The sequence below is a fragment of the Vigna umbellata genome, chromosome 5 (assembly GCF_029865625.1).
Source record: "Vigna umbellata cultivar VRB3 chromosome 5, Vumbellata_1.0, whole genome shotgun sequence".
Taxonomy (NCBI): domain Eukaryota; kingdom Viridiplantae; phylum Streptophyta; class Magnoliopsida; order Fabales; family Fabaceae; genus Vigna; species Vigna umbellata.
The window spans coordinates 3,888,833-3,960,921 of NC_142169.1; the positions used below are offsets into that span (position 1 = coordinate 3,888,833).

General features: G+C 33.8%; 5 protein-coding genes and 1 long non-coding RNA gene across 8 annotated transcripts in view; 3 read left to right on the forward strand and 3 right to left on the reverse strand.

Moving 5' to 3' along the window:
* The first annotated feature begins 10,571 nt into the window (after positions 1-10,571).
* Positions 10,572-16,412, forward strand: HINT3 (histidine triad nucleotide-binding 3). Of its 2 annotated transcripts, none has more exons than XM_047294786.2 (7): positions 10,572-10,962; positions 12,222-12,277; positions 14,246-14,303; positions 14,999-15,083; positions 15,719-15,774; positions 15,896-15,949; positions 16,052-16,412. In XM_047294786.2, the coding sequence occupies exons 1-7, from the start codon at positions 10,774-10,776 to the stop codon at positions 16,184-16,186; spliced, it is 633 nt and encodes a 210-aa protein (XP_047150742.1). In that variant the 5' UTR covers positions 10,572-10,773; the 3' UTR covers positions 16,187-16,412. The 2 variants fall into 2 exon arrangements, with proteins under 2 accessions (XP_047150742.1, XP_047150743.1); XM_047294787.2 differs by having other exon boundaries at positions 10,579-10,962; positions 14,999-15,065.
* Positions 16,413-18,994: 2,582 nt separating this feature from the next.
* Positions 18,995-23,823, reverse strand: OTP87 (pentatricopeptide (PPR) repeat-containing protein). Of its 2 annotated transcripts, XM_088114800.1 has the most exons (4): positions 20,515-23,823; positions 20,108-20,342; positions 19,858-19,956; positions 18,995-19,513 (listed from the first exon to the last, which is right to left on the reverse strand). In XM_088114800.1, the coding sequence occupies exon 1, from the start codon at positions 23,692-23,694 to the stop codon at positions 20,923-20,925; it is 2,772 nt and encodes a 923-aa protein (XP_087970926.1). In that variant the 5' UTR covers positions 23,695-23,823; the 3' UTR covers positions 18,995-19,513; positions 19,858-19,956; positions 20,108-20,342; positions 20,515-20,922. The 2 variants fall into 2 exon arrangements, with proteins under 2 accessions (XP_087970926.1, XP_047150747.1); XM_047294791.2 differs by having other exon boundaries at positions 18,995-19,956.
* Positions 23,824-29,695: 5,872 nt separating this feature from the next.
* Positions 29,696-30,193, reverse strand: LOC124838685 (uncharacterized). The gene has a single exon (XM_088115562.1). The coding sequence runs from the start codon at positions 30,191-30,193 to the stop codon at positions 29,696-29,698; it is 498 nt and encodes a 165-aa protein (XP_087971688.1).
* Positions 30,194-31,765: 1,572 nt separating this feature from the next.
* LOC148197545 (E3 ubiquitin-protein ligase CHIP-like) lies at positions 31,766-34,893 on the forward strand. Its single transcript, XM_088091448.1, has 8 exons — positions 31,766-32,141; positions 32,249-32,316; positions 32,865-32,928; positions 33,245-33,316; positions 33,741-33,874; positions 34,022-34,172; positions 34,283-34,393; positions 34,478-34,893. The coding sequence occupies exons 1-8, from the start codon at positions 32,022-32,024 to the stop codon at positions 34,616-34,618; spliced, it is 861 nt and encodes a 286-aa protein (XP_087947574.1). The 5' UTR covers positions 31,766-32,021; the 3' UTR covers positions 34,619-34,893.
* A 7,790-nt stretch (positions 34,894-42,683) lies between these two features.
* On the reverse strand, positions 42,684-46,039 carry LOC148197546 (U-box domain-containing protein 9-like). Its single transcript, XM_088114861.1, has 2 exons — positions 45,276-46,039; positions 42,684-43,986 (listed from the first exon to the last, which is right to left on the reverse strand). The coding sequence occupies exons 1-2, from the start codon at positions 45,570-45,572 to the stop codon at positions 42,901-42,903; spliced, it is 1,383 nt and encodes a 460-aa protein (XP_087970987.1). The 5' UTR covers positions 45,573-46,039; the 3' UTR covers positions 42,684-42,900.
* A 17,632-nt stretch (positions 46,040-63,671) lies between these two features.
* LOC148197547 (uncharacterized) overlaps positions 63,672-72,089 on the forward strand; it is an 8,936-nt gene continuing 518 nt past the window's right edge. Inside the window, exons 1-2 of the long non-coding RNA XR_015786935.1 lie at positions 63,672-64,241; positions 67,171-69,483. This is a non-coding gene — a long non-coding RNA (uncharacterized LOC148197547). The remainder of the gene's footprint in view (positions 64,242-67,170; positions 69,484-72,089) is intronic.

The following is a 72,089-nucleotide window of genomic DNA, read 5'->3' on the forward strand; positions in this document are numbered from 1 at the left end:
CACTCCCATGTATTTATGAATTCATCTTCTTCATTAATGTTAATGCCACTTTCTAATTTACCTTAAACCTGATGTCTCGGTGAAGAAAACCTACTCCTAATTACTAGTTCACAACGTCTTGTCTCCCTAGCAATTAATCATGCATTACGTTCGCACAGAAGCTTAAAGACAACCAACCCTCCTATCCCTATGTCTAGGTAATATTGCTTTTGGGAGAATTTCCCCAGTTCTAGATTTTCTCATATGTGTCCATAGTGACAAAATCAATAATCATGCAATTGAATGAGTTAAACAAAGCATGCATAGAGCATAGAGGAAAAACCCTAACAATTAATGGAGTAAAACATTTTATAATAAGAATCAATTCAATACATGAGAGTTTCAAAGGATTACATCATTTCCCCAACAACAATGGAGGTTTAGTTCACCATAGACATGGTGAAACTAGATGAAAAGAATGAAAGATAGAACCCTAAAAGTTGAAGATCGGAGCTTCCGCATCCAAAATCCACCTTCGAGGGGTGAAAGGAGTGTATTTTCGCCTCTTTCTGTCCAAAGATATGAACTTTAGAACGTCCAAAACCTTAAATAGTTCATTAAAAATACAGAAAAATAGCCCAAGCCCAAGTTGTCAGCGCTCAGCGCCCCAAAATGGCGCTCAGCGATAGTTGCGGCACTCAAATGACCCTCAACGGTGGCGCCCAAGTGTGAAACAGTGCTTTCAAAACCAAACTGGCGCTTAGTGGTGGCGCCCAACGCAACTTTTTCTGCACTCTAGTTGACTTTTCTGCATTCTGGTTGACTTTTCTGCATTCCAACCATTCAGTACGTTAACTCTTTTTTCAAATCATTCCAATAGCCTACAAAATCAAGGGAATATAGCACAAAACCATTAAATTCACCTTCAATCCTCTTATTCACAAAACTAAAGCAAAAACATGAGTTAAAGCAAGCTTCTAAGTCAAAAAGTGTTGATTTTATTATCAAAATGGTTTAATCCTTTTCGACATCCCTATTTGTGCAGGATTGTCTCAGATAGGTCCTCGTTTTCTAAAGTGTATCAAAATGGTCCTTAATTTTGAAAATTGAAATCAATTGAGACCTTTCCGTTAAGTTGGTTGGACGGCGTTAAAGAAATTGATGCGTGGGTTACTGAGACTATCAAATGGTACTGACATGGCACATTACTGTTGTTGACCTGGCTTAATGGTGAGTTTTTATATTTAAAAAAGTTAAATTTTTAAATCAAATTGCAACCATGGTGGAAAACATCCAATTCATCCCCCAATCCATCCTCCACAACCCCCAACCTCTACTTCGCCCTTCTCTCCCAACACTCTTCCACAACCCCCAACCTTTACTTCGCCCTTCTCTCCCAGCGCTGCAGCACTCGACAAAGTATAATTATTATTTTCAAAATCCAATTTACCTAAAATTGATGAATGATCAGAGACAAAAACACATTTGACTCAAACTAAAAAGTTTCAATATTTATGTGCGATTGGATCAACTAAATATTTATTTTAAGGTTTAATCCTTTTCGACATCCCTATTTATGTACGAATGTCTCAGATGGGTCCTCGTTTTCTAAAGTGTATCAAAATGGTCCTTAATTTTGAAAATTGATATCAATTGAGTCCTTTCCGTTAAGTTGGCTGGACGGCGTTAAAAAAATTGATGAGTGGATGCTGAGATGACGAACGAACGCTCGTCCACCAGCGAACGAACGCTCGTCCATCAGCGAACGAACGCTCGTCGACCACCGAACGAACGGTCGTCCAGTGTGGAACGAACGGTCGTCCAGCAGTAAGAGGTCGACGAGCGTTCGTTCTCTGGTGAACGAGCGTTCGTTCGCTGGTGGACGAGCGTTCGTTCGTCATCTTAGCATCCACTCATCAATTTTTTTAACGCTGTCCAGCCAACTTAACAGAAAGGACTCAATTGATATCAATTTTCAAAATTAAGGACCATTTTGATACACTTTAAAAAACGAGGACCCAATTGAGACATTCGTACATAAATAGGGATGTCGAAAAGGATTAAACCTTATTTTAATGCCAAAAACTCAAGGAATCAGAGGTGAAGTGAAAGAGACAAAATTTGTATGCACAAACATTCATTTATCACAATGGGTAAGCTTTTGAGTGATTCAACCACCATCGCAGAACCATTCCAAGGTTCGCCGCCAGCAATGCTTCCATGGCGGGATCCCAGATCGGAGTCTATTACTGTCATAGGTCTCGTCGTTCCGGCTAGTGGTGCGACCTTCGTCGGCCTGGAAGAGCAGCAGCGGTGCCACCTCTAGAACCTCCATGTCAAAGGCGTGCTCTAGAAGCCGTCACATGAGGTAGAGGACTCGTCATCTTCTCTACCGTCGTCCTCCCATCTTAGATCTGTCGTTTCCCGACTCTCACACGGCGGCGAGGAATTGTCTGTTCACGGCGTCTCGGAAGGCGATGGGACTCGAGGAGGTGGACGCGCACAAGTTGCGGCGGCAGACGGTGACTCGGTTCTCGGAGGATCTTCGATCTGTGCGTTTTGCGGCGGCAGACTGCGATCATGTCGTTCAGGAGGTCAAGTTGTTGGCAAAGAAGGAGGATTTGCTCTTGGAATGGTTCTGCGACGGTGAGGAAGATGAGATTGAATCACACAAAAGGGTGTTGGTTAGAAGGTTGATCTCTGGTTCTCCAGAGAAGAGAGAAGATGAGGTTGGAGTTGGCGAGGAAGAGGAGAAGGTTTCCACGTATCTGAGATTTATTGTGCCACATGTTATTAAATGCCAGCTCACCATGCCACAAGGCAAAAAATTTAACGCCGTCTACGACAGTTAACGGCAAGGACGTTATTACTTAAATTTTACATAAAAAGGAACCTAAACGAGCTTTTTCAAAATAAGAGGACCTATCTGAGACAATCCTGCACAAATAGGGATGTCGAAAAGGATTAAACCTATCAAAATTAAGTATAAAAATAACGGTATTTCAATCGTTATCACTTACTAAGATGAATAACACTTTGATTGTCATAATACAACAAGTATTTACCTTGCACAAAACCAAGCTTCTGCAAGAATTTCTTCATCGATAACAACTCCTTACATGCTTCAGTAAGTGCAATGAATTTTCCCTCAGTAGCAGACAACGCTACATACTTTTTCAACTTTGATTGCCAAGCCAAGGCTCCCATGCAAACTAAATCAAATAGCATGAAGTGGACTTTCTGGAATCAATGTCTCCAACTATATCTAAATCTGAGTAACCCACCAAAGTAGGCTTATCACCTCCAAAACAAAGCCTCAAACTACTAGTATCGTGAAGATACCTCAAAATCCATTTCACAACATTCCAATGCTCTCTACCTGGATTTGACAGAAATCTACTAATTTTACCAACAACATGTGCAATATCAAGCCTTGTACATACCATTGCATATATCAAACTACCCACTGCAGAAACATAAGGAACTTTTCTCATATATATCTTCTCAACTTCATTTGAAGGACTTTGTTTAACACTCAACTTAAAATGAGTAGCAAGAGGAATAGTTACAACTTTAGAATTTTCCATTTGGAATCTTTGCAAAACCTTCTGAATGTAGTGCTCTTGTGACAACCAAGTTTCTTCTCTTTTCTATCACGAGTGATACTTATACTAAGAATCTTCTTAGTAGCTCCCATGTCTTTCATGGTAAATGACTCTCCTAGTTGCTTCTTCAACCTGTCAATTTTGGATACATCTTTCCCAATAATAAGCATGTCATCAACATATAACAACATGATAATGAAATCATTCCAAAAAATTTCCTAATAAAAACACAATGGTCAGAAGTAGTCTTCTTGTAGCCTTGCTCACACATAACAGACTCAAACTTCTTATACCATTGCCTTGGAGCCCGCTTCAAACCATATAGGCTTTTTCGTAGCCTACACACATAGTCTTCCTTGCTTTCAACAAGAAAACCATCATGTTCCTTCATGTAAATCTCTTCCTCCAAATCACCATGAAGGAAAGTTGTCTTCACATCCATCTGCTAACCTCCAAATCCAAAGTAGCAGCTAAACTTAACATAGTTTTGATGGATGTCATCCTCACCACAAGTGAGAAAATCTCATTGAAGTCAACACCTTTTCTTTGTTTGAAACATTACACCACTAATCTGCCTTTGTATCTGGTAGATGTAGAATTGCTCTCTTGCTTCACCCTGAAAATCCACTTGTTCTCGAAGGCTCTCCTACCCTTAGGCAACTTCACCAAGTCATAAGTGTGATTATCATGCAAAGATTTCATCTTATCCTACATTGCATCCAACCATTTTTTCTTTTCTTCACTCACAATGGCCTACTCATCATAACATTTAGGTTCTCCCTCATCAGTCAACATCACATAATCATTGGTAGATAACTTATTAGAATGTTGTGTTGGCCTGTCAAATCTTCTAGGTTGAGCTTGAGGTAGCTAAGGTACATCACTATTACTCTCATCTTGTGACACCTCATGTTCCTCTTCATCAACATTATCAATAGGAACATCCAAGTCATCTCTAACCTGTGATTATCAATATCATCATGTTGCTCATGATCATCAATATCCAAATCATTATAAACAAACGAATTGGATCAACATCAGCCATATTACCATTTTCCTTAGGTGTAAACTTCTTCACCTTATCAGTATCTTCAATGGTTTGATCTTCCATGAATTACACATCACAACTTCTAACAAATTTCTTTTCAATGGGGTCATATAACTTGTAGCCAAATTCATCCTGACCAAAATCAATGAAGATGCATTGCCTTATCTTCACATCCAACTTGGATCTTTCATCCTTTGGAACATGAACAAATGTTTTTCAATCGAAGACACGCAAATGATCATAAGTAACATTCTTTCCAAACCAAATCTTGTTTGGCACCTCAAAGTTCAAAACAACTGCAGGACTTAGATTAATAACATGCACTTCTGTAAGCAATGCCTCACCCTAGAAATGCTTAGGCAATTTTACTTCAGAAAGCATACACTTAACTCTTTCAATCAATGTCATGTTTATCCTCTCAGCTAAATCATTCAGCTTTTTGGGAGGAGTATTCTTATGTGCAATACTATATTTTCTACAATAAACATTAAATGGTCCACAATATTCACCATCATTGTTAGTACGAATGCGCTTTAGCTTCTTGCGTGACTGCCTCTCAACCAAAGCATGAAATTTTTTAAATTTGTCCAACACTTGGTCCTTTCTATGTAGTGCATAGACCCAAAGCTTCCTGGAATAATCATCAATAAAAGTAACAAAGTAAAGTGCACTACTAAAAGACTTTACCTTCAATGGGCCACGATCAATTATCCACATGCTCTCATGATATACAAGATTATTAGTGTCATAATCATGAAGTCAAACAAGCACCACATGTAGTAGTAGTAACACAATCACCATCATCATTATCCTTTTCTCTTTGTTTACCCTTTTTGTCTTTGCTCTCTTTCTTCCACACACAAAAAGTAGTTCTTTATATGCTCTGTTTTGTGACAATAGTGATACTCCACATTTGTGTATCGAGACCTATACTTGCTCTTGCTTTTATCTCTATTTTGTTCTTTCTTTTGGCTTCTCCCCTTATTTTCTGTAATAAGAACTTCTGAATAAGATGAAGTACCTTGTATCTTCCTTCTCATCTCCTTATTAAGTGCACCACTCTTTGCCATTTGCATAGAAATATCACCATTAGGGGTAGCCCTTATCATGGAAACCTGAAATGTCTCCCATGAATCCGGTAAAGAGTTTAATAGGAATAGTTCCAATAGATCATCATCAAATTTTATACACACTCCTGTTAATTGATCATAGCGTTCTTGAAACTCACTCAAGTGATTTGAAACAGAAGTTCCTTCCTTGTACTTGAACTCCACAAAATTTTTCAACAAGTACAATTTATTAGTCCTTAACTTAGAAGCGTACAAGGACTCAAGTTTATCTCATAGGCTTCTCGCATGTGTCTCATTCGCAAAAAAAATTATAAACATTATCATCAACAAATAGCTTGATAAATCCACACACCTATTGATGTTCAAAATTCCATTCTTCATCTGACTTGGATTCCGGCTTATTGGAAGTAAAAACATGAAGATGCAAATTTTTCACAAATAGAAAGTCCTTCATCTTGCATTTCCATAGGTGATAATTTTCTCCATTCAAAGGAATCAATTTTATATGTGTCTCCATCATTCATGCAAACTAAACATTCCCTTAACCAAAGAGCTCTGATGCCACTTTGATGGGTAAAGGGCCAAAAAATATAAAAAACTTAGCAAAGAGTAATAATGAAGCAAAAATGCAATCCCCCTTCTTGCGAGAATCTGTGAGGAGCACCAAAAAAATAGAACAAAAACAGAATCCATAGCATAAAGAGACACCAACAATTTTTAACGTGGAAAACCCCTCAATGCAAGAGTAAAAACTACGACTCGTCAAGACCAAAGAAAAATCCACTATGATCAATAATAGGATAGAAAGGAGTCTCCAAGAACAACACCAAATGGTGTTTTTAATCAGCCAATTTAACTAAGCACAAATGCTTATAAATGTGAACAAAGAAGATGAAAATTCTCCAAAGCAGGGTTGTTGATGCGGGACTGATTTCTCCCAAACTATACCTTCGATTAACGATCCGAATGGTTAGAATGAAGAACCCTACGTCTGGAACCCACTGTCCAAAAATCACCTCGATCTAATAGTGAACAACTTCACAACGACGAAAACACCAGTGTAGGTTTAAGGTTATGCGAGAAAGAGTTTCTCTCTTCCTTTTTCTCTCACTTGGTTTTTTCCTCTCTTCAAATGACTCTAATATGTCCTACTAATCTGGCCCATGTCCACTAAACCTAGTGAGATATAATGGTCCACATTATTTGGACCTATTCTCCATATAGGAAGGGAGCCCAATAACCCAATACTTTTTACCATTTATTATAACTTTTAACTTACTTATAAGGGCTCGATCTAACATATTAAGTGCTCGAACCAGGATAAAAAATTTTGTGTGATTTTCTCTATCTCTACACTTTTAGTTTACCAACTATTTGATAAAAGTTCTAATAGAAAATCACAATTTTTAAAAGAACTAATTCACCCCTCCCTTCTTGGCTTTTGACCGTTTCACACTCTTTAAAACATTTTCATTGCGCGATACCAGTTTACAACATTAATTTTATCTTATGGAAACTTTAAAAGAAAATTATAATAGACAACATAAGTATGTCCTTTTCCTGGTGTATCATTGGAATGTATTTAATTAATTTTAAAATTGAAAATTAAGAAAATAAAAATATCATTTATTTATGGTTAGTAACTTGACATACCTTCATAGTCTAGTAGGTAGATTAATAACAATTTTGGAAAATGATATGTTAACATGATTTTTAAACATTTTGACACAGTTGACGAGTAATTTTCCAACTGTTTCGTTAATTATTTTAGAAGTTGTTGACGTGAAAATGTTTGGATGAAAAATTGCACAAATGTAATGGCGTGATACTTCCTTTCTTCTTCTTTTCGAGTTTAAGCCTAGAAAACCTAAGTCACTTGTCCAGCATTTGTTTTCTAATTTCTCTTCTTCCTTCTTAGGCGCCAGTTGTTTTTTGTTTTGTTCTTTCTGTTTGTTCTTAGCCACTTTTGAGATTGTGTTGTTTGTTCATTGTTGTGCCAAGCTTGCCTTCTCGTTTGCCCCATTTAGAGGTAAGTTCGTTGTGGTTAGGGAGATTCTTAGGCACAATGCTTTCCTTATTAGACGTAAGTTCTTCATTTGTTCTACGTTGCGAGTTTAGAGTGGAAAACCTAGCTTGTTCTATTTTTCTCTATTTTCTCCTTGCTTTATGTTTCATTGTTTTTTAATGAAATGAATAAAGGTAAAGATCGTGAAGTTGGTCAATGTAGTCATTTCAGCAAGGTATGTGCATTTATATGGTAATGCGAAGAAGTTTAGTGATTTATATATGAGCTATAATGAATTTTGTATTTGCAGCTTTATTTTCATCATTCGTGCAAATCAAAGTATGTTGGTGTTGTGAATGAAAGGTTAAGTGTGGAATAGGAAGCGTTTATTGAAGGCACACCGTTTGGGGGTTGACGGTCTTGAACAATCATGTGAAGATTATTAGGAACATTTTATCTGAGTTATGTAGTATGTGGGTTGAAAGGAGGGGTCATTTTTCCTTTGGTGACAAAGTAGTTGAATTTAATTTTTATATGTATGTTTAGGATTAGGATTGAGTGTTGTGGGAGAACACATTGATTTAAATTAGGTTGGTATACATAGTGAATGTATGAAGTATTTTAGTGCTGGAAAAGTTGATGTTAATGTGATATATGATTTTTTGTTGGAAAAACATCAAATGTACCTATAGAATTTTTTGCAGCACTTATATTTTGTTAGGCATATCTAAGTTTTTGCTACCAAATCAAAATGGAATAGTTTTTCCATACTTTTTAATATTCTAAACGGCTTAGAGAGTGTGGGAAAATATGATCGGGTTAGTTTGGTTTATGAGTATCTGGTGGGGATTTTGTGCAATGCTTCATTGATATTTAAGAATGAAAAAATAGTAAAAGTCACTTCCATGTTGTTGGATATGTTTACATGTTACAAGTAAACCATGTGTATGTAGTTGTGTTTGGAAAGGATTTTGTTTATATTGTATGATGATGTATGACTAGTTTTGTTGTTGTTAATGTTTCAGTTATGGGTTTTTTGACCATTTTGTCAATTGCAACCCAAAGTTCAATTATGGAATAACAAAATTTTCTTATTGTTGCATTGGATAAATGTCAAAGTAAGTGACACTGTTATTAGAAGTGCTTTCAATAAGGTCGTGGTTAGTATTTTGATTGGTTATTTGTTGTATATAAGTTTTTTGTTTTATTCCCTTAATGAATTATTATGTTATTTTAGTGGTTGTTAGTGATATTGTGGGTCAAAAGAAGAGTTATGTTATCATGCTGGTCATTGTGAACACAAACTGTATCAATACACTCATTTTTTTCAAACAAAAATTGTCAAACCACACAGAAAAGGGTTAAATATGTTTTTAGTCCCTAAACTATTGGCCGTTTCTGGTTTTCGTCCCTCTTTCAAAGTAAGGTACAATTTGGTCCTCATTCTTTTCGAAACGTTCGTTTTAGTTCTCGGAACTTTGGTTTTAGTCCTCATTTTGTTGCTAAATGAGGACCAAATTTTTAAACGGTGTTAGTTTTCGAGGACTAAAACGAACGTTTTCGAAAAGAATAAGGACCAAATTGTACCTTACTTTGAAAGAGGGACGAAAACCAGAAACGACCAAGAGTTTAGGGACTAAAAACATATTTAACCCCACAGAAAATAAGTGGGTAGTAATGACCAAATAAGTGGATAATTGTGTTGGACTTTCTGTACATGTTTTCTTACATTTAATTCGTTCAAGGTTGATATACTACCTATCTACCAATAAGGTCATCATAATTAGAAACTGTGAACACAAACTGCATCAATACACTCACTTTTTCCAAACAAAAATTATCAAACCACACATAAAAAATAAGTGGGGAGCAATGACTAAATAAGTGGGTACTTGTGTAGGATTTTTTGTACAAGTTTATTACCATTACATAGATTTCGAAGACATTAACAAATTTTGTAAAACTTCAAACCAATTTATTAAACGTTAAGTACAACTCCTTACAACATAAATTTACATGTTTTACCTTGTACATTAGTATGTTCCAATAAATAACAATCTACATTGATAATTGGAACAAATAAATTTAAGTTTTCAAGCACTTTTTCCCTTCAAATATTGTCTTTATCTAGTATCCAATCACACATATATTTTTTCCTAATGTGTTGTAGTTGCTCTTGCACAAACAAATATTATTCAGTCATACGAGGTTACTGTTAACTAACATAACACAAAAGCATAATATCAAAGTATGTAACAAATATTAACATTATTAAACATTGTTCTACTTACATCGATTTATTCAAGAATGTTTTTCCATCATATTTAAAAACATTTTTCCACGACTCAATCATTTTAATAACAATAACTCCACGATTATATCTAAAACAATCATAACACCATGTAAACAAATTATCATAGTAAACCTTAATAAAATGTATATATATTCAATGGGATAATACTTTGGTGAAAAACAATAAGCCAAACCACTTACATATTTGGTTGAATAGGAATAGCGACGTACTGTTCTTCAAATATTGACTTTGTGTCTTGAATAGAATTTGACAACATAGAAAATATGAGTTTCATATTATAGACTAGCACATACATAAGAGTAAATAAGAGAAAGAAGAACATAAATTCGAAAAACAAGGTATTAGAAGGTAACCTAGATTTTCGTACCTTAAAAACTCGAAAAAAAGAAGGAAGGAACTATAGTAACATTTTATTGTGTAATTTTTCATCCAAATATTTCCATGTGAATAGCTTGTAAAATAATGATCAAAATAATTAAAAAATAACACATTTGCTTTATTTCTTTGTTGTCGTTACAAGGATCAACATGGCCAGAAGAGATAGGAGCAGCGAAAATGGTTTGACCAATGATCATTGAGCCTCCACACCACATGTATCGTCCTCTTATGTGGATAAGCCACACCAACTCAAACAAAACTCCAAAACTCAAACCCCATCATGTTCCCTTCCTTCCATTCTCTTCTCTCCACTTTCAAACACCACTCATAGACACACAATCACCCTTTTTTCTCATTCAAAAACTCACCATACCATGTCCGTTCAGGCACGACGGCTTGCCGTTTTCTGCGCCCATCTTAACCCGACCCGATTACCTCCGGATCCTCCCGCTCTATTTCTTTCGCCTTCCCTCTGTGCTCCTCATTCCGACGCCGAAAACCGCACTCTGCAAGACGATTGCGTTTTCTGCAACATTATTCGTGGCCAATTACCAGCTTTGAAGGTACACACTTTTTATTTTTGGAAACTGTGGTCAACGATCAAACCCTCGTTCAATGTTTTTCAGAATCTACACAGTTAATGGCATCAATTTTGTTCCGAATGATAATGTTTGCGGGATTGCAAATTTCCAAACTCCTAAGTTACTGATTGATTTTAGTTCGTGACATGAATAATTTTTACGGAGCAATTTGTTGTTGTGAATCTTAAAAGGCTGGAGCACGGGTTGTATGATTCATGTATAATGAGTTTTCCAAATTCATTGATGTGGTGATTTTTTTTCTGCCACGTGTTATAAATAATTCTGCATTTTGTAAAGCTGCTAAGCCAATTGCCTCGGTGAATCACTGTGTGTTGGTTAAACATACATGAACATTATTCAATGTGTTTACTGGTTCATTTTGTTGCCAAAACATGGATAAATAGAGTTTGAGAAGCTCTATGTTTCTGAAAAGAAAAATCTAACAGCTAAGCCTTATGGTGCAAGCTTTATATGTGCTAAGAAATCATAAATGCCTTAGTTGATGCAGTGAAATATTGTGTTTATAAATTGGACACACGAAACATTTTGTGTTTATTTAGTAGGGGCCATGGTTATGTTTCATATTTTGTTGATTGGAGTTTGATACTGAACCTGTGATAATCAGAGACAGAGATGGGGAGAGGGGAGAGTTTTATTAATAATTGAAACCTAGCTTCAAGAACCTGAAAATCTTACCACTATTGAAAAGTATTGATAGATGGAATTTCTTAGTTTAAATTTATGAATAATTGAAATACTGATGTTTATTCTAGCAAAAGTTTGTGAACGCTTCACCTAATCGACTAGAGTTTTCCATTGTTGGTTTTGATGCTTTGGGCCTTAAAATAAAGGGAGCCTCGTTACCATGTGACCTAGAACTTAACCTCTAGGTTACCCTCTTGCAAACCTAATCGAGGTTCAAATTCTGGAAGTGACCTCATGCAAATGCAAGCTAAGGTTGCAAACTACAGACGTGGACAATGGTTTAACCCTTCCTTGGATCTTTTGCATAGTGGTAGCATTATCGGACAAGGTTACCTTAGCTTTCAATGCTTACACATCAGGAACTATTTAAAATTGTTAATTTTCTTTTTTTAGTTCTTCCAAACATGTTTATTTTTACATTTTCAATCCAAGTACTTATTTGTTGTCATTGCTCTTTTGTTATAATTAATATACTCTTCAACCATGTTTTTCATAACTTTGACCTTACTTATCTTAATATTTTGTCAAACCAACAGCTTTATGAAGATGACACGTGCCTATGCATACTGGATACAAGTCCGCTGAGTCATGGGTAAGGTGTCATGTCTCAAGGTGCAATTCCATATAGGTATATCATAAGGCATTGTATTTTTGTTATTTCACTATTTTATGGACATATATATAGACATCACAACTTGAGTAAATAAGAGGCATGTCTTTTGAGTTTTATATTTGAGTTGTGACATTGAATGTCAAAATTGCTTCATTTAGTCAATATTTAATGTCTTCAATCCCTTTCCATTGCATTTCCTTTATGTCATAATGCAATTTTGAAGTCATTCTGGTGCACAATCTAAGTTAACACGAAAACTGCTTGTCCTGGTAAGCCAATCTTTCATAATACATTAAGCAAAATAATATCCCAAAACAAATTGTGTTTTAGATTTTTCTGAAAATTTAAATATCTTCCCTTCTAATATTAGCATTCATAAATGATAGCACTTGGTAACATACACACACTCACAACATGTCAACAACCACCAACGAACAATAAGAAGAAACAACAAAAGTATAACGTTTGTAGGATTAAAAGATCTAGAATAACCCCAGATAATTTCCAAAAAATTAATCTCCTACAGATGCAGTGTCAGCTTTCCAACAAAACAGGAGACCTACCCAAAGTTAACGGGGAGAACTACAGGTCCCACTAACATTGTAATCAACTATCTTGTAATCTGATTAAAAAAAATAGAAGTGGTTTGCCATTCAGACTCAGAGGTCATAACAACCAAAGTGAAGTTAATTGGAAAGGAAACACCAGCAAGGTACTAGTGGTTCCTTTTAAGAATCGAATAAGACACATCTAGTGCAACGAAGGTGAATAATATAAACAAAATAAATAAAATGTGCACATGTATAAGAAGTTAGGAAATAAATGTAAAGATGATTTTGTTTACTGAGAAAGCATAAAATAGTATGTAAAGGTGATGATGAAATATAACCATTTCCATAAAGGAAAGTTGTAGGGTTTTTTCAATATTCCACTGTTCACACTTGTGACAACCAAACTTGAAAGTTTTCATCTCATTGATGGCCATACCTCCGATGTTGATGCATCCCTAGGGCGATATAATCTAATGGATAATTCTTTACTCAATCACATAATATGATCTCATGCTGTGGGGCAGGGCTTCATCTCATTGATAACCCTTTCTAGATACAGGATGATCCGTCAAACGAATAGCTCTTTTTCTCTTGGAAATTGGAATAAAATATACTTATGCATAACTAGATTTGCTTAGACTGTTATCTGCACTAATGCCTACGGGATTCTAACATGGGCTCCCCATAAATATTTAAATATTAATATCCACTTGTTTTATACCAAAGGAATAACATGAGATCAAGTTAGCCACTAATAGATACATTTTGCTCAATTCCCTGTTTTCAACCTCAAGTCTACAAAATAAAAACACGGGGGTTGCAATGACTACTTGGGATGTTTTCTGTGAGGATAAAATGAGAGTAAGAAGAATTAGAGGACGAGAAACAAAGATTTAAAGCATTAGGTTAAGTGGGCATGTCATACAAGTATAGAATCTCTGGACAACAATTTGAAGAACAGAGTAGGAATGGAGTCTTTGGCTGAGGGGAAAGAAATAATAGAAAACATGGGTAGCTGCATAACAGGGATCATAGGAAGAAAAAAGGGAAGAAAAGTAAACAAGTGGGAGGTTTTTATTTCAAGCTAATTACAGAATTGTCATGCAGCCTTTTTCTTTTTCTGGTGATGCATTTCAAAACAAAAATATTCTAAACAGTGCAAGTCAATTTGGAAGAAAAGTGATGTAAACTTTTGTTTTTAATTCTGAAACAATATTTAAATACCATGGTTAAATTTACAATTGTTGGATAATTTCTTTGTTTGTCAATGGCATAGTGTTTGATTTGGTAATCATCTTTGCCTAAAAGTTTACAATCCGAGTCCTTTTACTTTTTCAGCTATACTGCATGGTGTTTTTTATTTATCTACTTCTCACTTCTACGTTGTGTTTTCTAGGCACTCCCTCATTATCCCAAAATCTCATTTTCCTTCTCTGGATGCTACTCCTCCATCAGTAAGTAATTTTCAATAGGTACACAAGAAGATTTGCTTTATTATTTTGTAACTTCTTTAATGACTTACTCTATAATTTTAAGTCAATAATAAATTCTTTCTTCAAGAGGAAAGTCCTTCTGTGAAGGTTCTTGGGAAGGATGTTAGTGGTGTATCAATAATGAAATTAAATATATTCATTATTGTTTAAAGTTAACATATGCATGCATAGTGATATATCTCTACTTAATCAGTGAAATGACTTGTTTAATTCTTAATCCTAAACCCTAGGATAATGACTGTAAAGTGAGGAGATTTTTCTTTTGAAATGATTGTCAACCTTGTTGTATCCTAGTTGACACAGCAAAGGGATAAATAGTGCATGATGGCGAGAGTGAACATATAAACCAAATAATGAAGATTTTGAGTGTTTCAGCATTTTTCTTTTCAATTTCCTCAAGCTCGTAAACTCTGCTAAATTTGTTGCTCTGTAAAGTGCAATAGAGACAAAATTCTCCTGTTTATTTACCCAAAATGCTCCACATTACTAATATGAATTTGTATCATCCCTATCTCCAAACTTGGTTGGTTGTTATCTTTTGATAGGTTATCTCTCTCTAGTTATTAATTGAAAGGTGTTGGTCCTGATTGATTATTTGTTTTTGTCAAACGTGTTTCAAAGCTCTTATTTAGCTAGCCTGATTGGCTATTATGCAGGTGGTAGCTGCAATGTTTTCAAAAGTTCCCTTCATTAGCAATGCAATCATGAAGGCTACTGGCTGCAGTATGTACTTCAATACCTGTACATTTATCTGAACTCTACTATGTGCTGTTCTCTTATATGGCATAGATTTAAAAAATTCAATTGAAACCGTGCTGGTAGATATTGAATGAGCTTGTGTAAGCTTAAAAATAAATTGCTTTAAGAAACGTAATGAAAGTAAGTTATTCTTACGAAAACAGAAATTACTTATGCTTGGATATAATTATAAAAAATCTTTTTTTATCATTAAACATGTCTTTCCGTTTTTGAAAACAGATTCTGCACTAGCTTATTGTTGATTTCTGCTTTTTTAACCAAGTTTAAACAAACATCTAAAAAGATATATTAAATGTATTTTGTATCAAATTTTTTTTTCTCAAAATAAAAGTCAAACAAACTCGCCCATTGTATGGATTCCTCACCTTGGTTATTTATAGCAACAGTGACGGAAAAATTATTAACTTCTGTGTATGCTTGTTTTGTAATGCGGTTCTATGAATCTTTAGGAGTGTACCCACTTTCATTGAAAGATATCAAAATTTTTGTTGTTGTTTGTTTGGGGAAAAATTACAATTACATGTTTTTTTCAGATCGGTTGATCATCTACTCTTTTGATAGTTCTATTATATAATCTCACGCCATGTAGTTTCATAGTATGTTTTGTATTCCTTCAGGTTCATTCAACCTGTTGGTCAACAATGGGGCAGCTGCTGGCCAAGTAATATACCATGTAAGATTTTAGATCTTCTATAATGTCACTTGCACTTTTATGGAATCATACATTTACTCGGATCACCAAAATTTGCAAGTTTTGAAATGTGGTTAATTTTGCTATAAAACGTGCTTTTCAGACACATGTTCACATAATTCCCCGTAAAGCATACGATTGTTTATGGGCTTCTGAGGTAAAATTTCATTTCCTTTTGATACGATATGGATATATGGTATTATAACGATATAACGATGTTATGGGAGTACTAATCAATAACACAATTCTTTAACTTTAGAGTTTGCTAAGGCGACGCGTTAATTTAGATGATGAGAAGGTTTCTCAGCTCGCAGCTCGTATTCAGAAGCAGTTATTGCCATCTGACATGAGCCAGGAAAGCAAGAATGAAAATTTTTGTTCATGTAAAAGTTAGTTGGATTATTCATCTGTTGTAACTTAAAAGTTTATATTTTCATTCAGAAGAATGATGCATACGCATAACTATTATCCAATGTAACACTCAACTTCAAAAATTGGGTAGTTGAGATTTTTGAACCATTGTTAAACCCAAGCCAAAAAAACTCAACTACTCATCTCTCGTCTATCCAGTATGAGGGTTATGTCAGATATTTTTTTGTACATGCATTATTTTCCTTTTATTTATGTTCCTATGTATCAGTCGAATTTTTAATTTATCTGTCATATATTTATAAGAAGGATTTACTAGAAGAGGGCATCTATATAATTTTTATGCTAATATTCTGAAGCTCAAAATTGTGATATCAAAGACTCCAGGCTTTTCTCTGCATAAACCCAAGTATCAATAATCTTCATTCCCTTTCAGCATCTTTAATTGGAGTTAATTTGCTCATATGAGTATTTTATTAATAAAAGTAATATTTTAATTTTATGAATATTTTAACATGGTTTATGGATTTATATATTTGAAGAACTTTTCAATACTTGAGGAATTATGTAGCATTATCCTAATGTTTTTTATAATTATATGTATGACTTCACTGGTTTAAGGACTATTTAAAAAACAATTGACACTTCAAGTACTAATTTCATGGTTTTTTCCTTCTTTTTGGAAAAACCATATTGACTTATCTGAGGTTGCCATGCAAAGAGAAAAAAAAATCATAAAAACTGTTCGGGGAGCATTAAAAAATGTCTTTAATTACCTTTTCTTTTTCTTTTTTTATTCAATTTGATATTTTATTGATAAATTTTTTAATCAAATCTCTCAAATTTTAAAAAAATACAACAATGTGATAATTTCCTATACAATTATTATTATTATCGTTAAGATAAAGTATTGACTATTTTAATTTAGATGTTATATAATTTATAATAAGCATGTGGTTAAAATTTATATAACTAATTATATAAATTCAAACATATACAATCATTACATTGCTAAGTTTTTTTAATTTAAAAAACTTGATTTAACATTAAAATAATCATATTGGTACCAATCTAAAATTGGGGAGTTTAGTAGAATATTTGATTAATAGAGAGACTTCATTAACTTGTTTACTAATTGTTTGGGTTTAAGCTCTCGATTTTAAGTGTATTTTTCATAACGGTCTCTAAACTTCAGGTTTGGGTCAAGATTTTCCCTCCACTTCACATTAGATTTATAGATTTCAAGATGAGCTTCTGATTAATTATGACCTAATTAGGTCAAATGGTAATGGTCTAGCTTAGGATTAATTAACGTTAACTCTACTTTTAGTCTGACCGTTTGATTTCCAGATCAACTCCTATGGAACTCTAAATTGATCGATTGTCCAGTTCTTGAGCTGATTAGACAATCATACTATACAATAACCATTGGTTTCAAATTTTTAATATACAAAACAATCATTACTTTTTTTTTCATCACTAAACTATAGCTCTAAATGTGAAATATTAGTTAAAACTAATTAAAAACACTTTAAATTGACATAATAAACATCATTACAAAACATTGTCATTATTCATATCTCAAAACGATCAACCATACACTAGAAATTAAATTTTTTATTTTTTATTTTTTCCATTATTTTTAAAAATCTTATGATACCAAAGAAATTGAAAAAATGGTTTAAACTATGGAATTTGAACATTTAGTACTTAAATCTTTTAGTTTTGATAAGTGAATTCTTTTACCTTATCTAAAGAAGACTTAGGGTAAAATATGTAAGTTTAGTGGGAAATTTCTATAAAAGGCACTTAGGATAAGATATTAATCTTTGGCCTCGCAACCCGAATGAGCCGTGATTGCCTCTTTAAGCTCAAGGTGCAACCTGTCGGCCAATTTTTTGCCTCAGATAATTGAGATTGTAGCCTAGTAGTTACGCCCTTATCTGAGGCATGACGTACGATGGCATACCCCTAACCATGGTCTAGTACATTCATGAAGAGTTGGAGTCATCTATGGAAGATGTACCTAGACTTTTTCTCTTGGATCATCTTAAGTTATCATGAAGATTCAAGGTCCAATGTTGATCAATGTTATACGTCTTTTGGCATGGAGTTGACCAATGGGTCAAAATTTTTTGCCAAGCTTGGAGGACAAGGGGAATTTTCGTCTTAGACATGTAGAGACACCTTATTGGATACAGGAGTAAAAAACTTGTAGTTGAACACAATTATTATGTTGTTTATAATTGTTAATCCATTATATTCCGTCTTTTCTTAAGAGTCTTGGCGTTGTCTCATTTAACTCTTTTTTGTAGTTGTGTTTATTTCTAATTTTATTGTTTTATGTCTTTTAAAATTCCTTTAAGTTTTGTCTAGAGTCTTATTTTCTTTTACCTCTTCAATCAAGATTTAGATCTCCCAACTTTTTCATATTGATTTATCACTCTCTATTTAAGCTACTAGAATTTTTTGCTAAGCGATAAAGGAAATTTTAGTGAAAAAAGAAAAAAAAAGATTATTTAAAAAAAAAAAGAGAGGAAGGAGTGTGATACACGAGTGGATTGTTTAGTAGAACAATTATAAGAATGACAAGGTTTTTAAAATATTACTTTATTTTTTCTTCCTAATCTTTCTTGTAGGATTTAGCAACATTGAGCAATACAACATATTTCAACAAAGACTTCCTTTAGGAAGTGGTTTCACACAAATTCGTTTAACCTATCTTTCTACTCACCGAGATCATTTGATTAGTTGAAATGAAAGTACTAAGAGAGTTGCACGAAGAGATACATCTAGTGCTTGTGTGATCATAGGGAGGAGGAAGTCAATAAAATCGTGTCACACAAAGTATACCTAAATTGAAAAATAAGAAATCTTAGAGGAAGGCACAAGCATGACAAAATCTTTGCCAACATATAGGACAAGTGTTCTAAGAGGCACTAAATGTGAAGGCTACATTTAGTAAGATAAATTCATTCTTTCATTATTTTTTCTGCCGACTGTGATCGTGGTTAATTAGGTTTTCTACTCAGGAACCTAACATTACTTGTATGGATCCTCATCAGCCAAGCCATGAAACTTTGGCAGCAGCTGGATCAGTTTTGGGTTCAATTCAAAGTTGGCAGCCCCTTCAGAATGTGGAATCTGGATATACAGAGGTTGGTAGCCTACATCCTGGTTTGCCAGCTCCTTCAAGGTTCTCTCACGTTGCAGGTCCATGTCTCTCAATTGACTGTTTCTGGTTCAACAGGCTTGATAGTTTGGTCAATGGATTCTGAATCAAACTCGTTCAGCTTCTCCTTCTAGCCTCTCAATTTCAGGGTCAAATTTGTGTATTGAATCTGATCTGCACCTGATGATGATACACTTACAGCAAACACAGTGACAGAAATAGGGCAATGAACACAGCCAAAAACAGTATGTAACAGTAGCAGAAAAATCTAAACAACTCCTACCTAGAATGATCAAACTAAAAGTAAAAAAACATAAACTACATACAAATGGCTACTAAATCATTGTTCCCTGGCAACGGGCGCCATTGTGCTAGAGGCCTTAGTCGCCATTTTAAAGATTTTCTCAGGTTAAAAACTCTCCAAAGACAGTGTGTTCCTCTTATTTCTTTAGTTTTGCATCCACACCAAAACAATAGTCAATTAGAAGTTGCAAACATTTCTGGCAAAATGTAGCAGGAGATACCTGGGTTGCACAGCAGAACCCACCAGCACAGCATCATTACCATGAAGGAATCAAGGCTTTTATAGGCCCTGCTAGGGTGACAAATAGTTTCAAGTAGGCCTACAAAATGTCCAGGGACTAGTTAGTTGAGTTAAGTGAAAGGAACGCAAAGAATCATTCCTACAGTTACATTTCAGAAATTTGATAACAGCAAATTGTCCTGTAATAGTTAAGGTTTGTAGCTCTTCAGAGGAACAGCTGAAAAATTTACCAAATCTTGATCAATTTTCCCCAGAGTATCCATATTGAAGTCTTTATATGAACATAATGTAGTTTGGAAATTTTGGTAGCTTGAAAGTGTTTCCATCATGCTCCTTAGTGCCATAAGCATCACACCCAATAATCACCAGTCACTTAATGACTGTCATATTAACAAGCACCAAAATCATGGGATAATTTTAAACCCAAAATCCAATCAGTGAAGCTATCTGACTTTGCAATTCCACCTGCAAGTTATACAAGCAACAAAACCATTATACCCATAGGCACATAGTAATAATCATTGACAACTTAAAGCGTATGTTCATGGAAAATTGACTACCGCAGATAAGAATAGCAATCCTAAAAGAATAAGATCAGAATCCTGATATTCTAACCATATGTTTACTATTATTTCACCTGCGTTATGCACCATAGAAACTCTCCAGGCAATATTAAACCATATCAGTTTTGCGCAAGTTTTTGATCATTATGTATATGGCCCCCAAGTGCAGAAGTCACTTCAACATAGAAATTGGCCACAAAATGCGATACAAATGCCAAGCTGTGTTTCCTTGCATATTTATGCATCTGAATTATGAAAATACATGCAATTGATCATAACATTATAGTTGTATCAATATATTTTGACATTTCTTAAGATAACTGTGCATCCAGCATCGTCCAGAACAATCATTGTCCTGATACATATGAATCTAGTCTTCAGATGTCAAACTCACCATTCTTTTACCATTTGTTTGTCAGGAATTCAACATATCAGATTAGTAGTTACTAAGTCACCAATCATGACATCATATTCATAGTTTTTCACAAAAGGCTCCAACCAGGCTCCTTCATCCCTTTTCCTTTCAATGAGTTTCTAATCTTTGTGACTTCTTCCCACTGTCCTACATCTGCACAGATATTTGAAAATGACACATAAACTCCAGCATCACTTGGCCCCAATTCCAATATCTTTTTGGCTGCTAACTTGCCAAGCTCAAAATCACCATGGACCTTGCAAGCAGCAAGCAAAGTTCCCCATATTAAAGCATCAGGCTCAACAAGCATCTTGTTGATGAAACTTTCAGCCTCCCTCAGTCTACCTGATCGACCAAGAAGATCAATAAGACAAGCATAATGACGATAACCTGGCTTAATGTTGTAATCTTGACACATCGAATTGAGATAAAAGAAGGCTTCTTCAACCAGCCCACTATGACTACATGCCAATAGGATCCCAACAAAAATTACGGCATCAGGCTGGACTCCTTGTTTTCTCATAAGTTCATAAGCAGCTAAAGCCTCTGCACCCTTACCATGCTGAGCATAGCTCACTATGATGGATGTCCAACCTATCAGATCAGGCTTCTTAACATCATCAAATGCTTTCTGACAATCCTCGATACTCCCACATTTTGAGTACATTGTCACTAGTGAACTACCAATAGATACATCTGCTCGAACGCCCAATTTTTCAGTGTAGGCATGCAGTTGTGCTCCAATGTCTGGCCGATACAAAACTGCAGCACCCCCAAGAATGGATGAAATTGTGAAGGCATCAACTGTCATATCAGTTCGGCACATTTCACAAAATAACAAAAGTGACTCTTCAATTAGACCCTTTTGAGCATAACCTGAGACCAAGGAAGAAAGAGCAAACGCATCCTTTTGTGGCAGCATATCAAACACTGTCCTTGCTATGTTCAAGCCTCCACATTTTGAATACATGTTTACAAGTGCACCGCCAACAACTATGTTTGTTCCTATTCCTAAACGGAGAGCATAACCATGAATTTCTTTGCCAGTCTTTAAGACACAAAGATCAGAACATGCAGCTAAAGTAGAGGTTAAGGTAATGTTATCAGGTTCAATTTCTTGATATAGCATTTCTTTAAATAGCTGAAGAGATCGATATGCATACCCATGCTCTACAAAACCAGAAATCATGGAGGACCATGAAACATAGTCTTTGGCTGGAATTTGCTGAAAAACTTTATAAGATTCTTCTAAACAACCACACTTTGAATACATTGTTAAAAGTGAGCAGCCAACAGAAACGTCAGCAACTAACCCAGACTTCAAAGTGTAACCATTTATCTGTGATCCTAGAAATAAGCAGTTCATAATGCTTAACACACTACTAATACAATATTCATCAGGTTTCACACCTTCTCCGAACATTAAAAGGAACAACTCAACTGCCCTTCTAGAATTTTGGTTCTGTGCAAAAGAAGACAACATGGCTGCCCATGTGCACTGATCCTTTTTATTTTTAATCTCACTAAAGGCTAACTCGGATAGTCCAAGTTCTCCTATTTTTGCATACATATGGATCAAAGCAGTTCCAACCTTAGGATCCACATTGAACCCTAATTTTAATACCAAGGAATGAATTTCACCAGCCTCCTTAATCATCCCGGGTTTTGCACATGCAGAAAGTACACTAGTAAGAGTATAGTTATTTGTTTCGTGCCCTATTGCTCTCATATTTTTGAAAAGCTTTAGTGCAAAAATGATATCATCCTCTTGCACAAATCCACAAATGATTGCAGTCCAGGAGACCACATTGTGAACTTGCATTTGGGAAAATTGTCTAAAAGCTTCATTCATACCTCCAAATTTTGCATAGAAATCAACAATAGAAGTCTCCACAAAGACATCTGTCGCACCGCATTTGATTGCCCGCCCATGAACTCCTCTCCCAATATGCAACTCTTTAAGAGCACCACATGCTGTTAAGAGGCTGGGAAATGTATAACTATTTGGCATTACAGATGCATGGTGCATTTGGCGAAACAGATTCAAAGCAACCGAGCTTTCACCACTTTTAACTGCCACGGAAATAATAGCATTCCAACATGCCACATTATCACGCGAAGCATCATAGAAAAACCTTAAAGCCTCCTTAAAGTTACAATTTTTTGAAAACAAATCCACCATTCGAGTCTGAACATAACCACTGGAAAGAAAGCCATTCTTCGTTACAAGTGCATAAACTTGCTTGCCAAATATTGGTGCTTGCAGAGCACTACAGGCTGAAAGAACACTTCCATAACTAAACTCGTCAGGCTCAACACCACGAAAATGCATTCTGCGAAACATCTCCAGGGACTTCTCAAACATTGAATTATGGTCACAACCGGATATCATGATGTTCCAAGAAACAAGATTAGGAAGAGCAATTGTATCAAACAGCTTGTAGGCAATAACCATGTCAGCAGATTTGCAATACCAATCGAGCAAAGTGTTCATGGAGAAGATATCAGATTGTAAATCACAAGTTTTAAGCAAATGGGCATGCAAGATTTCCGTGTTCCTAACATTCTTCCCTGAAAACTTGTAATCACGTAAGAAACTAAGTGGGTTGGAAAATGTGGACTTTTCTTCATGTTTTGCACATGAACCAAATGGGTTTTCCACAAAAGCGAGGGAAGAGGAGAATCTGTTAGCAAGTTGCGAACTTTTCCAGTTGAACTTTTTATTGATTAGATAATTCATAAGGATCATACGGAAGGGGGATAACATCATCACCATATCTACCAAACACTGAATCAGCAATTCAAATCCAAAACTCAAAAACATGACACAGTTAACCATTCCATTGACAAATCTAAAAGCTAGCAATAGGATTAGAATAAATCTTTATTTGTAATCCATACAAATTCATCAAAGCTCCCAAAGGTGTATTTCCCGCTCAAATTTTAGCTTCCCCAAAGTTTTCTAAGGTTTGGGCTTATCGACTAGGGTTTTTAATAGTTGGATTTATTTTTTCTTACTTAATATACATACATGATTGACATAAAATCTAATAAACCAATAATCCCACTAAATTAGGTATCTAGATTTACTAATATTTTTATTATTTTAACTACAATTATATAATAATAAATATAATAAATAATTAGGATTTATTGCATACCATTCTTAGTACTTCATTCACAGTTTATAATTAAAGTATTAAATGCTAAAAATTTAAATGGGCCATTAGTTTTTCTTTATACAACTCATTATTTTTCTAATCACAAATTTTATAACTTATGACCATTTCTAGATATTTTTAAGAAAAAAAAAATAGAATTTTTACTATTATTTTTGAGTTTCATCTTCAAAATTTTAATTAATTTCAGATTTTATTTAACAAAGAAGGTATAATCTCAAAATCTTATAAAATTTTAATAATAATAAATGCAACTTAATCAGAGTATTTTTATAAGTTATTTTTATCAACAAATATTACTTATTTGTATTTTAGGGGAGTTGAACCCCAAACATTTTTCACTCTCGTTTTCGGTTTTGCTTCTAAATCACCTTATAACTTTTAAAAACTTTTTATAAATAAATTTAATTATACACTTAACATTTATAATGAAGAGATTTTTTACATTACAATTAACTTCTTTTCATTTGTAAAATCAATTATATTACTTCTTTTCATCTCATATTCTAATCAACTTATACTTATTAATTACTTTTTTTATTTCAAAAATTTATTCTTAAAAAGAAAATTATGAAAATAAATAAATAAATTATGATATCTATAAGCAAAAATTATGTTATACGAGTTCATTTATAAATATTCTTCTATATATAATTCTTTTAATTTTTTACGTTTAACTAATTCATAATATATTTTAACCTATAAAAATGTCATTTATATTCGTCATTCAATAGTTCAACTATTAATCACCAAACAATATTGACATACCGTTCAAATTCTAACTCTAGAATGATCATCCTGATACATGTATTGATATCAAACTATAGAGGCCTTTGCCTTTGAGGAGGAACAACAACAACATCCTCACCAACAAATCACCACACTCCAAGGTTAATCCTTTCAAGCATCTATGGCTAACAAATAACAAATAGACTAGGGATCTCCTGCTACTCTCCACGATATAACCATCTTTCTCTTCTTGAGACTAGAGGTTATTGAGAGCGTCATAATAACCTATAATTACTAGCTTCATATATCAACACATACATTTACACATATAGCCATTACAAAGGAATTCTTCTTGAACTCCTTATAACATCATTCACAGGCCATCACTCTTTTTAGTCATATTACAAAGTATAAAGTACAACATTCTATCATTCACCACTAAGCACAAAAGAGAAAATCAATGAAAATGACTAATGAAACCTAGACTCACTGCCCAACGAGAGCAAAACCAATGAGCTCTCACTAAGTTGGCTCGCCTAGCTCTGCTACAACCGAAACTCCCTACAAACTCGCCCAGCGAATCAATTCCACTCGCACAACTAGTGCAAAAACAAAGAACTCCCATAGACCAGTGAGGGAGCTCATCTAACCCCTAAAACTCACTACCAGAACCCTTATTTACTCGCCCAACGAGTAGTTTGCTCGCTCAACCCCTCTGCATAAACCAACAACCCTCTAAATCTGCCAAGAACACCACTCCAACCTCTCATGTCTTCTCCCATGTATTTCTACCAACTTCTAACACTTCTAAATGATCATCAAAGCTATAACCAACCGTTATATACTCCAATCTAAACCAGGATTGACTCTTTCTACTATGAAATTTCCACTTAAAATCAACTCAAAGCTCACTTTTTGGACAAAAACTCAAATATACCAATTTTTATTCTTGATCAAGCAACTTAGGGGTCTGAACAAGTCCAATTTGACTCAAAAGCAAACCCCATACTCTCCATTTTTCCTAAAACCTTCTACTTGTAAAATTCTCTACTCAAAACCTAAAAATACACTTTAAAAGTCAATGTAAAACATAACCTATCATCTACTATGAAAATCTAAACCATCTACTTGTTCAATCCTCATCCAAATCAGTCCCAAATGACACTACCAAAGATCCTAAATTATCATTTCTTCCATTTTACCATTTCTTCCAAAAGTCAACTACCAACACAACCCCTTTTGACCAAAATAATCCTAAATTCTACAAATACAATTCAATTCAACAATTCAACCAAATAACACACCAGCATTACACCAAAACATCATTCACAATGTTATCACAATTCAACACAGGTTCATACAAGGCATTAATCATCACATTACTGAATTTACCCAATCAAACACGATTATCAACAAGTCACTCATCTCAATTTCAACTAAATCATCATATTGTCATAACAGTTCATTAATCATACATAAATTTCAACAATTTAAGCATAAACGTTAGTTTTTCTTACCTTAGAGAAACTATCATTGCTTTACACAACTTTCTGCTCTTGCTTCGAACTCAAGGAACTATAAAGAAACCTATAAACCACAAGAGCATGATCAAAGCAAGTCCTTAGGACCTCTTATCGACAATGAGATAGGTAGAAAACTAATCTAATACATGCGAAGAGAACCCCTACGCATGACCGAAGAACCAAAGGAAAAGGAGCAAAAATTTACTTGCTCTATAAAGAAAAGTGATCGAATAGAAAGGAAGGATTCTCCACCGTGATCACTTAGATCGTCAAATAGATGATCTAAGAGTTAGAAATTGTAAACAAAATGCAGAGAGAACTAAGATAAATGTTTTTAGAGAAATGGTAAATGTTTTTTTATAATAAGATGAGTTTAAGAATTTCTATATATTATTGAATTATTTAAATTTAAAATATCCGATGTCATTGTTTTAAAACACCTCTCAACTCAAATACTCGATCTTCTGTAGTCTTGCATAAAATATATTAATAAAATATATTAATAAAATATTTTTTACCATCACTCCATAACTTAATATATCTAATAAAAACTTAAATTAAAGGTTTAAATCCTCATTTGGTCATCGTATTTGTGTGCCAATCTCAAGTGGGTCATGGTTTTTTTTCAGTCTCAATCGGGTCCATAAACTTGTTAAAATGAGCCAATTAAGCCATCTCCGTTAATTTATCAGTAACGTTATTTGCCTGTGTTGAGTTGTAATTTGTTTTAGTTGACAAGGCATTGTGTATTAAATTAGATTGGTGTTCTGTTGTGTAATTAGATTGCCACGTGTGATGTTGTTAGCCCTAAAACTTAATATTTAAAGAAACCCTGATTTCCAAAGTGTTTAACATGTCCGTGTTGGGGAGGAAGAGTTCTGGAATCACTGTTCAACTCACGAAATGTCTGCTTCATCTTCTTCTTACAAATGCACAGGTTGGGGCTTTCAACATAGATCTGTCAGTGGGAGCAGGTTGGGTGTAAAACCCACTTGCTTTTATGGTCAGCCTGCAGTCTTCCGCGTTGCCAAAACCCTAAAAACAAGGGAAAAGATTTTGGGGCTGTCCTAACTTCAAGGTAAGTTTAATGGAAGCAAAATTGTGAGTTTTTGTCTGGTTTTGATTTGCACATGGTGGGAGTTTTGATTTCGTTGATGAGGGAGTGTGTTTTCTTCTTCCACAGGTTGGGAGAGAAGATTTTGTTGGATGCAACTTCTTTGAGTGGTGCAATGAAGAAGTAATTCATTCTCGAAATGTGGTGAATGTAGAAGACAATAGTGCAAGTGCAAGAAATGAAGAAGTGGGTGAAAGTTTGATGAAGATGGAACAAAGTGTGATGAAGATGGAAGAAAGAGATGTTGAAAAGCTGACAATAGGTTGTTTGGAGAAAAGGGTAGTTATTTTGGAGAAAAGGATGAAGGTTTTAATGGGGATGGTGTTTGTTACATTTGTTTGTAATGTAATTGTGATATCAATGTTGATGAAAATAGGTTAATGAAACTAGGTTGATATCAATGTAATTTGATATTTGGAATGTTATTGTTTGTTTTATTTATAAAGGTTACTTCTAATGATGTTTAATAGTGTCTTATTTGATTTATTTAATTTCATATGGGCAGCATAAATTAAAGAAAGTGCAAACGTAACATCATAAAACAATGGTCAATAAAAGCTGATAACAACTTTGTCTTACTTAGTGCATAACATAACAAAAGAAACCTGATATTACTTTATCAGTACAAATTACAGCAAAAGAAAACCTGATAGCAACTTTGTCTTACTCAGTGCATAACATAACAAAGAAACCTCATATTACTTCATCAGTACAAATTACAGCAAAAGAAAACCTCATATGTCTTCATTAGTACACATTACACCAAAAAAAAGTGATATTACATTCTTCCTTCATCAGTACAGATTACAAGACATTTAAATATGACTTCATTCATTAGAAGGAGACTCAGCAGACTCCTGAGTAATAGGCACTTCTGTTGGTGGAGGTATTGTGAGTTGTGTTTGTTGAGTAGGTTGGTCAGCAAGCACATCTGTTGTTGGTGGAGGCACATCTAGTGTTGTAGGTCGTTGTGGACATGATTTTTTGTTGTGTCCAAGTTCTTTACAAAGAGCACAAGTTTTTTTGTTCCCACCCTTTCTTAATTCAGTGTCATTCTTCTTCAACTCCCAAGCCTCTAGTCTTTGTTTTTTCTTGGGTCTTCCTGGCATTGTCCTCTTCTTTGGGGGTAATACATCTGGATATGAAGTTATGTCCAAGACAAGTTGACCATTAATTGGATAAATGATGGTGTTGTAGGTCTCTTCATAAGTAGACTTCCTAAACCAATGGCCAATGTAGTCTTCTGCATTTAAATTCAAGAATTTCATTGCGGTTATGGCGTGAGTGCAAGGAATGCCAGTAATTAACCACTTTCTACAACTGCACTCCTTGTTTTAAAGATTCACAACAAATTGCTCCCAAATTGTAAAATGTGTAGGACTTCAAATAATTGATGTGATGAGCATCTGTCATGAGTACAAAATGACAACACAAATTAATGATGAACAAACTCTTCTTAATGATGAACACAAATTAATTGTAGGTTTAAAGTTATCTTGATAACCAATATCTGATTAACCATGACTGCTTTTGAAATCTGTTCAAAACCTTAAGGCACACAGAACCTTAATATAATGTCATTTTTGTCCTGTTTGTAGCCCATCTCTTCATGATGTAAACCCTAATGTCTTCTAACATAGTGATAATTGGCTTACACCTAGTACGAACTAGCACACTGTTGAAGCCCTCACACATGTTGTTGACAAGAGTGTCAGATTGTGATCTAGGAGTGAATCTAGGATATTTCTTTCTGAAGTTAGAATACAAATGTCTAACACAAAATCTTTGCTCTACCCTAGGTAGAAGATCTTGAATAGCTGGCAGAAGACCCTACAATTTAAAATATTGAAGTCAGCTGAGTTATTTCTGAAAGTAGGTTGTAATTAACATTTCTTTTCAGTTACTGACCTTTTGTTGGTATGAAATAAATGTACATGCTCCACAAACAGCTTCCTTACCAAGGTCTGCAATGAGAAGCTCTAAGAACCAAGTCCACGAGTCTTTGTTTTCTACCTCAACAACAGCATATGAAATGGGCATAATTTTTTCATTTTCATCTCTTCCAACTGTTGTTAGTAACTTCCCTCCATACTTGCCTTTCAAAAAGCATTCATCCAACCCAATGATGGGTCTACAACTAATGAAGCTATCTTTGCATGCTTTCAAGCATACATAAATTCTATTAAATATACACTCATCAATACTATTTTCAACCTTCATTTTGATTGTTGAACCAGGATTTGTTCTGAGAAGCTCATTACCATAATCATAGATTCTTCTATATTGTTCATTGAATCAACTATTTTCAACTTTTCTTAGCTGCCATGACTTCACACCAGACCTATAGGCACAATAAGCATACCATTTGCATTTCCCCTTGCCCCCCAAACATTTTACAACAACCCTCTTCTTGTCATTCTTCATGAATTTCAAATTTCTACCATTACTCAGTGCATAAGTCCTAATGGCCTCTGTGAATTCCTTTTTCTTAGTGAAATAGGTTCCTACTTCCCATTTATAATCCGTCAAACTTTTAGGCATGCTAAATGTGGGAAACAAAGTTCTACGAATGGAATCATCATCCTCGTCACTATTTAGACCACTATCCAACTCATCTGACACCCACTCAATGTCAGACAAGCCACGAACATCATGCATGAATTCATTATTAGTTGTCCTTGAAGACTCACCTACTGGACTGAAAGGTTGTTCTTCCCTCACATTTCCTTTTGAAGTACCAATGTCACACTCAATGGTGACATCAACTAGACTTTCTTCACTCACAAGACTCATCTACATGATCATCCTCATTCTCATCCTTTTCTACATCTTCTAGCTCAAAATCATTTACATCATGTATCTCAACCTCCTCTACATCATGTACTTCACCATTCTCAACATGTTCAATGTGTTTAGCAACTTCACTCTCACCCTACTCCATTTCTGTTCCAACTTCAGCCTCACCTTCAACCTGACCCTCATCCTCACCCTCAACATCACCTTGAACCTCACCCTCAACCTGACCCTCATCCTCACTGTGAACCTCACCCTCAGCCTCACCCTCCATTTGTCTTGCAACATCACCTTCACCATTAACATCACCATCAACCCAATCAATCATTTCTATTATATGTGGTTCCATGGTATTATGAACCACGTACAAATGAACTTCATCATTTAACCTTGTAATATTCAGCATATGCATAGCACCCCTATCATCAGTCAACAATTCTAACATATCTGGCACCACTGACTGACCTCCTAAACTGTACCAAAGTTCTTTTATGTCTATATAACCTAAGTCTTTCACTGAAGTTAATATTCCAAAAAAGCACCACAGGTATGGATCACAAGACCATTTTGCTATCTCGCCATCAAATTTTAAATTTCCATTGTCATCACTAACAAAATGCCCACAATGATAGACCACAACTTGAATACGTTCAGCCATGCAATATTATGTTTGAAGCACAAGCTTTTAAGACCTGTACATTGGGGGGGATATTATGATTTCACTCTTTACTAACTAAGCAAACAGTTAGACATCAAAGGAACAGGGGAACAAACTAACATCCCCACTAAGGAAACACTCAGACAGAAAAGGTGACCACTACTTCTAAACAATTGATAAATGCAATTTTGGGACCACAACACTGTACACATTTCAACATACAGTAACATACCAAAATCGGGACCCATCCCATAATAACAATACCAAACCAATTATAACCTAAACGCTAAAAGATAGCAAAATCGGGACCACAACGCAACACATTCGGGACCACAACAACATATAAACATAGCAAAATAACTACATATTCGTAAAGGCGAAAGGATACGAAACTAACCTTAACTGGCCTCCACTTTCAATTTGGTTCGTCCACCACCACGTGATTCTCTTCGTCTTTGCAAATTCTCCCGAGCCCTAATTCTCACACTCACTTACCACATCAAAATCCCTAACTCAAGAAATCCCTAATTCTCTTTTAAGTTTTTCTGTTTCAATTAAAAAAACCCATTAAAAATCACTAATTCCTTCATTCTCTGCCTCGTATATACGTTTTTTCAAAAAACTAATATCCACGTATTTAAATCATTATAACTAAGCTCATTTTTTGTGCATCACGTAATCACGGACAAACAACATTACTGTTAAATTAATGGAGAAAGCTTAATTGACTCATTTTAACAAGTTTATGAACCCGATTGAGATCGAAAAAAATGATGACTCACTTAAAATTGACACACAAATACGAAGACCATACTAGGGTTTAAACCTAAATTAAATTATCAATTTATGAATGATCTGAACTTAATTAAACCCCTCCCTCTCCCTCTTCTCTCTTTATATATAAATGCTTTGCTCGATAGATGCAATTTTCATATTCCCAAACGTAGTGTTAAGAAGAGGAAGTCGACCCATTGAATCTTTGGAAAGTAGTAGTAACCCTTACCACATTTAAGGGGCTGGATTTAGTGCCCAAACAAATTAAACAATGTCTCGTAATTACGCACTCTTCAACTTCACGCATTTACTTCTTCCTCCAATGCCCATTCTTCTCACACAACGCACTTAAGCACTCTGTTGCAGAGAGGGAAAAGAACCAACAAACAAACAACAATGCCTCCAAAAGTCGAGGATTTCTTGTCTGTGGCAAAACAAGCGGAGCAACTTCGAAAGGACGGCAACAATTACTTCAAGAAACAGCGTTTTGGAGCTGCCATTGATGCTTACACTGAGGTCTTTTTTTTTCTTTCAGGGCTTTTGGTTGGTGCATGTTGTCATGTTTGTAGCTTTTGCTGTTTTTCTTGCTTATTGATTTATCTCTTTTCTCGTTCGACTTCAAGGCGATTGCACTGTGCCCCGATGTTCCGGTGTATTGGACCAACCGTGCTCTCTGTCATCTCAAGCGCAGGTTTTGAATTTGGAACCCTACCATGTTTTGTTTTCCCTCTTCATTTTTTTTATTATTATTGTCGAAAAATGCCCCGCTTAAACAAAACATAGTGTCGAAATTTCAGTTTATAGATGAAAAAAGTAAACTTTATAGCATTTCGTTACATTATTCTAAAATGGCATTAGTAGCACTAGAGGTCGAATTTGAAAAATGGTACATAAGTGGTACTAACATTCACCTCATAATCTGTTTTTTTATGTGATAAAGTTAAACCCAGATCCTTTTTTTAATTATTATTGATTTGTTGTTTTTACAGAGTGATTGTTTGTTCGACTGAATTCTTGAATTATTTCATTGGAACTCTTCTCGAGTTGGTCTCTACTACAAAGAGCAAAAGAAGTGAAATTAGTTTGTATATTTAAGGGTTGAATTTTGATGTGGTAACTAAATTGAGAGTGAGTTCATTTATAGGAAGTATAATATTTGTTTACTTTACTTTATTTTGTTAGGGATTTTTTTTTTGTTTGTTTTCTTGAGAGTATCATGTTTAATTTTGGTGATTGCAGTAATTGGACCAGAGTAGAGGAAGACTCTCGTAAAGCTATCAAGCTTGACAGTAATTTGGTTAAGGTATTTGTCATCTACTTGTTATTTTCATGTTATTGATGGAACACGTAAGATGCATTGGGTTGAAGATCTCACATTAGAAATGAACAAATCATAACATACAAAGGATGCAAAACTCATCTTACAACCTAGTTTTGTAGTATTGCATTAGATTTCATCACTATCTAATTTGGTATCAGGACTTATCTTGACAAGATTTATTAGGTTTTTTATATCATAGTTGTTGCATTGCATTACACCTTATGTATATCTTATTATTGTTTTCGATAATATACTGTTACATAATTAACTGCTGCTTATATTTCTTTTGCTAATTCAGGCCCACTATATGTTAGGTCTTGCATTGGTAGAGAGACAAGAGTTTGCTAGAGGAATCTTAGAATTGAAGAAGGTTGTATTCATTCTCCGTTGATGCCACTTGTTTCCTATATTCTTAAGGAATTTTTACATGCTTTAAGATATATAACTATTATTTTTGCATATAACTGGGAGGGAAAGCAGGGCAAGGCAAATATTCTATTTTTAAATTTAAATAGTTATATAATGCTTATAAAGATGAACATGAAATTAACATAGTAAATTTATGCTATTATTTTATTCTTTTTATATGATTTTAAAAATATCAAATTAGAGAATATTCATCAGGAATGAAAAATTTATGTTGGTAGCTTCTTTTCATTTTGACGTTAGTTCTATTTAGATGCAACTTTAATATTCGAAGTGAAAAGAAGCCACAAACATTATTTTTTCCATAACATGGATTTTTCCCTCTTTTTATGCACGACTAGTTTCTCATTGGTTATGGTCATTAACAGGCTTTGGATCTTGATAGAGGTTCCCATCCTAAGGGCCAAATGGTAGAGGAAATATGGCAAGAGCTTGCAAAAGCAAAATACCTAGAGTGGGAACATTCATATGTTAAGCGATCATGGGAACTACAGAGCTTGAAGTATGTTAATTTTCTAGTGATTATTGGACCTACATAACTATGACTCATTCCTTAATACTTGTTTTTCTATGTACTGTAACTTATTTGTTGGTTAGAGAATGATAATTTATCATGTTGAGCTATTGTCATAAATGTTGTTTATCTCAGAGAAGCTTGTGAGGATGCTCTAAAGGAAAAACATTTTCTCGAAGTCCCCCTCACGGAAGGATCTGTAGAAGATGATACTACCCATTTAGAACAGTTAGAGGCTTTAGGAAGAGTGTTTGATAAAGTTGCAGAAGAAGACATGCCTACTGAGGTACACACAACTCAACTCTGATCTTTTGTTTTATCTTCTTTGTAACTTAATAGTTCCTTTTCAAATGTCTATATGATTTATCCTGGGAATACATTTGTCAATTATTTTAGGTGCCAGATTATCTGTGCTGTAGAATCTCACTTGATATTTTCTGTGATCCTGTGATTACCCCAAGTGGACTTACATACGAGAAGACAGTGATTATTGACCATCTTGAGAAGGTAAATTGAGTTGTATGTGAGATCCTTGAGACTAAATTTTTTGTTATTCATGGTATTACATCCTCTTAATTTGTCTAAAATTAGGTGGGTAAGTTTGATCCAGTGACTCGAGAACCTCTTGATCCATCACAGCTAATACCAAACCTAGCAATAAAGCAAGCAGTTGAGGCATTCTTGGATAAACATGGGTGGGCATACAAAGATATATTAACCAAAAGCTTTTAATAGTTTGTTTTGGGTTTGATGTTCTTCTCCTTCACTTCTTTACATAGAATAGTAGCCAATGTAAGTGGGTCTTTATCTCCTGTGGGACACTAATGCTATCTTTGGATGTTGATAAAGAAATTGCGTTGGTGGAAATTGAGTATAATGAAAAGAATTATGGTAGAAAGTGTATGTGTTTGGACGACTTGAAAGCAAAGAAAAATGAGTCTATTTTTTATTAATAATTTTTAATTTTATTCATTATTTTTATTAATATGTGTAGAAGTAATACTTTACATGTTTATACTTTTAATAGCATGAGATGTGCAAAAGAAATAATGTAGATTACATGTATTTGTAAAAGTTAAACAAGTTTAATTGTATGAGATGTCACATGTTACTAGATCTTAGATATGATTGATAAAACTTTTTTGGTTTTAATTTTTTTTTAATATTTTTATCTTTAGACAATATGTGAATGTATTATTTCTATCATCTTTGTACAATTTATGTGAATTTACTTCTATCAATATTGTAATGGTAAAAAAATGTCATAAAATGTTAAATTTAAGTATAATGAAGGACTAAATGACATGTAATGGTAAAGAACTGTCGTTAAATGTTAAGTTTAAGTATGATGAAGCACTAAAACAAACTTTTGTTTTAAAAAATATTTTTTAAAAGAAGTATTTTTATAAGTGATAAGAAGAAAGAATTTAAAAAAAGAAAAAAGAAAAGAAAATGAAGAAGATATGACAACGAGATCAGGATTATCTCTTCATTAATCCACGTAATCATGACTTGGAAGATAAAAATGAAAATAGATTAAACTTGGTCTATAAATTGATGAAGTAGAAGAAAAGTTAAAAGAGAATGTAAGCTATATGGGTAGGAGTGGTTACCAGGTTGGGTACGATACGAGGAGTAATGCTGTCTACTACTCGTCTCTTGATAAAACTATTTAAAAATAAATCTTTAAAATATAATTTTAGATAAAAATTCTTTTTTAAGTATAATTCAAATGAAATTAATCACTAAAATATAAATGCAATTAAATTTGTTCTTTTTAAAAAGTAAATTTAAATGCGTTGCTTCAATATATACATTTTTAAAAATTAATATTTTATAAAATGGTTAAGTATGTTTATACTTCTGAATTTTAATCCAAAATTGGTTTTTATTTGAAATTTTGATACATTTTTGTTTTTAAAGTTTAAAAGTGAATAAATTAGCATTACCAAAATGGGTTAGAATCCGTTAGTCAATCTAATCTATTAGGGGTTTCAGTCGAGTTGGGCTTGAAAAAATGAAATTTTTTATAGGGATAATTTTCAACTAGGCTTAATTAGAATCCGGCACACCCGGATTGAACCCGTGGTGAGCTGGGTTGGCTCACCAACCCACCTAGTTTAGTTTAATTATTTATTATTTTGTGTTTCATTATTATTAGTTAACTTTTTTTTATTGTATTGTAAATGAAAATAAAGAAAAAGACATTTTAAGAGAACAAAATATTATAAATTTATCCCTTCAAGACTCTAATCTTATAAATAGATAAGTGACACAAAAATTATTAATATTATAAATTTATTTATTCGTTTCTTGATTTTGCTTTTGGATTACATTTGAGTTTTTATGTTAATTTTTTTATTTTGAATTGTTTTTGGAGTTTAACATCATTTTAGAGTGAAATTATTTAAATTTAAATTACAAACCAATTATAATTTATTTTGGAATTTAAAAAAAAAACTTGTAATTAAGTGAATAAGTGAATCAACTCATTTAACCCACCAATATGTGGTAGACTAGGCCGAGTTCGAATTTTTCAGCTTGCTATCGGGTTGGGTTGGCTCACTAAGTAACCAACCCGTGATGGGCTGGACTAGATTGGGTCGGGTAGCTCGTTTTGACAACACTCAAATGAATATAGTCATTTTTAATCCAATTACATTAATTTTTTGTACATAGGAGGAGTAATGTTGTCTGCTACTCGTCTCTTGATAAAAGTATTTAAAAATAAATCTTTAAAATATAATTTTAGATACAAAAAATTAAGTATAATTCAAATCAAATTAATCACTAAAATATAAATGCAATTAAATTTGTTTTTTTAAAAAGTAAATTTAAATGCGTTGCTTGAATATATAAATTTTTTATAAAAGAGTTAAGTATGTTTATAATCCTAATTTTAATGCAAAATTAGTTTTTATTTGAAACTTTGATATATTTTGGTTTTTAAACTTTAAAAGTGAATAAATTAGCATTATCAAAATGGGTTAGAACCCGTTGGTCAACCTAACCCACTAAGGGTTTCAGTCGAGTTGGGTTTGAAAAAAATGAAATTTTTTTATAAGAATAATTTTCAACCCGGCTTAATTAGAACCCGACACACCCGGATTGAACTCGTGGTGAGTAGGGTTGGCTCACCAACCCACCTAGTTTAGTTTAATTATTTATTATTTTGTGTTTCATTATTATTAGTTAACTTTTTTTTATTTAATTCTAAATGAGAATAAAGAAAAAGACATTTCAAGAGAACAAAATATTATAAATTTATCAATTCAAGACTCTAATCTTATAAATAGATAAGTGACACAAAAATTATTAATATTATAAATTTATTTATTCGTTTCTTGAGTTTTCTTTTGGATTACATTTGAGTTTTATGTTAATTTTTTTTATTTTGAATTGTTTTTGGAGTTTAATATCATTTTAGAGTGAAATTATTTAAATTTGAATTACAAACAAATTGTAATTTTTTTTTAATTAAAAAGAACTTGTAATTAAGTGAATAAGTGAATCAACTCGTTTAACCCACCAATCTGTGGTAGACTGAGCCGAGTTCGAATTTTTTCAGCTCGCTATCGGGTTAGGTTGGCTCACTAAGTGACCAACCCGTGATGGGCTGGGCTAGGTTGGGTCGGGTGGCCCGTTTTGACAGTACTCAAATGAATATAGTCATTTTTAATCCAATTACATTAATTTTTTCTACGTGTCAAATGCATTTCCTAACCGATATTGAAATGGAAACTTATTAAACCGTGTAAACAACTCATATACTAGCATTAAACGTGTTTGACACATTAATAAAATTTATCATAATTGGATCAAAAGAATTATATCCATTTGTTTTTAAATATTGAGGACCAAAATATATTAAAGTTTCAAACAAGACGAATTCCAATTTTACATCAAAGTTCAAGAACTAAAATCATATTTAACCTGTTATAAAATGACTTCAATTTCATAGGTGTAAATATAAAACGTAGAAATATATAAAGTAAAATTTTAAACAATTATTCCATGATTAATATTTCTTTTTTTAATAATTTTATTTTGATAATTTAAATTTTTAAAAAAAATACTCAAATAAAATTCACTAATAATTATTAGTTGGTAACATGTAGGGATGACAATAGGTCGGGTCGGGCACAGAAGGTGTCTACCCACAACCCAACCTGAAAAAAGGAATACATCGCTATCCACATTGGCTACCAGCACGGATACCTGTTTCAAAAATACTCGCGGGTATTTTAAAACCCGCAGATACCCGTAAATATATAAAATATAATATAAATTAAAATTTAATTTTAATTAAATTTAACCTTATAAAATATAAATTAATTTTAATTTTAATTAAATTAACTTAATAAAATATAAATTAATTTTTTATTTTCTTTTTGCGAATATCCGCGGGTATGAATAATATAATACCCACACCAGACCCGTTTATAATAGGTATTAAAATATTTCGCATATAATAAATATCCTCGAGTAACAATTATCGGTCACGAATTTTATCCGCATATGTGAATTTTTTAGCCATAGTAAAAAAATGTATCTATGAGTCAGATACTATAATACTTGTACTTGCCTCTGTCAACAAACGAGTTATAAAATACATGTACCCATTACCCTTGATAATTCATTAAGGATATCCATGAGCCACAAATTTTACATGCATATATCCATTGGTATAAAAAGTTTTGTCATCTCTATACATGGGAAAGAGAGAAGGAGAGCGAGAATTTGAAACAAGAGATTGAAAGAAATCTTAAGTTTCTAAAAGTATTTATAGTGTATTACTTTAATCAAGAAGACATGGGAAAGTGAGGTTAAAATTAATCTTAATAAACTTTTGTGTGTTTTACTAAGCACTTATTTATTTTGAATTATATATTACTTTATTTACTTTCATTTAACTTACTTTTTATTATTATCCTCTTTATTTATTTATACTTTGCAACTAAAATATGTAGTATTTAATCATCATCTTGTGATAACTTTAAAAACATTATTGTTATTTTTTCATTTCGTTAACATTGGATGTGACCTTGGAAGAACTTTCGTATTCAACTTTTTCATAATTATAATCTTTATCATAATGTGCATACATTTAAGCAATGAGAATGAAATAATTTAAAATAAAAATAATACATTAAAAATAGGATTAGTTAAAATAATTTAATTCTCTTAAAAAAAAAATTCATGCTACCAATTAGAAATACAAAAATAATGTTTCCGCTTTTGTGCAAAAAATGATTCATGTATTTTTTACAAATTTGAGGACAAATACTAAAAGCGAATTCATATATTTCATGTGTATTTATTTTTATCACATTTTACACTTCTCTAAGTTTTACGATCATTTATTAAATGGTATATTTGTTCTTGAGTCAACTTGTATATATTCATTAAACTTATTAACCAACTAGTTTTATCCGATTAGGTCATTGGATAATTAGTATGTGAAAAATTGTTACATTTTATGAACGGTTTAAAATAACAGAAGTCTATTATTATCTAATTTAATCTTGTATCAAGTGTTCATATTTATATATACAATATATTTAAAAATATTTTAAAGTGGATGATAAATGATTTGGAATTTGTAGACAAAAAATTTCAATTCAAAATCTATCGAGTTCTCTTGGAATAATAATAAGTTCTTTAGTCTCTTTTTACCAGAAAATTTATTATATTATTTGCATGATACCACATTTGAATGGTGGTAAATCCCCTTTGAAAAAAGAAAAAAAAATCTAACTTGGACTTATGCGAATTATTCTCGTACTCATTAATTGGACTAACTCTATTTAAGTCCTCTAATAACATAAACGAACAACAAAAGGAAACAAGACACAAAATTTGATTCCGCGTGAATGGTGAAGTGATGTTTTCTCCAATCACTTTCTTTCTTTCTCGTCTTTTCTAAGTGAACTTGGTCCCTACTGAGTTCTGAGCTAATATTTCTTTCCTTTCATTTTCACATTTTTATCTTTTTTTCTATGTTGCTTCTTACGTATGGCTCTTTCTTCTTCTTTTTTTTACAACCATTATCAATGAAAAATGGAAAAAAAAGTCCCTTCTAATTTGCTTAAGGAATCAAATTTAATTAATGCATCTTAATCTTTTAAGTATTAAATTTACATTAAAGAATAGCCATAAAAAATCATTATCCTCTTAAATTAATCCACACTAAGTCAACTTGGATTCCATAATATTCAAAAAGAACACAAAGATATCGGAATATGAATGCATGTGTATTACATTCACTCAATTATAATATTTTTCGTTTCTTTTTATCATGTAGTATCATCTCTCTTTAGAGCATCTTAAATGTTCGCCATTTAATCAAATTACCAATTCAATTATTTTTTTCATTCTAATGGGAGTTTATATTATTACCAATTTGCTTTAACTCACAAATATCATCTCTTTCTCTCCAAAATTAATATATATATATATATATATATATATATATATATATATATATATTACCCCACTCATAAGGAATAATTCACCTTACATAAAAAAATCTCTTAAATTTTAAAGAAATCAAAATCACACAGGCCACCAGAAAAAAAAAATTGATACGCAATGTAACATCCTCAAATATATAACAACTTATATAATAAAGACGTCATCATTCCAATAAAGAGAACAATCAGAGTAGAATAGTAGTTCCGTAGTTGATATTACAGTCATCCACATAAAGGATAAAACTTAAAACTTAAACAGTTTATAGTATTACAACATAACACCAAACTTAAATTTAGAAATCCTAAAAAGACTATACTGCAGCATCAACATCCTCCAGTACTTGCTCCAAAGGTATCTCCTCAACAACATCTGCTCCCATCCAAGTGAATGATCATCGCAAAGGAAAAACATACACAAGCAGCACACAACACAGAAGCAAGGGTGAGCTAGATAAACAAGTAATAAACATATAGTACAATCAATCAATGTCATCATGCTTAGTTACATATAAAAGAACAATTAAAGCATACCCTTTAAACCATGACTCAAACATTCAACACAACTCATCCGGATTGGTATAACTGTCGAACTATTGGTCGTCTTTGCACTTGCATAGTTCAGCTGGCCCTCCCCAACACTATGCAAGGTAAATCCCCCAATCTGTCTATGTCTAAACTCTAAGACTATAGACGACGACCTCCCTCTACTCTCACCACTCACACTGTTCTTCTCTATTTGAGCATGAACAGTGCTTTGAGTGTAGGGATAGACATACTAGTTCAAAGCTCCATACAGTTATACAGAACAACAATAACACCTCGCACAACCACTTCCAATCATCTCACCCTGAGATGTCTAATTCATACTCAAATACATCACTATAGTTCACAACCATGTTCTTTCCAACCACCCAAGTCTCATACATAACCGTACATGATAATCTGTTAAGCAAACAACATTAATCAATCCAATACACATTACCAGACAATAACAGTCCCAAGAGAACCACTAAACAACACAAAACCCCATAACTCATACTTAGACAAAGAAAATGGCTTTGAAATCATCACCAGCAGTTCCAGACAGGTTCAAAACCCCCAAAACAACCTAAGGAACGTCCAAAACGGACATCCGGAACCCTAAAAACTATCAAAAACAAAGACAACAACATGTTGGTACGCCCAGGGGCGCTCGGGGGGCGCTCGGCGCGAACCAGAGGGCGCCCAGCCCCATACCAGTTGATAGCAACCATGAAATTTGACTTTTGATGCACTTGGAACCTGTTTTAATGACTAAAGGGGTTCTTTACACATTTGTATTGATGGAAAAATACGTTTATAAGTTAAAACAAACATCCATTTGATCACTAGATCCAAGACTTGGTGTATCAAACCACTTTTGACACTTTAAAATCCAAATTCACTTCTACAAGTTGCCCAATTTCATTTTTATCCCTTAAAACCCTCAAACCAGTTTGCAACCTACATCAACAAGCGTAATTCCTACAAAACATCATACATAGCATACAACAAATTTTAACCAAACTCTAGCTCCCCTTACCTTGAAACTTCTTTGCTCAGCTCAAAGACTCGCAGCTATAGTACCCCCTAAAAAATTGAACTTGATCGGTTCAAGTCGAAGCTCTCGACTCCGGAACGCAGAATCACCACCTAAATGACAATACACCGGTTCAATTTCAAGATTTGGTAGAGAGAAGGCAGAGAAAGTTAGGGTTGAAGTTTTAGAGAGGGAAAGTGGTTTTAGAAAAAGTGAGATTCTTTCTCTAGGTCCTTACACGCAACCCATACAATGCACCTAAATCGTCTCTTAATGAAATTAGATGTTTATAGAGACACGTGTGTATTGATGGAACATTTTTCTAAAAATAATAAACTAAAAAAGTTTGAGGTAATTTGAAAAAAAAAGGTATAATGTAAATTTAATTAAGTTCAATTTCAATTAAGATCAATGTATTGATCCAAAAAACATTTAAAATAATCTAACAATATTACTAAATTCATAATGGAATTTCACTTTAGAGAAACTTTAGCATTGTCGTTTAGATAAATTGTTTAACTTTTACCATCGTTGTTTAAAATTTTTTTTCCCATTGTAACATGTGATATGATGTTGATTATATAAAATCCCTATATAAGCAAGCAATTGTGTTTAACCAATTTTAAACAATGAAAAATTTTCTGTGCTCATAATCATAGAAGAGCATTGTAAGATGGTTTAAAACAAGAGTTTTACTTGTTTGAACTTTGAGTGGGCCCAGACTATCCTAATGTTCTTTCTTTCCATAACATAACACCATATAATGTAACATAGAGATGATATATATTATAAACATAAGTAAAAGTTTTAAGCCAAAACATCCATGGTAGAGAGTTGTGTATAGAAGATTTTGGAGGCAAAGAGCAGATGACTTTATTGAGTGAGTAACTGATGAAGATGAGTTGAGAAAAGGGAATGTACAAAAATTGGTGAAGAGAGAGAGAATTATGCAGAATATACGATGAGAGAGGGCTGCAGAGACATTATGCAGTGTGTGTGATATTAACAACCCTGTTAAGTCTCTCAAGAATTCCACTAGCTTTTCTCTTAGCCCTTGATGTTCCACTCTGTGCTAGCTCAGAGATTGTTTTGTGACTGTTCTCTTCTTCCCTTATTTCCTTCAACTTTGATCTGTCATGCAAACAAATTGTTTGAAGGATTGCCACACAATTCTCTTTGTTGCGTTCACATGAGCTCTCTCTGATAATTCTCAGCAAGCTAACCACTGCTCCAAGATCTCCCATCTCATGAACAGCCCTTTGGTGACTTGAAAGCAGTGCAAGGATGGCTAGTAATTCATCAACATGAACCTCATTCTTTATCTTTGTCAAAATCACTCTCACTGCACCCTCCTTCACTGCTCTTGCCTTGTTCTCATGCATCACACATATGTTAAAAATTGCTGAAGCAACATCCTTCATGGCTAAGGAATGCCCTTCTTCTAAGAGATCGATCAATGGCTTTAAGGCACCTGATTTCCCTATGATTTCCTTGTTTGAGTCAATAGCCGACAAGGTGAAAAGGGCAGCTGCAGCATTGCTTCTTGTTTCAATTGTTCCTGATCTCAATGCTCTCATAAGGAGAGGAATCACCATTGGTGTTTCAGCCACTAGCTTTTTGTTGTTGTCATGAATAGAGATATTGAGGAGTGTTGTGATCACGTCTTCTTGGAGATCAGGGTGAACACTGCTGGAAGAATCACTCCCACAAATTGGCTTCAGCAATTGGGGAATCGCATCTGCAGAATCGCAGAAAAGTACCCGGAAACAAGGATGCTTCTTTGTCAACATGCGCAGTTCTTTTGCAGCCATCTTCTGATCAGAAAGTGTTGATGACATTTTCTTAAGCAAACGGAGAAAAATCTCCCTGTCTGCTTCGTTTAAACCTTCCTCATCGATGTATTGAACAGTATTCGACAATTCAACACCTTGGTTTTTTGACCACTGTTCTATCATTTCCCTTATTAGATGATTTGGTGTAAGAACAGTTTGTGAAAGAACTTGATGCGTTCGAGGGCAAGTCCTGTTTCCAGCACTTAGCCATTTTTGAATGAAAGGTCTATCATATGTCTGCATGATTGAAACCAAAAGAGGGAAACAAAATGAATCATTGTTCATAATTGGACAGGGAAAATATCTGCATAAATTCCATATCTGTTTCAAACTCAACCAATCAGTATCATTGCACAGAAAAAGGCTTTGGACAGATAGTAAGAAAAGGTAGTTGGGTGGTGGTGGAAGACATCACTGTAGTAATTTAGAAAAAGAAAAAGGCCAAGAACACTAGATTTTAATTATTCCCTTTTGAGAAAACCAGTCAAAAGTTCTACACAAAATATACAATCACCACCGCCACTCACTCAAGAATCACATTTATGGACACAGAATAATATTATTCTTTTTCCACCTCCCACTCCTTCTCTTTCCATCTGCAATGGCTATCATAGGTACATCATCAAATTGCCCTTTTTCTTTTTTCTTTTTCCTCTTTTTTGTTTCTTGAAATGTACACTTCAAACATAAATGCAGTAAAGCTAACTACATAACTAGATGGAAGATCACAGAAGTTCGGCACATCAAACAAAAAGTACTTGGTATTGCACTTCCATGAGAGCCAGTGTAAAACTTTTTCAAAGTAAAATGCAGCAATTCCCACTCACACATTGAACAACAAAATGTGAAACAGTTTAAAACTGTTTGGATTGAAAGAAAACAAGGAACAAACAGAGGAAAACACAACTCCAAACGTTGGAACGATTTACCATCACATTTATTAAAACAGATAATATGAACAATATAATTAACTTCATCAAACAAAAGAAAAAAAAAATATCTCTATGGCTCTGCACTGGACTTGGGAAGAACTGAATATATTCCCTTTCTATCTTTCTCACACCTTTTTAGTCACTTAATATAGAATAAAGTACAGAAATTCCAGAAAAAAGAGATGTACAAAAGGCCAAAACCAGAATCTATATCTTACTTTAGTTAAATTAATTCCTACAAAAATGAAACAAAAAAAGCATTTTTGTTAAGAACTTTCTACCCTTTTCGCCTCAACTGGATAATTCATCAACTCATTTTTTCATGTGCCCAGATGTTTTTTAAATTAATAACAATAACAGCACAGCACCCAAATTTTGTTTTAGTTCTGCTTCCAGCATTTCCTCAGACACCACAAAAAGTTACCAATCCTTCCAATATTTTATAGAAAAGGGTATTAAATGTAAAAATAAATACCTTCAATATCTTAAAAATCAAAGCATGTCAATAGTTTGTTTATAGGCAAAATAAGAGGATTAACAAAGAAAAAAAAAGATTAAGAATTCTGATTCTCCACTTAAAATTCTGGCACTAACCTGACCAGAAGGCACAATGACAGGATCTCTCATCAATTCCTTGGAAAGAGGACACTTGAATTCATCAGGGCAAGATGACACATTCCTGTTGTGGAGCTTCAAAGACAGTGAAGACCTCCTTCTGAGTTTCAACTCCTTGAGAACAGAAAGAGTCTCTTTTGCCTGATCAATGGTCTCAGTGCTGCAATCCTCATCATCCACAATGGACTTCACCAACCTCTGAAGCTCCCTCTTCAACTCTATGGCCTTCTTCACCATCACCCCTGGATCAGATTCAACCACCCCTGGCTTGGCCATGTGATGATGATGATGATCCCAATGGATCAGACCCCAAAGCCTTCTACTTTTCAACAACCCCAGAAGCTTGCTTGTGTTAAAAATTGAAAATTTGGTTCAGAGAATGGAGAAGCAGAGAATATCAGCTGTTCAACACCCTGTGTTTCATCTTCTCTTCTCTCTTTCTCTCTCCTTTACGTATGGCTCTTCTTTTCAAAAGAAAGGAAATTTGTGTGAGTGAGTGAATCTCTCTCTCTCTCTCTCTCTCTCTCTTTCTCTCTCTCACTATGTTCCTTTGGATGCTTTTATTATTCTGCTGCCTTCTATTCTCAGTAACATTTAACCATGGAGAGGAAAACAAGGACTTTACCATAAAGACAAACTCATGACTCCACTCCACCTTAGTTTTTCCCTCTCACCACACTTTCTTCTTCTTACATAATATAGTATTAATATCTCACTCTCTTGCTTTGGCCATTGCCTAAATTCATCTGCAAGCTGTTCACTCAAAAATCTGAGACCGAGACACACAGAGAGAGAAAAAGGTGTTAATATTCTCTTAGTCTTTTTCCCCAAGTTTCACATTATTTTACCAATTTACTACTTCAAATTCATCACGTGTGCTATATATTCAAATATATAATATGTGTAATTTCGTCCCTTGGAAACTTCACTTGTACTATTTTGCATCAATATTGACCCTCCAAACTATTATTTTACCATGGAATTCTCCTTTGGTACTTATGAACTTACTCCTATTTCAAAATTTGCTTTATATAAATAAGAAGTTTTAAGAACTAAAATAACACAAATAATATATAAAAAATACAATATTGCAAATCAATGATAGGTTTGAGTCTTAGTTTAATTAAATGCTAAAAGGAATAGTATATATTTTTTTGTTTCCCCATTCATATAAATCACACACATAATGTTAACATTCTACTTTTTCTTAAAAGAAATAGACATTTCCTTTGTTAATTTTACAGATTTACAATTTTAAATATTTTTAAATTACAATTAAACCGGAAAGATTATATAATAAAAATATATTTGTCAGTCCATTATACTTAATTTCTTTCGAGAAAGAAAAGAGAGGATAATTTTATGCATGATCTTGAGTTTGACTTCGTATAAAAGTTAATGTCATATTTAATTTTAACTGCTGATCTGTCAATATAATAAATGAAGTGTAATTAATAGAGGTAGACTTTTTTTATATAAATATTTGAGCTGTGACACATTGTTATGGTGCGTTACTTTCAATAAAAAAATATACTAGATGGATTACTTTAGGTTAGTCTTTTTTATATAATTTATCTGACTGTTAATTCTATAATAAATATTTAAATTTTATTAGAAAATTTCTACATCGAGAAACTATTTATTGATTATTTGAATGTTCATTGATATGATTATTATATGTTAAAACAATGGTGGTTTCAGAACGGAACGCATATTATTCAATAATATACTGTGGCAGAAGTCTGCATTTCAAATTAAACTGAAAAACACGAAAATTTAATGCATAAACATGTTTAATCAAGTAATTATTAATTGATAAGGATCGAATAACTAAAGCAATTATTCTTACAGTGATTAAACGCTATGGTGTCGGTAACATAAACAGTGTCTTGTGAAACATATTTAAATAAGAACATGTTATTTGAACTAATATATTGGCCTTAATGAAAGTTCATAACCATGCATGTGAAGATCTACACAACTTCACCAACAAAAGTTGAATTCAACATTAAATATAAAATATATACAAATTAAGTGTTTATTTTTGTTTAAATAAATATATAAGTCAATTTTCTTTTGTGGATGATTTGAGCTAAACTATGTTGAGTGAAAAAATAAGTTAATTATTATATATGTTTACAGCTTTTTAATTATAATAAATAATTTAACTGAAACAAAATGATTTTCTTGAAATTATTTTTTCAATCTTATAATAACCTTTTTTTTAAGCTTTTTTCACATATAATTAAGAATAATAATAATAGATATCGGCACTCTCTTTATAAAATGATTATTCCTCCCGTTTTATAGGGAATGCAGTTTAATGTTATTTCGTGAATATTATTAATATTAATAAATGTACCATGTTTTCATATAATTTTACTTAAATAATATAAGCTTTTTCAATATTTAGTCACCTGGTAAAGGGTATACTTAAAATTGTCTTGTGAACTTCAAAACATTGTAGTTTGAATGATAATAATAATTAAATAAATACATATCATGTATTTATAACTAATATTGATTTTATATAATGCATTGTGATTAATGAAAAGAAAAAGAAATGAGGTAAGAATGCAATGATATTAGAAAAAAAAAATAAAGAATTGAAGGTATTATTGAGTGGGATTGGTAAGAAGAAGTGGGTATTGGGGAGCATGACAGGTAAGTGATAGTTCATTCATCCATACACAATTTTTCATTTTAAAAAAATACTAATAATTTTACAAAATTACATAAATTAACATATGATTAATCAGATGGGAAGTGTGTAGTGTAGTGAGACTGAGGGCATACGTGGGTCCCGCATGCTCCACCCTGCACGCAATCACGGACTCCACGGCCCTCACAGCTGGCACGCCGCGTGGGTAAAACTTCCTTTGTACTCGTCTCCGCCACGGGGCACCATCTCCTGCACCCACCACTACACTAAAACCATGCACCCTTTATTTCCTAATCAATCCAACGGTCACTTTTCCTGCACTTCTATTCTCCTTGCACCGTGGTTTTATTCCACTACTTTCGACTATCGTAGTTCAATGCTGTACCCGCATCTCCACGTGGCGGAGTTTTAGGGTTTGTACACGTAAAATGCTGGATGAGAACACGTGTCGTATTCGTGTCACTCTCCGACAAGAATTCTGGGATAGGGGAACATGTGGGTTCCATCAACAATTTTAAAGTGTTTTTAGCAGTAATCAGTGAACCGGGTCGGCCGGCACGTGAGATAAATCACTGAACCGGATTCGATCTTATTTCGGTTCGTAATTTTAAGATGTAAATGAAAGAAATCTTTTTCCACCACTTTGAAAAGAAAAAGTATATCCTATCGCACTATTTATATATTTACCTAAAGTTTTAGAATTCGGATTTTAGAAACGACTTTTAAACTATATTTTAATCCATCAAATTCTGATATTGTTTTCCAATTATTTTAAATTAAAATACTCATTAAATTTTAAAAATAAATTGTTACTCTCTATTTTTATTTCTTTTTCTATCGTAGTTACGCATATTTTATTCCTGTTTGTTTTATCATGATAAAAAAACAAAAAATTAATTAATTAATTTTAATTTTTCACATGTTTATTAACTTCTTTGTATCCATTAAATATACTTTTGTATATAATAAATATGAGATGACAATGGATAGAATCCTTATTGGCACTCGCACATCTCCCGGATAATTGGATCTTCGCCTTTCACTCCCTCGGCCATTTGCTTCAGTCTGAAGTGATGATAAAATTAATATATTTACTTTACATTAAAATTTTACACATATAAGTTCATAATAATTTAATGAGTATACTTAATCTCCTGCATCATGCGCATAAAAAAAATTAGTAAGTCAAAAGAAATCATATGATGACCAACTGGTAAAAAGGGAAAGTCTCCTCTTCAACCTCTTTGGAAATTTTCAAATTGTGTTTTGGTTAGCATGGGAAGTATAGGGTGGAGATAAACTTCAATAGGACTTTCTCACGTTGGAATGTAAGAGTCTCAAAATAAGATAGTGAAGGGAATTGTGCTTATTTGATTAATTCTGAAAGCAAGTTTATCATAGAAATAAAAATTTCTTATTAAAGCATTAAATGAATACATATTTAAATTATCTTCAACATCAATTCTTAAAATGATACTTAAATTATCTTCAACATCAATTCTTAAAATGATACGAGAGTATTAAACATATTTGAATAAGTTGACTTATTTTGTTAAGTTTAATATGGTATAATTTACAAATTTTGATTTAATTTATTTTTATGTTATGTTTGAATACAACAACTTTGTTTTATACAATATTAAAACTCAAATTTTGAAACTCTTAAACTATATGATATCTTGCTCACACTTCATTTCGTTAATGATTTGTTCAAGTAAGTGACTCATGGGATGAGTGTGTTATTTCACCTAAATGTATTGAATTTTCAATATTTAAAGTTGCAAAGTCAATTAGGTACCTTCAATGGATCCAATCAACACACACTCTTTATCATTTATACATCACCTTTAAAAACTTAAAAAATATTTTTTTTAAAACTCAAATGCTCTCTTGAGGTTCTTAAGGAAAGTTTGTTATTTTATTTGAATCTTATTCCTTGATTTATCCTATATTATCAACAAGTAACTAAGTTTAAGTCTAGGATAGAGGGCCATGAAGATAAAGTAGATATAAAATCATCATAAACATTCTTACATCTAATTCTAATTATAAAGGTTTACTTTGTGTATTTCATAGAGATCTTATAACTCAATTTAAAGATAAAAACTTAGGTAACCATGTTTTTCTTTTCTTGGTCTATTAATCTTTATCACATTATGCACATGTCATGGGAAAGTTTGATTACTTACATTACAATGTTAAGATCGAAACTTCTGTTTTGGAGAAGAATTTATTTGAATGATTTTCAAAGGTCATTTAAAGAGAGAGAAAAAAAGTGTTGGAATCAAGTTTAACGTTGACTATCTAGATTTCACACATGAAATCTAGGTGAATTGATACGATCATAGAAAAAAATACGATGTTTCTGAATTTGAATCCTTAAGAGGCACAATAAAAATAAATTAGAAAAGAATACAAAATAAAAAAGAAATGAAGATGTCACAATCTAGCATATTGATAAGTTAAGTAAAGACTCATCACAAAGATGTTAATCTTTGATATGAATAAGAGTTTTAATCCAAAAACCAATAGAATTCTCTCTCAAAGAATGCAAATACATATAATATGACTCAAAAGCGTTTACATCAGTTTGTAATACCTCTATATATAGGCATATAAGTTTAGGAAAACCTAGAAACCCTAAAATAAAACCCAAAAACCAAAACACATAAAAATAACATAAAACAAAAATTATAGAAGCAAACGTTTACATAACAAGACCCACTTGCCCAATAAACACAAACTGGCTCGTCCAACGAATTTAACATTATGTAAAATTTAAATAAAATTATAATTTATTTAAATTTTTAAATTATTCTTCAATTGTGTTCATGATCTTCACGAAACATTATAAGATTCAATGAGATGTGTTTTGTTCTTTGATATTTTAATAGATCCTTTGAATTGCAAATGTTCTTCCTCAAGTTTCTCTCATTCATGTTTAGGATATAGTCCTCTATCATGATTATTTAGCATGTACATCACTCTTTAAGAAAACATGTTAAAATTATATCTAAGTACATCTTCTATCTATTGTCAAACTAAACTGTGACTCTATTTTTGTCCAACTTGAAGTTTATCATGAGCTTGTCAAAGGTTAGACAACCTTCTTAAAATTCAGATTGAGAGTCTACATCAACTTCCTCTTCTTTTAGTGAACTCTTCACTTTTGGCATGAATTCAACATCTTGCACTATTCTTAAGGATGAGTTTCTTCAATCCATTAGTTATTAAAGAGTTCTATACTACTTCAATTTAGGTTAAACCATATGAAATTTTCTTTCTAGCAAACTTGAGTGAAGAGTTAAGATAGGATTTTATAAGCGGGTTAGGAATATCTAACATTAGTAAGATTGACCAATACAATATGCTAGTTGAACTTCTTTAGTCTATGAATATTTTTCTTACTTAATAATTGGAGATGACATGATTGGGTTGTCTTGCATTGAGTCATTATTGCAAAAGTTGTTGTTGATGAATGTGATTAGGGGAAAAAATCTTGATAGAAATAGGTTAATTGTATGTACATTTAAGAGGTGTCTCTTTCTCATTGAATTTGAACTCCCACAATTGTTCTTTCGACAATTGAATTGATGGTGCTTCCGATGTCTTGAAAATTTTGTTGCACTAGATTAACATGTTGGTTCTCTTCATCATCTTGGTTAGGAACTTGACTTCTCCCCTTTTTCATTTTATTGTTTTCCTCATCTTTAACCTTGGTAAAGTCCATGATTTTTTGCCACGACTTTCTTTTCAGGCGAAGCTTTATGTATTATTATCTCTTGAGAGTCTAAATCAACTTCTTCTTCTTTTGGTGAACTCTCCACTTTTGGAATGAATTCAACATCCTTGCACTATTCTTGAGGATGAGTTTCTTCAATCCATTTTGAAGAGTTTTAGTACTTCAATTTGAATTGAACCATGTGGACCTTTTCTCTAGCAAACTTGACCAAATGATTAAGATAAGATTTTACACACAGGTTAAGATACTTGTTTGTGATGATACTTGTCTATGAGTATGTTTGATTGTGCTAAATGAAAGACAATTTTGTTCTATGTGACATTGGGATAAGTAGAGTGAAGAAGTGACCTCTATATACACCTGTGTGATTGAGTGAAACACTTTGTCTGGTGAGGAATAGTTCCATGAATACATGATGACATCTATGCTTAGTTAATTGATTATTCATGAGAATAACATCTGTTGGATATTATGTGATTATGTGAACATCATGATGAGTGATTTTTATCAAGGCATGTGTACATCTTGACTGAATTCTGTTTGATGAGCAGATTTGAGTAATTACTTGTCTTGGAAGAAAGAGTTTTTGAATGTGGTGAACCATTGTATTGATTGGTGGAAGACTGAGTTATATCTTGTTTGCTTGAGGACAAACAAAGTTCTAAGTTTGGGGTTGTGATAACGGTTGAAAAACCGTTATTTTTATACTTAATTTTGATATTAAAAACACCCTTTATGATTTAGAAACTAGCTTGAACTCATGTTTTTGCTTTAGTTTTGTGAATAAGAGAGTTGATGTTATACTTGATGATTTTATCACTAAATTCCCTTGATTTTGTAGGCTATTGGAATGATTTGAAAGAAGAGTTAAAGTACCAAATATTTGGAATGCAGAAGAGTCAACCAGAATGCAGAAAAGTCAACCAGAGTGCAAAAAAGTCAACTCGAGTGCAAAAAAAGGGCATTGAGCGCCAATTTCTTCTGTCTCACGCCTGAGCGCCACCACTGAGCGTCAGTTTCGTGCCACAGCTACCGTTGGACGCCCTTTTAGGGCGCTGAGCGCCAGCGAAGTGGGCTTGGACCCGTTTTCTGTTATTTAGTGGGCTTGGACCTGTTTTCTGTTATTTTTCTGATCTATTTAAAGAGTTGGATGTCCTAGGGAATGTATCTTTTGATGGCTTGAGCATAGAAACACACTTTTCACCCCTTGGGGGTAGATTTGGGGATGTGACAACTCTCTTCTTCTCTTTCTAGGGTTTTTCTATCTCTTTCATTCTTTCATTCCATTGTTCATATAGTTTCTCCATGATAATGGGGAATTAAACCTTATTTGTTGTTGGGAAAGATGTAACCTCTTAAACTCTTATGTATTGAATTGATTTATATTATAAATGCTTTACTTCATTAATTGTTAGGGTTTTTCCTTTACGCTCTATGCATGCTTTGTTTAACTCATTCAATTGCATGATCATTGATTTTGTCGATATGGACACATATGGGAAAATCTAGAACTGGAGAAATTCTCCCAAAAGCAATATTACCTAGACATAGGGTTAGGAAGGTTGGTTGCCTTTAAGCTTCTGTGCGAATGTAATGCATAATTAATTGCTGGGGATACAAGACATTGTGATCTAGTAATTAAGAGTAGGCTTTCTTCATCGAGACATCGGATTTAAGGTAAATTAGAAAGTGACATTAACATTAATGAAGAAGATGAATTCTTATATGCATGAGAGTGATTAGGTGAAATCTAAACCCCAACAACATATTCATCTCATATTTTCAATATCATCCATTCACCCTTGTGTTTAGTTCGATTGATCAAATTTGCATTCATGTTTATTTTTATTGCATTTGCATTCAAAAACCCCAAAAATTGTTCTTAAGTCTTAATTGGTTAAGCGATTACATAATTGTTTAGTGTTGTGAGTCTCTTGGGATTGATACTTGGTCTTACCATTTATTATTACTTAATACGATTCGGTACACTTGCTGGAGTGTTAACAAGTTTTTGGTGCCGTTGTCGGGGACTCGTGGTATAACTATTCTATTTGTGTGATTCTTAATCGATTAGACTTTTTATCTTTTTATCTTTTCATCTTTTTATCTTTTTATCTTTTTATCTTTTCATCTTTTCATCTTTTCATCTTTTCATCTTTTCATCTTTTCATCTTTTTATATTTTTATCTTTTTGTCTTTTTATCTTTTTATCTTTTTATCTTTTTATCTTTTCATCTTTTCATCTTTTTATCTTTTCATCTTTTTATCTTTTCATCTTTTTATCTTTTCATCTTTTTATTTTTCATCTTTTTATCTTTTTATCTTTTCATTTTTTTATCTTTTTATCTTTTCATTTTTTTATCTTTTTATCTTTTCATCTTTTTATTTTTTTTTATCTTTTCATCTTTTTTATTTTTATTTTTTTTATTTTTTTATCTTTTTTATCTGTTTGTGCTTATTGAGTGCTCTAGTGCAATGTTCTTGAGTGTCTGCAGGATTAAATTCGAAAATCTGTACTAGGAGCACAAGATCATCAAAAAGAGAAGAAGGAGGAAGAAGGTCGCAGGGCGCGCCTGGGCGCCCCATTAAGGGCGCTGAGCGCCAGACTTCAAGTGCAATTAGAAACATGTTCACCAAGACTCTATGCATGAACTGATTAAAGATATCAAAGAGAATGGAGTTATTTAGATTGAGACTCCTTATTCAAGGAGGGTAAAGATGGTGAACAGGAAGATGTTGCAGATAAGTTGGTGTGATGAAAGCAAAAGGAACATCAACATAATAGATGCATATCATGCTTAATGGTGTCAGACTCGTGACGTTAAACAAGCGCTTATTGGGACACAACCCAATTTCTTATTTTTCTTTTTAAATTGATTATTTGTGTGGTTTGGATTTGATTTTGCTTTGCAGGAATGACACCATCTACTGATGGGTGCTGGACAGCATCTACTGAGGGATGCTAGGAGGACTTAGATGACAACATCTACTGATGGATGCTATTATGAGGGTGATGAATGATAGTGTCTACTTATGGAGGCTATGGGATTAAGCATCTACTGATGGATGCTACTGAAGGCGTCTACTGATGGATGTCGATGAAGATGAGAAAGATTGGCATCTACTGATGGATGCTGATGAGAAGGATTCGCATCTACTGATGGATGCTAGGTGACAGAGTATCTACTGAAGAATACCATGCTTATACACACTTACTGATGGGTGTTGGTGAGAAAGATATGCGTCTACTGAAGGATGCTGGAGGATTCACGGGTCAGGCTCGTGACGTTAAACAAGCGCTACCTGGGAGGCAACCCAATTTTCTAAACTTGTCTTTTTATTTTTGTGAACTTTATTTTGCTTCTGTTTGTAGAATAGGTGTTGATGTACTCAGTTTGAGACTTATATCTGATGTGATGGTTTGATATTGATTTGCGTGTGATGAGTATTGCTTGATGATGATTTGATATTGATTGATGTTGAGATGTTGCACAAAATGTTGATATACAGGTGGTTGTTCACAAATTGTGTGAACAAATGCATGATATTATGATGCTAAGCATGATGTGTATTTGGTGTATGGGGAACATGGAATTAGCTTGTGTGAGGTTTTGAACTCCAGAGTATTTGTTGTGAATTATTGCTATTCTTTTGAAAGCATGAATGATATTGCCTAGGTTTCTATGATTGAACTACTTGCTTGCTTGTGTCATATAATCAAGGCCCTTTTGATTACCCCTTTTTCTTAGCCAATGCATGATTTTAGCCCGAATGAAAGAGAACACGAAGTGTTCTACCCTTTTTTAACCTCAAGCCTTAAACAGATCCTTTGTGAAAATCTTTACCTTGAGTTTAGTTGAGAATCATGATGTGGTATTGATAAAGGTTCCAGTTTAGGGTTGATTGGGAGAATTGAAAAAGATAGTAATGAAAAGCATTGAGCTAAGTATTGAGCAAGTATGAAAAAGAGAAAAGAAAATAGAATGCAAAGAAAGTAAAGCTCAATGCAAAAAGGGGAAAGTTGGGAATGAGTAAGATTGGTTTGTCTAAAGAGATTGTATGTGAATGATAAATTTATGAATAACTCTCTTAGCCCAGCCACGGTACAAGCCATGGAAAGCTCTTATGATGATACTTGTCTGTGAGTATGTTTGATTGTGGTAAATGAAAGGCAATTTTGTTCTATGTGACATTGGGATAAGTAGAGTGAAGAAGTGACCTCTATATACACCTGTGTGATTGAGTGAAACACTTTGTCTGGTGAGGAATAGTTCCATGAATACATGATGACATCTATGCTTAGTTAATTGATCATTCATGAGAATAACATCTGTTGGGTATTATGTGATTATTTGAACATCATGATGAGTGGTTTTTATCAAGGCATGTGTACATCTTGACTGAATTCTGTTTGATGAGCTGATTTGAGTAATTACTTGTCTTGGAAGAAAGAGTTTTTGAATGTGGTGAACCATTGTATTGATTGGTGGAAGACTGAGTTATATCTTGTTTGCTTGCGGACAAACAAAGTTCTAAGTTTGGGATTGTGATAACGGTTGAAAAACCGTTATTTTTATACTTAATTTTGATATTAAAAACACCCTTTATGATTTAGAAACTAGCTTGAACTCATGTTTTTGCTTTAGTTTTATGAATAAGAGAGTTGAGGTTATACTTGATGATTTTATCACTAAATTTCCTTGATTTTGTAGGCTATTGGAATGATTTGAAAGAAGAGTTAAAGTATCAAATAGTTGGAATGCAGAAAAGTCAACCAGAATGCAGAAAAATCAACCAGAATGCAGAAAAGTCAACCAGAATGAAAAGTCAACCAGACTGAAGAAAAGTCAACTAGAGTGCAAAAAAGTCAACCATAGTGCAGAAAAAGGGTGCTGAGCACAGAAAAGGGCGTTGAGCGCCAATTTCTTCTGTCTCACACTTGAGCGCCACCGCTGAGCGTCAGTTTAGGGCCGCAGCTACCGTTGGGCGCCCTTTTAGGGTGCTGAGTGCCAGCGAAGTGGGCTTGGACCCGTTTTCTGTTATTTATTGGGCTTGGACCTATTTTCTGTTATTTTTCTGGTCTATTTAAAGAGTTGGACGTCCTAAGGAATGTATCTTTTGATGGCTTGAGCAGAGAAACACATTTTTCACCCCTTGGGGGTAGATTTGGGGATGTGACAACTCTCTTCTTCTCTTTCTAGGGTTTTGCTATCTCTTTCATTCTTTCATTCCATTGTTCATATAGTTTTTCCATGATAATGGGGAACTAAACCTTATTTGTTATTGGGAAAGATGTAACCTCTTAAACTCTCATGTATTGAATTGATTTATATTATAAATGCTTTACTTCATTAATTGTTAGGATTTTTCCTCTACGCTCTATGCATGCTTTGTTTAACTCAATCAATTGCATATCATTGATTTTGTCGATATGGACACATATGGGAAAATCTAGAACTGGAGAAATTCTCCCAAAAGCAATATTACCTAGACATAGGGATAGGAGGGTTGGTTGCCTTTAAGCTTCTGTGTGAATGTAATGCATAATTAATTGTTGGGGATACAAGACATTGTGATCTAGTAATTAAGAGTAGGCTTTCTTCACCGAGACATCGGGTTTAAGGTAAATTAGAAAGTGACATTAACATTAATGAAGAAGATAAATTCTTATATGCATGAGAGTGATTAGGTGAAATTTAAACCCAACAACATATTCATCTCATATTTTCAATATCATCCATTCGCCCTTGTGTTTAGGCTCAATTGATCAAATTTGCATTCATGTTTATTTTTATTGCATTTGCATTCAAAAACCCCAAAAATTGTTCTTAAGTCTTAATTGGTTAAGTGATTACATAACTGTTTAGTGTTGTGAGTCTCTTGGGAAACGATACTTGGTCTTACCATTTATTATTACTTGATACGATTCGGTACACTTGCCGGAGTATTAACACTTGCATTGAGTCATTATTGCAAAAATAGTTCGTGAACGTGATACAAGAAAGAAATATTGATAGAAATAGGTCAATTGTATGTACACTTAAAAGATATCACTTTCTTATTGAATTTGAACTTCTATTTGAACTTCTACCACCAATAAATCTTTCGACAATTGTATTGTTGGTGCCTCTTATGTCTTCAAGGTTTTGTTGAACCTAATTGACATGTTGGTTTTCTTCTTCATCTTAGTTAGAAATTTGATTGCTCCCATTTTCATTTTATTGGTTTCCTTGTTCTTGACCTTGATAAGTTCCATAATTTTTTTTACAACGACAATCTTTTCAGGTAGAACTTTATTTATTATTAGCTCTCCCTCCCTTTTTTTTTTACATAAATAAAAATTAATTAATATATGAATAAAAGTATTTATTATTTAATGTTATTAAATTTATATTTTTATCCCTTCAAATTTGTATATATTTATAAAAGAAAATTTTGACAATCTCAATATACTTTTTAAACATTTCATTGTCTTTGAACCTAGCCTTGCCTGCCTTGTTATTTTGTACAAGGTGAAAGAAAGAGTCAAACATGACGTCTTCGATTATATCTTGAATCTTGTGCACTATTCAGTGGTATGTCTAATGTTCTAATTGTTGGGAATCCAAGTGCGAGTCTAAGTCCCACATTAGATAGAAATGAGAAAGTAGAGCACTGTATAAAGATGAAAAACCCATTAACCCATTACCTTAAGGTTTTTGGTAGAGAGTAATGTCAATCCTTTATATGGTTGAACTTAGATCTCATTGGTGTATGTATCTCTTCGGTGAACGTCCTCCTTGATAGACCCCAATAGTGGTATCAGAGCCGATGGTTTGTCTTGCTGAGCGGGGGCTACTCGTGGTTGTGGTTGGTTGGGAATGCTTTCGCTGGAGAGGGAGTGTACCTAAGTGGAAGGGACTCACCCTTGAGGAGGAGATTGTTGGGAATCCAAGTGAGTCTAAGTCCCACATTAGATAGAAATGAGAAAGTAGAGCATTATATAAAAATGAAAGGCTCATTAATCCATTACCTTAAGGTTTTGGATAGAGAGTGGTGTTAATCCTTTATATGGTTTAGCTCAGATCTCATTGATGTTTGTATCTTTCCGGTAAACATCCTCCTTGATAGACTCCAATACTAATGATATTTCTTGTTAACGTAGATTGAAGGGATATATATGTCATATCTTCCTTGTTTATTCTAATTTTATGATGTTAAAGAGAACAATAAAAATAATTGTTTTCAAAACTTGTTTATGTATGTTAGAATATTGGTTAACAAGTTGTTTAAGAAAAAACTCTTACCGAATAAAATTTTACTTATTCTTATAATAGATTTTCTAATAAATTATTAATATGATTAAAATAAAATGTACGTAGTACACTCAAACTCAAAAATTATAAAATGACATTGGAATCTGTTGTTAGATTTAACAATTATTAATTAAGTCATTACCAAATTATTTACAAATGTAATGTGGTATAATTTTCACATTTGAGATGGTCCAACTTCATAAGCGAAATTTAAATTTTCAACATATTACACTTTATCAAGCAGTTATATAGCGATAAGTAAAGTTTAATTATAAATTTTAAGAAAAATCATAACATTTATTTCATAATATCCTTTTATTTTTCTTCATAAATCAACTGTTTGATCTAATACGTATATGTATTCCTCAAGTTCCCCCTATCTCTTTTATCGTAAAACGTTCTTAGATGAAACTATGTACCAATATAATGGTTCAATTCTCAAAATTTACCCATAAATTTCACAAAAATAAAAATACAAAGCGAGATAATTTTACATTCAAAATAAGAGTAGATTTTGAAATCTGGGCAATGTACAGTTAGAAATGTGGACAACGTTATATTTTGATGATATATTTGTTAGCAATATTCGTATATGTTATAGTCTATAATTTAATATTACATACATTAAAGAAATATATTAAAAATATTGTTCAATTAACCAACCTTATCATGTCGAAAACTGTTAAAAAATACTACATGTGCTCATTATGATGGCAAAATAATAATAATAACAGTAATAATAATTATAAAACAAAAACTCATGATTAAAATTATGGATTGTATATAGCCCATATGATAATTCAGTGAAAAAACAATTATGTGCCCATAAGAACACGACTCGACTACAATTATGAAATGCATTTGAATAATTTGAGAGAGGACAAGGTCTCAAAATTTGTTTCATTGGAGGCATAAACAAAATTAATGATGACATTTATTTATAGTAACATGTGATGTTGAGTTTGAAAGTTAAAGAAAATGTGATGTATATATATGGAGATGGAACAAGGTTTAAGTAGATTTAATTTAAGGGTAGTTTCCTTGAATGGGTGATGATGATGAAAGTGTAGTAAATGGAAGGACCACTCCATTTGAGTCATTTGATACTTAGACGAAGAAAAAGAAGAAGAAAAGGTGCTTATAAGGACCCTTCAATGGTGGGGCACAAACTTTGAAAGCTAGGTGTCTCTCCTCCAATGCCCTCAAAGTTGGATAAGTTTGACAAAAGGAATTGAATAGGATCATGAAAAAATTGAGTTTTTTTTTTTGGAACCCTAAGATATCCACAAATAAAGTCAATCACACTGTTGAAATGATGTCAGAATTCCACCAACCAAAATTACTTTACCTTGGGTTTTTTCTTATTCTATTATGAAAATTTGCCTTTATGTTTGGTTTTCTATCAAATCAAATCTATGAAAGACGTTGTAACAAATTCTGCCCTTTTATTTTGTCGGCAAGGTGTAGTGGTGCTGATAAACAATCTATTATGTGTAAGTGTCCAAAACATCATAATTTGTTCTGCAAAATTTGTATACTTTGGCTATAACATGCAAAAAGAAAACCCATTAGCTATCCTTGTACCCAAAAGAATCTTCATTTGAAAAAGAATCTTGATTTGAAATGAACATGTCAAATTAACTTTTTCTTTTTACCTTATAATAAGTTAGGACTATGAATATCAATCCAACATTTGATGTTTAATAAAAATAAGAAAATTAAGTGATGTATAAGAAAAATAAAATTTACAAATATTAATTTTAAAGTTTTATATTGTCATAGTTTTTTATACGATAAATTATCTTTTAAAAATATAAATTCTTTTAATGTGGTATTAGAACTATTAAGATTTTATATTAAGAGTGATATTAGTTTCATCGGTTCATCTCTTAAAAATTCTAGAACAAATAAATAATAATAAAAATGACCTTTTTTAGAGATTTATTGAAAGAATTAAAATTAAATTTTAATTTCTATACATTTAACTATCTTATTCGTTTGCCTTACAAAAGCTTAATTAATTGATAAAAGATTGACAAAATAATATATATATATAATGTTTATTTTATTATAGTTTATCATTTCTTTTTTCATATTAATTTAGCATTACCTTTTAAGAGAATAAACTTACTACCTTAGAAATATTTAATCCGAGTAACCATTTTCTCATAAATTTGTTAAGATAAAATGAAATAAATTAAATTTATATCTTTTTTAAATGGGGAAATTCTTCAATCCACTCCAACATTCACAATTAACTAAGAAAAATCTCTCAATGACTTTTTTCTACATCTTCTACAAAAGACCTCAAGAGATAACAATTTATATTGATTGGAAATTTCATTTTGTGCATATCTATGTAGCCTATTTGTTTTCAATTGTTTGGAAAATGTTCTATTTGAATGTAGCAGAGTTTCGTACAGCTTCAATTTGTGCTATTATTACTACACATAGTCTAGAGAAAGAAATCTTTAAAATTGAAATTGAATTGACAGAAATTAATAATACCCATCCTTTTTCTTCTTCTTCTTCTCATTAATTGCTGATATATGGAGGGATTAGGGTTCACTCTTGCCAATAAAGTAAAGGAACAACATAAATATTCACAAACACACCAACCATATAAAGCACACATGGTAGGAAAGGACATATATGTAAAATACTTCTTTTAACAACAATTATAAATGACTAAGGCAAAGCCTTCTTAACAATTTAATTGTCCACTTTGAGTCCCTACACGAATACTTTTTTATAACTTTGCTTTTAATTGCATTTTGTATTACTCTTGTGATATTTAAATGGTTATAATAAGTTATGACATTATTTTGAAATTATCGCTCGTCCTTCAAAAATAAAAGGAACAAGAATAATTAGGTTATTACACTTTTCATCAATTGAAAAATTAGGTGGCTAGTGTTAGGTTTTGGCGACTTGAAATTGCTAAAATTTAACATACCTTGGAGTTTAGTTAAAAAAAAATCAAAATCAAATTTTAATTTTGAGTTAAATTTTTCTTCTTGAACATTTTTTTTTTCAATTTATATAATTATGATCATTGGGAAGGTAAAATGTTGATTGAATGAACCTTAATTTTAGCCCCATTTTAGGGGAATTTTTGTTCCTATTGAAACACTCTTAAATTTTTGGTCTCTCTTCTATGCACACTTCTAAATGTCTATTTCAGTTGCCAACACTCACTTCCATTGGTAACGTTGAATTTGGTAGGCTACATTTACCCATTAAACCACTCAAAATCACCATCCCAAACCCAAATGGTCTTCCACTCTTTTACTATAACAAGAAGAAAATATAACACTAATAAAATATGAGATTAATTATTCAATGAGACTTAAATCTACATACATAACTATCATTGTGTCATCATCTATAAGCCATGATCACTTTGATGGGTACTAAAAACTTTATAACACCAATGTTTAATCCAGAACATAATTATTTTTTCATCAAAATTTCAGCAATTTAAGACGAGAGCATGAGAGCATTCTAATGAAGTTGTAGCTGACATTGTCTTAACTGCAGAATAAAAATGCAGATGATACAAATTCAAAACAGATGGAGCAGAAAAGCAAAGACTGAATTTTTCCCTTATAAATATGAGTTGTTTAGGTTTCTTGCAATTTGGATTTGGCCTTCGTGTGCCTATTTTAAGAAAAGTGACTAAGAGTTGATGTAATCTTAGTATGGTGCAGGAAAGTTAAAGGATATGGTTTGATTCTGTGAATCCAGTTCATCAGAGTTCAGATTCTGTCAATAATTAATCTTTTATTGATTTGGATTTTCAATTGATTAGAAAGGGAAAACACAATATGCCAACTTTAGTTCCACTCATGTCATAAATCTACTTGCCTCACAACTATCATTGCTTCCTAATATAATAACATAAGGACAATAATCTCTAATCACTAGATGCTCAATTTCTTGCTGTTGCTTCATTCTCAATATATATATATATATATATATATATATATATATATATCATTTTTCATTCTTAATAATACTTAATTACATATTTACTTTCTGTTTGCATTGAATTTTACTTTGTAACTGTTGTATCTGAGTTTTAATTTTAATATATTAACCAAATTACAGATTCTATTAAGATAAATTGAATTTTAAGATTGTTGGGATCGAAATTAATCTTAATTTGAGTTTAGTTCTTAAGTTAATTTTGGCATGACATATCAGTAAAAACGAAGTGTCTTAAATTTGATAATTAATTTTCTTAAGATCTTTTCTCAATTTTAAAAGTCTTGTTTTTTTAACTTACTTATATTTAATATAGTAACATTTTATTCTTGATAAAAGTAGTATTTATTTTTCTTTTTAAATTATTATTATTTAGAAAATGTATTTATCTATCATTAATTGTATTTTTTTTGTTATATATAATTAAAAGATATTTTAATAAAAAAATTGTGTATAAATTCTTTTCATAAATTGAATATACTATGAATTGGATCCAATTAATGACATACCTAACTTTTAGCCATGGATTGGATTCTTGTGGAATGTCCTTTCTATTCATCTAATTGCATCTATAAAAAAATTTTGGGCAGACTTATACGAATAATGACTAAATGTTAAAAATAAAAAAACATTAATAACGACCTAATGTTGTAAGACCCGTAATTTTTGATGGTAGGGGTCATGGAGGGGACATGGTGGTCACCCACCTCTTTGACTATTAGGATGCAATTATTGGAAGGGGAAAGAGGGGAGGCTCTCATTTTGGGCGTCAGGGGAGATGCATCTCACCCGTGAGCACCTCTTGGACGTGAGAGAAGAAATAATGTTGGGAGCCCTCCATTTTTGTAAGACTAGTTGTGGATTCTTCATTCCAAACATCAATCCTTCTTCCTTCTAACGTTGTTGTAGCTGCTGTGATTGGAAGTTTGCTCCTGGACCGTGAAGGTGGCTTCTCCTTTTGCTGGACCAGCTACGTCTTTAAGCTCTCAAGTTTGCTAGCATAGAAGAGAGCCATGTGAGAGAGCAGCTAGAGGAAGGGCACCCTTCCTTCCATTTCCAGCCGTCCAAAGAGCACCCATGGGAACTGTACCAACTTCAGAAAGGCTGAGAGGTGGATCTGGGTGGGCATCTGGTGGGAGTGGAGTCCTTGCAGCAAAATCTGGGAGAGGAAGTGAAGAATTGTGGAGATTACAAGGAGATCTTGATCTGCACGTCTGGGAGGAGTTAGATCCCAAAATTTACATGGAAGTCTTCAAGAGGTAAGGGGAGCTTGATTTATTTCATTGATTGTTGAGATATTTTGGCTTTGCTGCAAATATGTGAAAAAATCTGGACGAAAAGGGGAGGGTTTTCTGGGCTTTCTGGACTCTGGTGCGATTCTGCAGAATTTCTGCAGAATGCGCGTTCGTCCAATTTTGGGAAGTCAAAATTGGACGTTCGTCCTAACAGTGCTCGACCAAATAGTGGTCGGTCAACTTCTGAACGTTCGTCCAATTCTGGTGAAATTGGACATTCGTCCAAATTGTTGAGCGTTCGGTTCTGAACGAACGTCCGCGTTCGTTCGTCATAATATATGGGACGCTCGTCCAAGTGGTATTTAAACAGTGAATTATGAGCGTTCGTCCGTAACTTAGTATCTTCGTGGAGTAATCTTGAACGTTCGGCCTAGGTCTCAAGACGAACGTCCGTAGGTTATAAAGAGCGTTCGGTCTTTTAGGTTGTTTGATCTTATGCGCTCGTCCAAAGCGTCCAATGGTTTAGCGTTCGGCCTAAGTGATGGATCTTAGCGTTCGGCTCAGTAATTGAGCGTTCGGCCTTGTGATAATTATGAGCGTTCGGCTTTTGGGGTATAACGAGCGTTCGGTTTTTGAGTATAAGTAAGCGTTCGTCCTTGGTTAAGTGAGCGTTCGTCCTTGGTTAAGTGAGCGTTCGTCCTTGGTTAAGTGAGCGTTCGTCCTTGGTTAAGTGAGCGTTCGTCCAATGTTTTTGGGAGCGTTCGTCCTTGGTTTTTGGTAGCGTTCGTCCTTGGTTTTGTGAGCGCTCGACCTTGGTTCGGTGTTCATCGACAACGTTCGGCCTTTGATGAAGATTATTCCAGAACGTTCGTTCAGACAGCATCAGAGTTGGAAATAGCGTTCGGTAATAATGCATGAATCCGTGGAAGTATTTTGAAGCAATTATTGAGAATTGTTGGTTATTTCCTTGATCCAATATTGGTTTAGTTATACATATTATTGAGAATATGTATGACTTCGTGATTGAGCACGTTATTTCTAGTTATACATATTATTGAGGATATGTATGACTTCGTGATTGAGCACGTTTATACTATTGGTTTAGTTATACATATTATTGAGAATATGTGTGACTTCGTGATTGAGCACGTTTATTCTACTGGTTTAGTTATACATATTATTGAGAATATGTATGACTTCGTGATTGAGCACGTTTATTCTGTTGGAGGTGGTACATACACTATGTTATTTACTTGTAACTTCGTCGGTCTTTTTAGCATTTTTGCTAGTCTCACGCGTGAGACGGAGATTCGAGTGTCACCTTCTTCTGCGCGAGGAGGTGAATGTCTCGCCCACTGACTTCGGCTCGTGTTGAGTATAGTGCATCGTTACGCGTAGTATCGATGTTTTTACTCGTTAGTCCTTGAGGAGTCGGGGAGATAGGTCTGAAGTCGCGATGGATGACGGCTCGGGTCGCCTGTTATTGAGAGCAGGTTATGACGACGAATTACAAGTAAACGACATCAGTTTATGAAAGACTAGTCTGCAGAGTCATGTGAGTCGATTTATCATGGGGATTGTTATAGTATTTGTAGTGGGTTTATAATGTGATAATTCTGGTTATTCATCTGCATGTTGTGGCTGTGGCTTCTAACTGTGATAGTCGTACAGATACGGGAGAGATGGTAGTGCAGATAAAGTTGGATTTGGAATACTTCAAGAGAGAGACGGGAAGTAAAACTTGTTGGATCTATAGGTAGTAACGAGCGTTCTTACTAACGACGTTCGGTCTTCGTGTTATTTATTTTCTGGTAGCGAGTGTTATTAGGTAACAGTTGATCTTGATGTTAGTGGATCTGAGGTAGCTAGCGTCCGATCTTAATTTGGTAACCTGAGGTTTAGTTTGATTACGTTCGGTCAGTACTGAGGTGTTCAGCAGAGTACTGTAGGTGTTTAACCCAGACTCAAGCGTTCTTTATTATAGTGTTCTGTCTCGTAGCGATGGTTCTTAGGGAATGATCTTTATTGGTGATGTTGCTCTGAGGATGTAATCATTTATAGGGAGTGACCAGCCTTGATAGTCGTTGAGGTAACAATCGATTAATAAATAGTGATTAGTTGTGATGATGCATGATTCAGGAAGTGATCATTCATAGGTAATGCTCGGGTCGGATGATGATTGTCTCAGGTAAGGATCATTAATAGTTAGTGGTTGTACGTAGGGAACATCCGGTCTCGATGAGGTTACCCTCAGATAGAATTAAATCCAGTAAAGTGATCAAATAAGTGTTCGTCTGAAGGGTACTTAATCTGTGGTGTGCGAGATTTGATCTTTGAGCAATCGTTTGAATAGTGTTCGAAGTAATAGTAATTGTTCTAGTAGAGTACACTGTCTTAACGTGAAGTCTAAGCACTTGATCTTAATCAGCGTTTGATCTTTTGGTATTCAACCTAATGGTATTCGGTATAATAGCGTTGATGTTTAGTTTCGAGCTTAAGTGATCAATCTTAAAGTTCGTATAAACAGTATCCGATGTAATATAAGTTCGTTGATTTATCGTTTGATTCAGTAATGATATGATATCTGGGTATGTATTGAGGTTGAGTGCACTGTAGTAGGATGTCTTGATCTGTGGTTGATTGTGGATATATTGAGGGGACTAAGAATGAAATCACAAGTGGGGCACCTTCCATTGATTTGCTCATCAATGTATCATCCGGATGAGAGTCTATTGTGTACTGGATTGATTATTAGGTATTATGGGATGAGTGTCCAACAGGAATTGTGGTACGTTGGTTTGAGGATGTCTGATTTAATTATCATATGATATTTGTGTTGAAATAACTATGCAAGTTTTATAAATGATGTGTTTCAGGTTAGCTCACCCTTACTTTGCTTGTTTGTGCATGTGAATGCGATGATCGTATAATGTGTGATGTTATACGGGAGCAGTTGAAGGATTGTCACGTGATCCTGTGCAAATGGAGGAAGAGATGAAAGATCGAATTAGAAGGATTCAAGGTTATCTTTGCAGTTGCGTCTGAGCTTAAAACTGATGTATAGATTTTAGTTTATGTTCGGGATGTTATGTATTATTACAACATTTAAGTTTTGAATATAAATTTTAATTTTTAGGGTGAATTTTTGGGATGTTACAGTAATGGTATCAGAGCAGTTCATCCTTAGGATGACCTCTGTGTTGTGGGTTTACCGTGTCTTCGCTGTGAAGAATTTAGTGTAAATGGTTTGATTTACCACTTCCTCCGTGTCTATATAGTAAGATGTGTATCTAACTAGATGTTTTGAGAACAGAAAACGTCTTGATAAGAGTAATGAGGGTGCACACTCATGACTTTTACCATAGACGATTTTCCTTTCTTGATTCTGAAGGTTAGAGTTAAGAAAAGGTTAGAGTTTTAGTGGTGTTTCCTGTAGTAATTCGTGTCTTGTTCTTGCTTTTGTGGTAGTCTTTTGTGCTCGATAGTAGTAGAGGAATGCATATTCAAGGACAACTTGAGTTGTATACCTTTATTAGAATTGGTTTAAGCCTTTGAGACAAGATCTTGCCGCGAAGATAGGAGTTAGAAGACTAAAAGTTAAGCTTCGGAGGGCGAGTGAAGATATTGGAGTTTAGGAGTAAGGTTATGAGTGATGAAAATTTCCAGAAATCAAGTCATAAGGTCATATGTTGTACGTTCGCAAGAAGTTCAGAGGCTAGATTAAGAGAAGCTTTGGATAAATATGGTTGTAACAAGGTTGGAGAAATGAGTTGGGTTTAGAATATCAGTAACGTTAACAGTCAGAAGAAAAGGACGTGTTGGCGAGAAACGGGGTGACGCTGTGAGAGTTTGGTAACACGAACCTATGTATTAGTGATGGTTGGAATCTGAATAAGAAAATGGTGGATGACCTAAAATTTAAGTTAAGGAAGGAATAGGAAATTCTATAGCAGACTAGGGGAAATAAGTATCAAGAAAGGAAGTAGAAGGAGAAAATTTCGAGAGGTAGTCAGATAAGGCAGGACATGAGGTATTTGAAAGAGAATGAAGTATTGATAGGATCTTAAGTTAAGTGGGAAAATTTGAAGGAGATGATCAAGTTGTATCAGTAAGTGGATGATTCAGAGTCAAGTTTAGTTGGATGTTTCAAGATTAGTAATTCACACAGAAGAAAGGTTTGATCATAGGCTAAGATGGAAGGTTTCAAACGATGAAGATAAAGGTATGTCTCTGTCGATCAGTGTTTTAAGGCAAGACCTCCAGGAAAATGATAGTTGCTTCTTAGTGTTATCACCCATGGAAGCGACTCAAGTTTCAGATCTTGCGGTGCAGGAGAATTCAGAGTGTAAACTTTGCGGTCGTGAATGACTTCTTAGATGTTTTCCTGAAGAAGTTTCTGGTTTCCTCCTTCACGAAAGCATGAAGATCATTTTAGGTAAGTGTTTAAGGTTGAGAGTATGCAAGCCAGAAGGGATTTGTCATTTGAAGTGCAACCAGTAAGGATCGAGGACGAACTGTTAAACGATTTAAGGTCATCTGGAATGATATAACACACAACCCTACCTGGAGGTTAGAGGATGAGATGAGAGAAACTTACCTCGACTAGTCCCGATAAGCTTAATTTTCGAGGACGAAAATTTTTGTTGTTGGGGAGAATGTAAGACCCGTAATTTTTGATGGTAGGGGTCATGGAGGGGACATGGTGGTCACCCACCTCTTTGACTATTAGGATGCAATTATTGGAAGGGGAAAGAGGGGAGGCTCTCATTTTGGGCGTCAGGGGAGATGCATCTCACCCGTGAGCACCTCTTGGACGTGAGAGAAGAAATAATGTTGGGAGCCCTCCATTTTTGTAAGACTAGTTGTGGATTCTTCATTCCAAACATCAATCCTTCTTCCTTCTAACGTTGTTGTAGCTGCTGTGATTGGAAGTTTGCTCCTGGACCGTGAAGGTGGCTTCTCCTTTTGCTGGACCAGCTACGTCTTTAAGCTCTCAAGTTTGCTAGCATAGAAGAGAGCCATGTGAGAGAGCAGCTAGAGGAAGGGCACCCTTCCTTCCATTTCCAGCCGTCCAAAGAGCACCCATGGGAACTGTACCAACTTCAGAAAGGCTGAGAGGTGGATCTGGGTGGGCATCTGGTGGGAGTGGAGTCCTTGCAGCAAAATCTGGGAGAGGAAGTGAAGAATTGTGGAGATTACAAGGAGATCTTGATCTGCACGTCTGGGAGGAGTTAGATCCCAAAATTTACATGGAAGTCTTCAAGAGGTAAGGGGAGCTTGATTTATTTCATTGATTGTTGAGATATTTTGGCTTTGCTGCAAATATGTGAAAAAATCTGGACGAAAAGGGGAGGGTTTTCTGGGCTTTCTGGACTCTGGTGCGATTCTGCAGAATTTCTGCAGAATGCGCGTTCGTCCAATTTTGGGAAGTCAAAATTGGACGTTCGTCCTAACAGTGCTCGACCAAATAGTGGTCGGTCAACTTCTGAACGTTCGTCCAATTCTGGTGAAATTGGACATTCGTCCAAATTGTTGAGCGTTCGGTTCTGAACGAACGTCCGCGTTCGTTCGTCATAATATATGGGACGCTCGTCCAAGTGGTATTTAAACAGTGAATTATGAGCGTTCGTCCGTAACTTAGTATCTTCGTGGAGTAATCTTGAACGTTCGGCCTAGGTCTCAAGACGAACGTCCGTAGGTTATAAAGAGCGTTCGGTCTTTTAGGTTGTTTGATCTTATGCGCTCGTCCAAAGCGTCCAATGGTTTAGCGTTCGGCCTAAGTGATGGATCTTAGCGTTCGGCTCAGTAATTGAGCGTTCGGCCTTGTGATAATTATGAGCGTTCGGCTTTTGGGGTATAACGAGCGTTCGGTTTTTGAGTATAAGTAAGCGTTCGTCCTTGGTTAAGTGAGCGTTCGTCCTTGGTTAAGTGAGCGTTCGTCCTTGGTTAAGTGAGCGTTCGTCCAATGTTTTTGGGAGCGTTCGTCCTTGGTTTTTGGTAGCGTTCGTCCTTGGTTTTGTGAGCGCTCGACCTTGGTTCGGTGTTCATCGACAACGTTCGGCCTTTGATGAAGATTATTCCAGAACGTTCGTTCAGACAGCATCAGAGTTGGAAATAGCGTTCGGTAATAATGCATGAATCCGTGGAAGTATTTTGAAGCAATTATTGAGAATTGTTGGTTATTTCCTTGATCCAATATTGGTTTAGTTATACATATTATTGAGAATATGTATGACTTCGTGATTGAGCACGTTATTTCTAGTTATACATATTATTGAGGATATGTATGACTTCGTGATTGAGCACGTTTATACTATTGGTTTAGTTATACATATTATTGAGAATATGTGTGACTTCGTGATTGAGCACGTTTATTCTACTGGTTTAGTTATACATATTATTGAGAATATGTATGACTTCGTGATTGAGCACGTTTATTCTGTTGGAGGTGGTACATACACTATGTTATTTACTTGTAACTTCGTCGGTCTTTTTAGCATTTTTGCTAGTCTCACGCGTGAGACGGAGATTCGAGTGTCACCTTCTTCTGCGCGAGGAGGTGAATGTCTCGCCCACTGACTTCGGCTCGTGTTGAGTATAGTGCATCGTTACGCGTAGTATCGATGTTTTTACTCGTTAGTCCTTGAGGAGTCGGGGAGATAGGTCTGAAGTCGCGATGGATGACGGCTCGGGTCGCCTGTTATTGAGAGCAGGTTATGACGACGAATTACAAGTAAACGACATCAGTTTATGAAAGACTAGTCTGCAGAGTCATGTGAGTCGATTTATCATGGGGATTGTTATAGTATTTGTAGTGGGTTTATAATGTGATAATTCTGGTTATTCATCTGCATGTTGTGGCTGTGGCTTCTAACTGTGATAGTCGTACAGATACGGGAGAGATGGTAGTGCAGATAAAGTTGGATTTGGAATACTTCAAGAGAGAGACGGGAAGTAAAACTTGTTGGATCTATAGGTAGTAACGAGCGTTCTTACTAACGACGTTCGGTCTTCGTGTTATTTATTTTCTGGTAGCGAGTGTTATTAGGTAACAGTTGATCTTGATGTTAGTGGATCTGAGGTAGCTAGCGTCCGATCTTAATTTGGTAACCTGAGGTTTAGTTTGATTACGTTCGGTCAGTACTGAGGTGTTCAGCAGAGTACTGTAGGTGTTTAACCCAGACTCAAGCGTTCTTTATTATAGTGTTCTGTCTCGTAGCGATGGTTCTTAGGGAATGATCTTTATTGGTGATGTTGCTCTGAGGATGTAATCATTTATAGGGAGTGACCAGCCTTGATAGTCGTTGAGGTAACAATCGATTAATAAATAGTGATTAGTTGTGATGATGCATGATTCAGGAAGTGATCATTCATAGGTAATGCTCGGGTCGGATGATGATTGTCTCAGGTAAGGATCATTAATAGTTAGTGGTTGTACGTAGGGAACATCCGGTCTCGATGAGGTTACCCTCAGATAGAATTAAATCCAGTAAAGTGATCAAATAAGTGTTCGTCTGAAGGGTACTTAATCTGTGGTGTGCGAGATTTGATCTTTGAGCAATCGTTTGAATAGTGTTCGAAGTAATAGTAATTGTTCTAGTAGAGTACACTGTCTTAACGTGAAGTCTAAGCACTTGATCTTAATCAGCGTTTGATCTTTTGGTATTCAACCTAATGGTATTCGGTATAATAGCGTTGATGTTTAGTTTCGAGCTTAAGTGATCAATCTTAAAGTTCGTATAAACAGTATCCGATGTAATATAAGTTCGTTGATTTATCGTTTGATTCAGTAATGATATGATATCTGGGTATGTATTGAGGTTGAGTGCACTGTAGTAGGATGTCTTGATCTGTGGTTGATTGTGGATATAT

Excerpts from the sequence above, each read along its gene's own strand:
- HINT3 (XM_047294786.2), top strand. The coding sequence starts at position 10,774 with ATGTCCGTTCAGGCACGACGGCTTGCCGTTTTCTGCGCCCATCTTAAC. Across the intron at positions 12,278-14,245 it reads ACAAGTCCGCTGAGTCATGG|GCACTCCCTCATTATCCCAA; the intron begins GTAAGGTGTCAT and ends TGTGTTTTCTAG. Across the intron at positions 14,304-14,998 it reads TGGATGCTACTCCTCCATCA|GTGGTAGCTGCAATGTTTTC; the intron begins GTAAGTAATTTT and ends GCTATTATGCAG.
- OTP87 (XM_088114800.1), bottom strand. The coding sequence starts at position 23,694 with ATGGTTAACTGTGTCATGTTTTTGAGTTTTGGATTTGAATTGCTGATT.
- LOC124838685 (XM_088115562.1), bottom strand. The coding sequence starts at position 30,193 with ATGAGTCTTGTGAGTGAAGAAAGTCTAGTTGATGTCACCATTGAGTGT.
- LOC148197545 (XM_088091448.1), top strand. The coding sequence starts at position 32,022 with ATGCCTCCAAAAGTCGAGGATTTCTTGTCTGTGGCAAAACAAGCGGAG. Across the intron at positions 32,142-32,248 it reads CCATTGATGCTTACACTGAG|GCGATTGCACTGTGCCCCGA; the intron begins GTCTTTTTTTTT and ends TTCGACTTCAAG. Across the intron at positions 32,317-32,864 it reads CTCTGTCATCTCAAGCGCAG|TAATTGGACCAGAGTAGAGG; the intron begins GTTTTGAATTTG and ends TGGTGATTGCAG.
- LOC148197546 (XM_088114861.1), bottom strand. The coding sequence starts at position 45,572 with ATGGCCAAGCCAGGGGTGGTTGAATCTGATCCAGGGGTGATGGTGAAG. Across the intron at positions 43,987-45,275 it reads TCATTGTGCCTTCTGGTCAG|ACATATGATAGACCTTTCAT; the intron begins GTTAGTGCCAGA and ends TCAATCATGCAG.